Source organism: Bufo gargarizans, chromosome 4, assembly GCF_014858855.1.
Source record: "Bufo gargarizans isolate SCDJY-AF-19 chromosome 4, ASM1485885v1, whole genome shotgun sequence".
Classification (NCBI taxonomy): Eukaryota; Metazoa; Chordata; class Amphibia; order Anura; family Bufonidae; genus Bufo; species Bufo gargarizans.
In genome coordinates, this window is record NC_058083.1 from 132,271,285 (window position 1) to 132,343,373 (window position 72,089).

Here is a 72,089-nt window from a genome sequence, read left to right on the forward strand (position 1 = left end):
CATCCCCAGGTGTGACCATGGACGCTCCCCGGTGGCTATGGGTTGCAAAAGGCCCAACGGAAGGTGCCGAGGGGACTTACTCTGGGCACAAACGGAGCATGCCGCTACATATGCGGCGATGTCGGAACGTAGAGAAGGCCACCAGAACAGACGTGAAACCGCCCAGGACAGCTGATTCTTTCCAGGGTGCCCCGCGGCCTTGGAGTTATGGTAGGTTCGCAACAACCGAGTGCGCAACTCCTCAGGCACAAAACATCTGCCGTTGGGTCTCCCAGAGGGAGCACCAGATTGAGCCGCCAAAATCTGCTCACCCAGAGGAGAAGTCAGGCTGGTGCGAATAGCGGCCAGGATCTGATTCGGGGGTATGACCGTAGTCGGAATCGACTCCTCCCCGGACAGCTCGGAGTACTGCCATGATAAGGCATCCGCTCTGATGTTCTTGGAGCCGGGTAGGTAGGAGACCACGTAATTAAAACGTGACAAGAACAGAGCCCATCTGGCCTGACGTGGTGTCAATCTCTTGGCCTCAGAGAGGTAGGTCAGATTCTTGTGGTCCGTCAGGATGAGAACCGGAACCACCGAGCCCTCGAGCAAGTGCCTCCATTCTTTAAGGGCCTGCACGATGGCCAATAACTCCCTGTCACCAATCTGATAGTTGCACTCCGCGGAAGACAGTTTCCGGGAGTAAAACCCACAAGGAAGCAGAGGACCCTCTGGTGTTCTACGCTGAGACAGGAGGGCGCCTACTCCCGTCTCAGACGCGTCCACCTCGAGGACAAAAGGCAACCCAGGGTTGGGATGCGACAGAATCGGAGCCGACACAAAGGCAGACTTTAGAGCCTCAAAAGCTCGGATGGCCTCGAGCGGCCAGACCTGAGGATTACTGCCCTTCCTGGTCAGATCCGTGAGAGGCTTGGCTAGCATGGAAAAGTCCCTGATGAACTTCCGATAATAATTGGCGAAGCCCAAAAAGCGCTGCAGGGCACGAAGCCCACTGGGCTGGGGCCACTGTAAGACAGCCGAAACCTTCTCAGGATCCATGGAGAACCCCTCAGCGGAAATGATGTAACCTAAGAAGGTTACCTGGGATCGGTGAAATTCGCATTTCTCAAGCTTACCGAACAGCTTGTTCTCTCGTAAGCGTTGCAACACTCGTCTGACATCCAGAATGTGGGCCTCCATGGATGCAGAATATACCAAGATGTCATCCAAATAGACCACCACACACTGCTGCAACAGGTCACGGAAAACATCGTTGATGAATTCCTGGAAGACTGCGGGCGCATTGCACAACCCAAAGGGCATAACCAAGGATTCATAATGACCGGTCCTGGTGTTAAACGCGGTCTTCCACTCATCGCCCGCCTTGATCCTTACCAGGTTATATGCCGCCCTCAGGTCGAGTTTGGTAAAGACCGTGGCCCCTTTGAGGCGATCGAACAGCTCGGAAATCAAGGGTATCGGGTAAGCGTTCTTGATCGTGATGCGATTGAGACCCCTGTACTCGATGCAAGGCCTCAACTCGCCGCCCTTCTTTTTCACAAAGAAAAATCCAGCCCCTGCCGGGGACGAGGATTTGCGAATGTGTCCGCGTGAAAGCGCCTCCCTCACGTACTCCTCCATGGCCTCATTCTCCGCTACCGACAGTGGATAGACCTTGCCACGAGGAGGAACGGCACCGGATTGTAACTCTATGGCACAATCGTATGGGCGGTGCGGAGGTAGGGCAACCGCGCGCACCTTATCGAATACATCCCGGTACTCTTCGTATTCAGGAGGCAACAGAGAGTCCGAGGAAGTACACAGCAACTTGACAGGCCCATGGATGCAACTAGCCCCACACTGCGGTGACCACGAGAGGATCTCGACCGATCTCCAATCGAAAGTCGGATTATGCTTCTGGAGCCAGGGGTACCCCAAGACCACCGAGTAGTGTGGAGACGAAATAACCTGGAGACAGACCGACTCTCTGTGAACGGCACCAATGGCTATCCCCACTGGAAGGGTCTCATGAGTCACGTGTGGCGGCAGAAGGGGTCTGCCGTCTATCGCCTCAAGAGCCAGTGGGGAACCTCGAGGCTGCAGAGGAATGGAATTGGCGGCAACGAACACTCTATCAATGAACAAACCACCAGCACCAGAGTCCACCAACGCCTGGGTCGTCACCGAGCCCCCGACCCAGGAGAGGACAACCGTGATCAGTGGTTTGTCAACACGGGAAACCGGGGACGAGGAGACTCCACCCAAGATCTGCCCCCGACAGGACCTCAGGTGCGAGCGTTCTCCCGGACGGTTCGGACATGCCAACCGAAAATGCCCACCGAGACCACAGTACATGCATCGGCCCTCGCGTCTCCGGAGTACCCTCTCCCCCTCAGACAGGCGAGCAAACCCCCGCTGCATGGGTTCACCCCCAGACAAGTCATCCCCAGGAGGCGTGGGAGGAGAGGGAGGCACGGGTGGGACAGCAAACGTAGGCGCCAATCTGTTAGGAGACCTCCGCAGGCTCTCCTTAAAGGAAGGTCTCTCCCTGAGTCTGGTGTCAATCAAAATCAGGAAAGAAATAAGAGACTCGAGCTCCACTGGTAGGTCCTTAGCTGCAACCTCATCCTTCAAGGCATCCGAGAGACCATGAGAGAAAGCAGCGACCAGAGCCTCATTATTCCAGCCCACCTCTGCTGCCAGGGTACGAAACTCAATGGCGTATTCAGCTACGGATCGTGAACCCTGTCTGATGGACATAAGGAGCTTCGCAGCAGAGGCAGCACGAGCCGGCACATCGAATACCTTCCGAAGAGAAGCAACAAAACCGGAAAACTCGGCAACCACCGGATTGTTGTTCTCCCATAAAGGGCTGGCCCAGGCCAAGGCCTTGTCCGAGAGCAGCGAGATCAAGAAGCCCACCCTTGATCTCTCAGTAGGAAAGGCATGTGGCAGCAACTCGAAGTAAATGCCCACCTGGTTAAGGAAACCTCGGCACTGAGTTGGCTCTCCCCCAAAGCGCTGTGGAAGGGGGGCAGAACCGGTCATACCCTGAAACACCACAGGCGCAGCAACAGGTGTCAGGGTAGACTCTGGCGCAACAACCGGAGCGGCAGTAGGAGCGGGCCCAGGAGCGACAACCGACCCATCGGCAACGGAAGCTAAATGAGCCGTGCGTTCAAGCAGGGTTTGCAACGCCACAGCGAACCGACCCAACAGGTGATCCTGCTGATCAAGTCTGGCAACCAGCGTAGGTAGCGAGGGTGGCCCTGTACCGTCAGAATTCATGGCTTGGTCCTAATGCCATGGAACCATGAACCAGACGTACAACAAGAGATAAGTGGAAAATAAGAAGGTTTTATTGAAGAGCAAGCCGTAAGCAAAGTCCGAACGGATGGCTAAACCGAAGCAGGGTCTTGCGGAGACAGAGGTCAGGAACCAGAAGGGTAGTCAGACGAAGCCAGGAATCAGGAACCAACGGGGTAGTCAGACGAAGCCGGAATCAGGAACCAACGGGGTAGTCAGACGAAGCCGGAATCAGGAACCAACGGGGTAGTCAGACGAGGCCAGGATCAGGAACCAGAAGCAGCAGCAGTCTTGGAAGCATGTGAACACAGGAGGACCAAGCAAGGAACTGAAGCCACAGACCTCCTATATATATGAGCTAGGCATCCAGCTCCTCCCAGTGGGAAGGAGGAGCCGCAGGGTGGGAGGCTACAAGAAAACCCAGAAACCAAGATGGCCGCCAGCACATGTCAAACGAAGGGAACAGCAAGGAGGTAAGACCATGACAGTCAATCACAGGTGAGGGATGAAGTATGTTGCCTCACCTGTGGTTGCCGCTGGCAACATTGTTTATATGGCAGCAAAGCAGTCTGAGCTGTGCTAGGCAGCTTGCTGCAATGTGCATGCGGTTGCACCTGGCAACCTCTCTTTATAGGTGTGCCTTTTATCGGTGTGCACGGGATGTTACGTGTTTTGTGTGCACTTTCCCCTTTAAGTGGTTGTCTTCCCTTCCCTGGTGTGAAAAGGGTTAATTCCTTCCTAGTGTGTGTGCACTGGGTGTGTCTGAGTGTGGGTGTGGCTACATGGGCTTTAAAGCCTCAGTTGAGATCTGATGTCTGAGGGGTACTCCAGCCTTGTAGTAAGCTGGAGGCGCCCTCCTGGTCTCTAATACCAACTGCCAGTGGGGGCCTCCCTTCTGGTCACAAATAATACCTTGTCTGATGTTATGTAGATGTCTATGTGGTTGCTTGTTTATTGCACCTTATGGTTTCCTGGTTTCCCGTGTGATGTGTGGTGTGTCCTTTCTGTTGTAGTGGACAACAGCACTTGTACATGGGTTCCAGGCTGTGTGTCTGTGGCAGGTAGGTGAGGTTTTAGTTTCCACGTACTTGCCATTGCCATAAGTTGTATTGGTTTCCCCTTATTTACAGCTTGGCCATTTTAGGCTCCTCTTTCTCCATGTCCAGGAGGAACAGGTAGTCTACCCAGCTCCTAGCTTAGGGACCTGCGGAGGGTTAGTAGGGACCCGAGGTTCCAGAGCATGAGTCCTCCTACCTTCAAGGTCGGCTCATGCCGTTAGGAGTTGGGGTCAGATTAGGGAAGCTTTAGGAGGTGACCTGCTCCCTAATTCTGTCTTCCTGGCCGAGTCGTGGCTACCATCGCCAGGCATCGCACGGCTGAGGGTTTTCCCCATCCTCAGCCGTGACACTCCCCCTTTGAGCATTTTTATTTGCGCGATCGAAGCTGTTAATGCTTCCGGCTAGCCGCAATAAACCTTATTCTTCCTGAAGAATGCGTTTTCTGAGAGGCATTCCACAACAATCTTCTCTTTGCAAGTCTGATCCTATGAGTCATTCAGCCAATAAAAGACAGTACAACATTTTATATATATATATATATATAACTGGGTGGATTATAATGGAAATGATACAGGAATTTATTTGTGATATATTCAAAATAATAATCATCTGCTTGTCACAACCAGACAGCTGAGAAGCTCTGACAGAGGCCTTTCAGAACCTCCTCCTTGACTTTCTTTGTTGTGGTATTCAGTTCCTCATCTCGTTAGCCTCTCTCAGCTGTCATGTGTTGGACTAATTGCTTCCCTTTAAATTCCTCCCCAGAATGCTTTTCTGGGCGGCTTATACTTCTTCCTGGAGTGTGTGTGCATGCTGATCTTGTTCTCCTCTCTGCTACAAAGTTAAGTGTCGAACATTTATCTGTTATTTTCTGTTTGCTGGATCCCAGGTGACCCTGACTCCCTCCGTATCTTGTGTAGGGAGCCGGTGGTCGTGTCCCCCTCACTATTGTTGGGTGCTCAGGGGTTATATAGTCAAGGTACGTGGATATGCAAACCTCCACCATTCGGATCTTTGCATAGGCTGAGCAGCCAGGGAAAGTGCCAGGTCTTCTGCAGGGGTCTCCCTTTTGTTCCTTAGCTTTTGGATCCAGCGAGTCATTTATGCATGTTGCTTTGCCTTGTTTCCTGTACACCGTCCGTGACACTGCTATTTAATTGGTACACAGCCTAAATAATGTAAACACAATACTTCTATCATAATCTACGAAGCCGTACATACAATATTGTGATGTCTTAGGCTCTGTTCACATTTGCATTGGCTTTTCTTTTTTTCTTTTCTTTCATAGATACAGAAAAAATAAAAATGAGGGATCGGTCACAGCCCCTGAGGACTCCAATAGCTGTAATGGAGTCCGTCGGTCTGTCATGCTGTCCACTATTATACTGTAAAGAAGAAAACTGTAATGCTGCACAAAGCAGTGAACAAAGATTTATATTGACCATGGGACAAGGATAAGGAGCTGCCAGGGACATCTAGTGACACTTGTCTCGGGGTAATGTAAATCATGTCAGAATCCAACCTCTCAGATCCATTTCAATTCCAATGAAAGATATGGAGGGACCATCTTCCAAGTTCCACAGAGAAAAGTATCTATGGAGCAGTGGGATCTGCTGGCTACAATCTATTGATTGGAATTGGTCCCTGGGTCACAACACGTTTCACCTTGGGTTCTTCAAGGGGATCCACGATTTTGTTGTGCATCCTGGAGGTCTAATCTGATATTTTTTTTTTTTATATATATTTTTTTTTTCTCTCTCTCACACAATATATTGATCCTTCATTCCTGGAGAAGGATTCATGCCAGTAGAAGAATCCACAGTGAAATGCGTTGAAGTACAGGAACCAATTTAGTTGGTAGTGGTGCTGTGATTGTTTGTGACTGTACATACACTGTTGTCTTTCAAAGAATTACTATGTAGCTTTTTTTCTATTATTGATCCATTTATTGCATGTTGCACTTTGCTCTGTATTTTCCTGGTGTCTGCTATGACTCATTATTGGTTCCCGATTTTATTGATACCAACTGTATACTCACTGTGTGAACGTGGACACAGGTGCAGCGACCGGGCCGCTGGGGCAACACGTGAGCTACAGTGGGCCAAGGGGGGTAGTAGTAGTTTTACTCACGGTTAGCAGCGCTCCCAGGGCCGGCATGCAGTGAAGGGAAGGACAGCACCAGTTCCTTTGGGGCACACTCTGCTGTCCAGATGGTGGTTGAGGTGCCCTTGGTGGAATGGGTTTTTAGGTGCCTTGGAGGCAGGGTCCCTGGTGTTCGTGACGCTAGCACCGTTAGGTGCAAAGGAAGGTGGTAGAAAGGATGAGGAGTCAATGATTGAAAGCAATGGAACCTTTACTTAATCACTTGCCTCAGAGTAGTCAGTACAGTTAGTTTATATAGCAGAAGTAATAATCCAGATATTATCTAAGCTGTAATCCTTGTAACAGGCCTGGCAATGGTAGCTTGAGGAGTTTCCTTCTTATTTCTGTCTAGACTTTGTCCACACTCTAGATACCAGGTACTGGATATAATAACTTCTTACTTGTAAATAGCAATCCACAGGGCGGTCTCCCTAACACCAGGCAAAAAAACAACTCTGCTCCATTTTTTGTACAGGATGCTTTCCTAAACTGTTCCACAATGTCCATAGAGGAATGTTGTAATACACAACCATGCGTATAGTTGCCCGGTTGTGTCCAGGTGCTTTTAGGCTTCTCCCGGTCACTGGTGCTGGTGGAGTCCATAAGCTATCTCCACTAGACTCTCTCTATATCCGTCACTCACTCTGGTCTCTGCTAGGTAGCAGTAATACTGTTCTCCCTGAACTGCGCAGGCCAAGTTCCAAAGCAGGGCTCACAGTTAGGGCTTATTCACGCAACCGTATTGTCACCGTGCCCGTGCTGCGAACCACAAATAATGGGCCGCAATGCACGGGCATCGATCGTGTGAACTCCGTGCTGCTGTATGAGTAAGGCTACTTTCACACTGGCGTTTCTGGGTCTGCTTGTGAGATCCGTTTCAGGGTTCTCACAAGCGGCCCAAAACTGATCAGTTTAGCCCCAATGCATTCTGAATGGATAAGGATCCGTTCAGAATGCATCAATTTGGCTGCGTTTGGTCTCCGTTGAGTTTTTGAGACGTCACTAAAACGCAGCTTGCACAGTTTTGGTGTCCGCCTGACGATGCGGAGCCAAACGGATCCGTCCTGACTTACAAACTAAGTCAATGGGGACGGATCCATTTTCACTGACACAATATGGTGCAATTGAAAAAGGATCTGTCCCCCATTGACTTTCAATGTAAGTCAAGACGGATCCGTTTTGACTTAGACTTTTTTTTGAATGAATAATGCAAACAGATCCGTGTTTGCATTATCGGTGCGGATCTGTCTGTGCAGATACAAGACGGATCCGTACTGAACGCTAGTGTGAAAGTAGCCTAACTTGAATGGGTCTGCAATCTGTAAAATATGGCAAAAGAGTCACAGATTGGAAGCCCACGGAAACTCTCAGAAGCCCTTCCATGGGCTTTCGGGTCCTTGCCTCTGCACCGCAAAAAACAGGACATGTCCTATCTTTTGCCATAATTTACAGATCGCGAGTCCAAATGACTGTTGCCTGTGCATTGTGGGCCGCTATTTGCAGTCCGCAGCAGGGGCACGGTGATCATACAGTCGTGTGAATGAGCCCCTATGCTGAGCCCTAAACCTCTGTGAAATCCACACAGCAGGCCAACTTACACTGCAGATCTTTTACATGGGGTGTGGATGAAAGTTCTCCAAATTTCATCCACTCTGCTTATACTGTACAACTCTAAGGATTAGCTGCAAGAAAATCTGCAACAGCAAATCCGCAGCGTATTGAATGCACCATAAGCATGTGTAACAGGTCCGAATAGTCGCAGAAAGCTTTGGAGGGGATGGTGATCCTGTATGAGATTGCTGGGGGGTTGGGGAACAAGCTCTCTAACTACTTTGGAGGGAGGGGATGGTTGGGGAGATTTATCAAAACTGGTGAAAGGGAAAACTGGCTTAGTTGCTCCGAGCAACCAATTAGATTCCACCTTTCATTTTTCAGAACTCCTTTGGAAAGTTAAACATAGAATCTGATTGGTTGCTAGGGACAACTAAGCCATTTTCCCTTTATACCAGTTTAATAACTCTCCCCCGTTGAGTGGCGGGTGTCCAGTAAATGGGGCACCAGTGTATGGCGAACAGCCCTTTCCCATTGTCAGTAAGTGTCTGGTTGGCGCCGGCGGGGGGGTCCCCCATAAATAGGTCCCTCCGATGCACTGACAGGCTTTATTATCCATATACTTGCCGGAAGGCAGTTTAAAAAAAAAACAAAAACATAGAAACCTCTTTAACCGCCTCCGGACCGCCTAACGCAGATCCGCGGTCCGGAGGCGGCAGCTGCAGGCAGACTGACACGAGATGACGCGCTTAGCTGGCCCGCGCATACGCAATGCGGGCCGGCATTTCTTCAAGGGGGGTCGTGTCATCAGCTTGTCAGCCAATGATCGTGGCTGGCAAGCTGATGATTTTAAAAAAATCCAATCAAAGGCCAGATAAGGCCTCATGCACACGACCGTTGTGTGCACCCGTGGCCGTTGTGCCGTTTTCCGTTTTTTTCTGCGGCTCCATTGACTTTCAATGGGGCCGTAGAAAACTCGGCTTGTGCACCGTTTTTACACCGCGCCCGTGACCGTGTTTCGAGGCCGTGAAAAAAATATAACCTGTCCTATTTTTTTCACTGCCAACGGTTCACGGGCCCATTCAAGTCAATGGGTCCGTGAAAATCACGGATGCACACAAGATTGTCATCCGTGTCCGTGATCCGTGTCCGTTTTTTCCTATCATTTCAATGGCAAACTTGACTTAGATTTTATTTTCATTTTTCATGTCCGTGGATCCTCCAAAAAACAAGGAAGACCCACGGACGAAAAAACGGTCACGGATCACGGACCTACGGACCCCGTTTTTGCGGACCGTGAAAAAATACTGTCGTGTGCATGAGGCCTATGTAAATATGATCTGTTATATGGCTGCCCTGCTCCTCTGCTGGTCCTTTTGGTCGGTTGGATCCAGCAGAGGAGCAGGCTTCACAGTGAGTAGCACCAACACTACACTTTAGCCCCAGATCACCCCCTGCACCCCAATTAACCCTTTGATCACCCCTTTGATCGCCCCTGTCAATCACTAGTGAAAGGAAAAAAGTGATCAGTGTAAACTGTCACTTTTTTTTTCACTGGTATTGACCGTTAGGTTTTAGGGATAGTTTAGGCCCCTTGGTTAGGTAGTTTAGGGATCGGTTAGCGCCCAGCCCACCGCACCGCAGTCCCTTATTCGCTGATTAGCGTATCGCTAATCAGCATTTGTACTTTTATAGTATCTGGAAGTGATCAAAACTGATCAGTCAGATCTATAATAGTATTAGTGTCACCTTAGTTCACCCTCCACCCAAAACGCAGTGTTTGCCCGATCAGGCCTGATCGGTCGCCCACACGTGCGTTCGCCCACACCCGCCCCGCCACAGTGACAAAAAATATATATTTTTTGATCACTGCACATTCACTTTACACGCGCTGCGGCGATAAAAAAAAATCAGTTTTGATATTTTTTTATCAACCGCAGCGGCCTCCGGTACTTCGCTAGCCTCCCATTTGTAAGACAGGCTTGCTTTTTTTCTTGGGTAGTCTCAGGGAATACCCCTAAATTTAGTTGCCCAAATGTCAAACAGGGGGTATTCTTCTGAAGAGGCCTACAGGCTTCTGACCCAGTCGGATGAGGAATGGGAACACTCATCTGATGAATCTAGCGGGTCAGAATATGAACCTGTAGAAAGCAGTGGCAGTCTGACACAAAGTTCGGCCGAGGAGGTTGAGGTCCCTGATACCACCAGGCGTACCCGGCCCCGTGTCGCTAGACCACAGGTTGCGCAGGATCCGCTTCAAGGGCAGCAGAGTGGGGCTGGTGCTGTCGGATTACGTGGTGAGGCATACACGAGCAGCGCAGCCCTCCCTGGACCTAGTACCAGCACTGCCGTACAACCTGGTGAAGTGGCGAGCACCAGAAGGGCAGTTGAAGCTGGTACGGTGGCACGTGCATTAGTTACCCCGTCGCAGCCACCGCAAAGACGGGCCCGTAGACCCCCTAGAATCCCTGAGGTGCTGGCAAACCCTGATTGGCAGTCCTAGACCATTTCAACCAGAAATTTGCTAATTTGTATACCCCAGAGCAAAACATCTGCGTAGACGAGTCCCTAATACATTTTACCGGGTGCCTTGGCTTCAAACAATACATCCCAAGCAAGCGCGCCCCGTATGGGGTCAAATTGTATAAGCTCTGTGAAAGGGCCACAGGCTATACCCAGAAATTTCGTGTCTATGAGGGAAAAGATCAGACCCTGGAGCCGGTCGGTTGCCCTGACTACCTGGGGAGCAGTGGGAAGACAGTCTGGGACTTGGTGTCACCCTTATTCGGCAAGGGGTACCATCTTTATGTGGACAATTTCTACACAAGTGTGGCCCTCTTCAGGCATTTGTTTCTAGAACAGATTGGCTGCTGTGGCACCGAGCGAACTAGTCGCGCGGGCTTCCCCCAACGGCTCGTTACCACCCGTCTTGCAAGGGGGGAGAGGGCTGCCTTGTGTAACGAAGAACTGCTCGCGGTGAAATGGAGAGACAAGCGTGACGTTTACATGCTCTCCTCCATTCACGCAGACACGACAATACAAATTGAGCGAGCAACCCATGTCATTGAAAAGCCCCTCTCAGTCCACGACTATAACCTTCACATGGGAGGGGTGGACTTCAATGACCAGATGTTGTCTCCGTATTTAGTTTCCCGCAGAACCAGACGCTGGTATAAGAAGGTGTCTATATTTGATTCAATTGGCTCTGTATAATAGTTTTGTTCTCTACAGTAAGGCTGGGAGAACACGATCCTTCCTCAAATTTCAGGAAGCTCATCGAGAACCTCCTGTACCCAGGAGGTTCCGTGGCCCCATCCACCAGTGTAGTTAGCCGTCTACACGAGCGACATTTCCCCAGTGTCGTTGCCGGTACCTCAACCCAACCGTCACCCCGAAAAAGATGTCGTGTCTGTAGCAGGAGTGGAATAAGGCGTGACACCGGCTATTTCTGTCCTGACTGCCCTGACCACCCTGCCCTATGCTTAGGGGAGTGTTTCCGGAAGTACCACACACAGGTACACCTAGCATAGGGATCACATCTCACCAGGACAGGCACACAGGGCTATTAGGGCCCATTCACACAGAGCTGCTGCAAACGTCTCCTTTCACCTGGGACAAAGTGCATAATGCACTTCGCCACATCTTTGGGCGATTTGCGCTTTGCACATTGTCCCATGGGGAAGGAGAGGTTTGTCCTATAAAGGTAAAAAAAAAAAATCACCAGTAAGCAAAAAGGTTAATTTTCAGTTCAAAAAGTTAAAGTTTATATGTTCTGTTCCAAAGTTAATAAAATTATTGCGTTGCGGCCTGTTTTTTTTTTTTTTTACCTTTCAGGTGGACCAACCGATCGACTAGCATTGATGTGCATTCTGACAGAAGCATTGCGCTGCTGTCAGATTACACGCAAGTCGGTGTATGCGGCGCTGCAAGACGAGATTTCTACTCTGCAGTAACAGATACGTTTGCCAAGGCATATGAGCTGAGGAGGAGGCGGCGTTCCTATGCTTTGGCAAACACTTTGTATATAAAAAAATAAAAATAAATCCCGGCAATGATTTATTCATCCACATCGATTGATGTGAATGGAGAAATCTGGTTTGCCAGGGCATACGAGCTAAGTGGGTATGGATGTTGGGCGGAGCTCCTATGTCCTGGCAGACGCCTTTCCCCTCCTTTTTTTTTTTTTTTTGGCAGAAATTTTTTATCCACATTGATCGATGCGAATGAAGAAATCTGTGCCGTTCATTTTTTTCTTTCAGCCCAGAGGCTGAACGGAAAAAAAAATCTCATTACCTGTATGCTCAATATAAGGAGAATAGCAGAAACTCCTAATGCTGGCCGTACATGTAATGATTGCGGAGACCCTCAAATGCCAGGGCAGTACAAACACCCCACAACTGACCCCATTTTGGAAAGAAGACACCCCAAGGTATTTGCTGAGGGGCATATTGAGTCCATGAAAGATTGAAATTTTTGTCCCAAGTTAGCAGAAAGTGAGACTTTGTGAGAAAAAAAATAAAAATCAATTTCCGCTAACTTATGCCAAAAAAAAAAATATTCTATGAACTCGCCAGGCCCCTCATTGAATACCTTGGGGTGTCTTCTTTCCAAAGTGGGGTCACATGTGGGGTATTTATACTGCCCTGGCTTTTTAGGGGCCCTAAAGCGTGAGAAGAAGTCTGGGATCCAAATGTCTAAAAATGCCCTCCTAAAAGGAATTTGGGCACCTTTGCGCATCTAGGCTGCAAAAAAGTGTCACACATGTGGTATCGCCGTACTCAGGAGAAGTTGGGGAATGTGTTTTGGGGTGTCATTTTACATATACCCATGCTGGGTGAGATAAATATCTTGGTCAAATGCCAACTTTGTATAAAAAAATGGGAAAAGTTGTCTTTTGCCAAGATATTTCTCTCACCCAGCATGGGTATATGTAAAATGACACCCCAAAACACATTCCCCAACTTCTCCTGAGTACGGCGATACCAGATGTGTGACACTTTTTTGCAGCCAAGGTGGGCAAAGGGGCACACATTCCAAAGAACAGCTTTCGGATTTCACCGGTCATTTTTTACAGATTTTGATTGCAAACTACTTCTCACGCATATGGGCCCCTAAAATGCCAGGGCAGTATAACTACCCCACAAGTGACCCCATTTTGGAAAGAAGACACCCCAAGGTATTTTGTGATGGGCATAGTAAATTCATGGAAGTTTTTATTTTTTGTCACAAGTTAGTGGAATATGAGACTTTGTAAGAAAAAAATAAATAAATAAATAAATCATCATTTTCCGCTGTGATAAAAAATAAAAAGTTCTATGAACTCACTATGCCCATCAGCGAATACCTTAGGGTGTCTACTTTCCGAAATGGGGTCATTTGTGGGGGTTTTCTACTGTCTGGGCATTGTAGAACCTCAGGAAACATGACAGGTGCTCAGAAAGTCAGAGCTGCTTCAAAAAGTGGAAATTCACATTTTTGTACCATAGTTTTTAAACGCTATAACTTTTACCCAAACCATTTTTTTTGCCCAAACATTATTTTTTTTTATCAAAGACATGTAGAACAATAAATTTAGCGAAAAATTTATATATGGATGTCGTTTTTTTTGCAAAATTTTACAGCTGAAAGTGAAAAATTTCATTTTTTTGCCAAAAAATGATTAAATTTCGATTAATAACAAAAAAAGTAAAAATGTCAGCAGCAATGAAATACCACGAAATGAAAGCTCTATTAGTGAGAAGAAAAGGAGGTAAAATTCATTTGGGTGGTAAGTTGCATGACCGAGCAATAAACGGTGAAAGTAGTGTAGTGCAGAAGTGTAAAAAGTGCCCTGGTCATTAAGGGGGTTTCAGCTAGCGGGGTTGAAGTGGTTAACCGAGCAAGTCCATCAGTGTTGTTGAGAACTTTGGGATGTGGCTAGTAAGTGATTTGTGGTATACGCTTTTCCTGTATGGCACGGCACAGAGCGCTTCAGATTTTTTAATTTTTTTTTATTGGCACTCCATCCCCCAAACATTGGTAACCCCTGTCTTTCTGTATGTTTACATGGGACTTGGGATGAGCAAACTTTGTGTTTCAAGTTTGGCGTACAAGGTTCTGGTTATCTCAGAAATCCGTTATTGCCACCATAAGTCTAGGTCTACACCCACGACAGATAGGGCACAACTACACTGCAACTTTTGTCGCACCAATGTCGTGCGACAATTTTTATAATGGTAGTCTATGGTGTCGCACTGCGACATGCTGCGACACGACAGTCACAGAAAAATCCATCTCGCAGTCGCAGCATGTCGCAGTGCGACAACATAGACTATCATTATAAAAATGTTGCGCGACGAATGTCGTCGTGTAGACCTAGCCTAGAAGTTTTGGACGCTGAAGCGCATGATGTTCCAACAGCCTTTGATGCAGGCTTCCCTATAGCACGTGTGCCTCAGGACTCATCAAATCCTGATTGAATGTACAAACACACCCTTGCCCCAAGAGCTTACTATTTATACGGTCACATCTATAGCCTAGGGCCATGGCTGCATTGCCGCACGTTTCTAGCATGCAGGCACACCCCCGGCTCAGGTTTCCCATCCCCCCCCCCCCCCCGCTGGAGACTGACGTCCACCTCCAGATCTCCTTGGCTGCTCCTTCCCTGTGACGCCGCCTGCAGGCTCCTCCTGCACCTTTGTTATCGTTACTGCCTGCTCCGGCGCCTTCTCAGTACAGGGCGGACCAGAGAGAGAGCAGCCACCGAGGTAAGTACTTACCTGTCTGCACTCTATGGGCTCGTAATGCAGGATGGGGCTCACCTACAGGACTGTGATCATGCAGCAGGTGGAAGATCTCAGCTCTTGTGTTCCTCAAAACCTGCCTGGAGCTCTGATCTAGGAGTGGACTGTGATGACCACTTGTGGACTGTCAGGACCAGTTGATGATGAGGAGGAGTATGTCCTCACCACACATGGCAGTCCCATGGATTCTAGGATGGGACAGGCGTAATTCCTATAGATTATCAATCCCAATGAGTTGCTGTGCTCCTGTATGATGAGTATTTGCACTGATAAAGCTCGCTCGTTGACATGTGCAGCAGGAAGCCACACTCGTGTTTACATGGGATTTTGCACACCCTGCGAACATGGTAACGTCATGCGCTTTGGCTGGGGCGCGTCTCTTTGCCGTGTCCTTAGTGCCATTGAGTGTGGTTTATGTTGGTTAGTTTTTAGTTAGTGGTGGTAAAAGTTGGCAGCAGTTTGTGACATGCTTTATACCGCGCTCTAAGCGTACGTTCACACGTGACCGGAATGCTGCGGATTTGCCATCCAAGTATCTTGGTGCGGCCGATCCTCGGCATAGTCCAGTACCAGAATTTAAGAAGTCTAATTCACACGCTGTGTAAACAAAAATACCTGCATAAATTGACCCGTGGTGTCAATTTTTAAATCTGACATGTGAATTAAGGATACGTCTACAGGGTAATTTTTGGGGTGCCCCCTTACCAATCAGAATCAGCTTTATTCGCCAAACACGACACAATCGATCATGCCTGGAATTGGGTTAGGCACAGGTACAGGCATAGTGGTTGACAAGAGGCGGGGGAGGGGGGGTGTAAGGTTCTGCGATGGGCACAGCAGGGGTGATGGGGTGTGGTGAGTTCAGCAGTCTGACGGCCGTCGGGAAGAAAGTGTTCAGCCTCCTCGATGTCCTTGCAGGGATGGCCTGATACCTGCGGCCGGACTTTAGGCGTCTGAAGAGATGATGGCCCGGATGAGAGTGGTCATTGGATATTTTCAGAGCCCTGGAGCGCAGTCTGTCGGAGAAGATAGAGTCAAGGGGTGGTAGTGGCAATGGGGTTGCAGCAGGACTTGAACTTTTGCCGCGACTCCAGAATCTCCCAAAAATAGTTTTTGCTATTCTAGGGTTTCTGCTGCAGCAAACATGCGAGTCACACTGCGAAATTTGGGGTGTGGGACATGTGTCACTTCCAAAATCGCTGTGTAGCCGTACCTTTTTTATTCCGCAGATCTCGGCTGTGAATTTCACCCGTTGCAACAGAGAGGGTGAAGTCCAAAGCCATTTCTGTGGCATAAACGTAACTCCATTGTATGGCATCAGGCTAACGTATACTTGAAATGTGGGACAAAATTGTGATGTGGACGCAGCCTAAAGGCTCATGCACACGACCGTATGTATTTTGCGGTCCGCAAAAATACGGATGATGTCCGTGTGAATTCCGTATTTTGCAGAACAGAACAGCTGGCCCCTAATAGAACAGTGCTATTCTAGTCCTCAATGCGGACAATAATAGGACATGGTCTATTTATTTTTTTGCGGACATACGGAAACAAAATGCACAAGGAGTAATTTCAGTTTTTTTGCGGCCCTGTTGAAGTGAATAGTTCCGCATACGGGCTGGGGAAAAAAAAAACACTAATGGACACGGAAACAAAATACACGTGCGCATGAGCCCTAATATGGCTTTTGGTTGCGGATCCACGGCAAAATCCGGTGTGGACTTTTCCACTATACTTTGACATGTACCCTGAAGGCATATACACATGGGGACATTTATCAAAACTAGTGCTAAGGAAAACTGGCTTAGTTGCCCATAGCAACCAGGTTCCTTGTTTCATTTTTCAGTGGTGACACACTACAGCATGCGACATACTGCGACACGACAGTCGCACAAAAATGCAACTTGGATGGATTTTTTGCGACTGTAGTGTAGCAGCATGTCTCCGTGTGACTCCACTGACTACCGTTATAAAAAATGTTGCGTGAATTTTCTGCTAAGGCTCTTCAGCTTTTCGGGGGAAAAAAAATTAAAATCAATTATTCCTCAGTGTGACCATCATGGTGCATATTGTGTCCATGGCGATCGGGCCTTGGTTTTCTGTTTGAAGCCCATTATGTGCCCCTTAAGGGGAGTGTCTTTTTATCAGATGGATCCAGTTAATGATAGGGATGTGCGTATACGCTGGAATTTTCCCTCAGGAAACTCATTGCTTTATTCCAGCTAATAGAAACCAGGTTCATTGACTCCGGGAAGAGTGGGAGTACGGGGAGGCGTTTCTGTGTTTACATCTCAGCCAAGCGTTTGTAGGCCGGGAATGTTCCTCATCTTCATCTGTTCTTTCCCTAGAAATTCTGGATTCAGGATCTCAGACTGGACTCGGCTTCCAAGAATTATTTTTTGGTATTTAATATTTATGGATACACTCTTAGGCCTCATGCACACAACCGTTTTTCGGGTCCACATCCGAGCTGCAGTTTTTGCGGCTCAGGTGTGGACCCATTCACTTCAGCGGGGCCGCAAAAGATGCGGACAGCGCTCCGTGTGCTGTCCGCATCCTTTGCTCCGTTCCGTGGCCCCGCAAACAAAATATAACATAGCATATTCTTGTCCGTTTTTTGCGGACAAGAATAGGCATGTCTACAATGGGCCGGCTGTTCTGTTCCGCAAATTGCGTAAGGCACAAGGGAGGCTTCCCTTTTTTGCGGACCGCAAAAAAACTTCACGGTTGTGTGCATGTAGCCTAAAGGTATGTTCACACGTGGCAGATACGCTGTGGTTTTTGTCAGAGCTGCATGTGGAAAAGCCACAGCTCTTTCCAGTACCAGCAGGGTGAATGTGTAAAATAAAAATAAATCAACAGTGGAAATTGCACCATTGGTGTGACAGATCCAGACCTGTTCAACTTGAATGGGTCCGTGATCTGTCCGCACGGCAAAAAAATAGAATAAGTTCTGTGTTTTGCGGTGTGGAGGCACGGACAGAAACACCAAGGAAGCACTCCGTAGTGCCGGATTGCAGGCCGCAATATGGGCAACAGTCGTGTGCATGAGCCCTTAGGGCGCCTTCACACAAACAATAAAAAAGCTGTACATTTTAACTTGTGCTTTCTGAGACCACTTACTTCAATTGTATGGGGCTGTTGGTCTGTGAAAAATGATCAAAAATAGGACATGTCTGCTAGTCTCTAGCCGTAAAAAAAAAAAAAAAAAAATGCTATGTTAATAGGCTCATAGGGAGAAATTTCTGAAAACTGATGTATAGGGAAACTGGCTTAGTTGCCCATGGCAACCAATCAAATTCCACCTTTCATTTTTCAGAGCCCCTTTGGAAAATGAAAGGTAGAATCTAATTGGTTGCTATGGGAAACTAAGCCAGTTTGATAAATCTCGGATGTTTCATCCGAAGTCGATTCGCTCATCCCTAACAACTATGTCTCCCCCACACACGTTCCACTCTGCTCAATCTGTATGTTTCTTCAATGGGGAGAGCTGCTGCCAGATACTTCTGTCGGAGGCTTATCTCCCAGGAGAACAAAAGGATTGGGCCAAAATATTCACTCCGACCGAGGTCGCAATAACGCCTGTACAAGCTTCAGACGCCTGTTCATGCCATTTTACTCCCTGGAAAAAGTCTAATGCGTCCCGATATGCCTTAGACCTCTCCCTGCCATTCATCAGTGCAGTGAACAGCAAGGGAAGTGCACCAATGCTGCTGCCTGAAACAACCAATCACAAAGCTCCTTACAGTAAGGAGCTTTGTTATTGGTCAGTGTGAGCCGGCTGCCAGAGCTTATGGCAGATCGCTCTGAAGTGAGGAAGGAGGCGCGCGGCGTCACTGGCGGGGTAAGCAGCCTTGCTGTGTAGTGAGGGTCCCAGATCTGTGCGCCTTGTTTTTCCTTGTCCAGCCTCACATGCTGTATGAGCCTGATCCCTCCGAACACATATGTGAGCTACAGCGGTGCTCGTCATGTCAGGGACCAGCCCTGCTAGTAGTAACTGTTCAGAAACTCCACAGGTTGCCCATAAGTGACGGCCGGCAGCATGGCGAGTGTTGTGTTCAGTTTCCCGCGCTTATCTGTAGTGCAGGCAGGAGTACAGCTGTTACCCATAGCAACCAGAGACGCCCTGTTCTGTAATTGGAGGAAGCAGCCACAGTCTGTTCATAAGTCATAACCCTGTCAGCCATGTTACCCCCAGAACTGTGCCAGCCACAGCAATGAACTCTCCTCCACTGCTACCAGTAAAGTCAGGGCGTATCTACCATGGGGCAGCACTTTTTCCCAGTTATAGTCTATGATGACTTTGAGCCATACTTTTCTATATGGTTTTTTTTTTCTGCTTACAAACATATCTGCTTGATACACAGCAAAAAAATGAGATCTCAACAGCCCCTGAGTAGGGCCTCAGGCACACGACCGATGTTCTGGTCTGCACCCGAGCCACAGTTTTTGCGGCTCGGGTGCGCACCCATTTACTTCAATGGGGCCACAAAAGAGGCGGACAGCACTCCGTGTGCTGTCTGCATCCGTTGCTCCGTTCTGTGGCCCCGCAAAAAAAAATGTATTTTTGCGGACAAGAATAGGCATTTCTACAATGGGCCGCCTGTTCTGTTCCGCAAATTGCGGAAGGCACATGGGGGACTTCCGTATTTTGAGGATCCGCAATTTGCGGACTGCAAAAAAACGGAACGGTCGTGTGCATGAGGCCTAAAGCAAAGGTTTAATACATACAGTGATGTCACAGAACAGGGCACAAGTGATGTAATAATGATGTCAGGGTTATGTGCACAGTGATGTCACAGTGCAGGGATGGTACACCCAGTGATGTCATAATGCAGGGTAATGTACACAGTCGTGGCAGTGGTCTTATGTTTAGTATATGATGTCGGCTAAATTTGCTATTTATGCATGGAAGACAGTTCTAGAGTACTAGCAATGGTTTCCCTGCATCAATAGCCACCCCTTAATGTTATGTAGGCCTTCATATTAACTATTTGAATTACTGTAACTTACTCCTCATCGACTAAAAATACTCCTCAAAAATGGTAAGAGGAGTATTTTTACTCTTCCAGAAAAAATGTAGCGCGACCTCTGCTCCCAGACATCATCAGTTGGGAGAGAGTTCGGAGCTCCCCACACACATTAGACTGTCAGCTGACAACACGCTAATGTGCATGGGGGCCTAAAAGCGTATTTCACATGAGCGATACAGAACTGGTCCAAGTTATTTCAGTGGAAAACGTACGAAGTTCCTTCACTTTGCTCCAGTTTTTTCCTGCAATTACATTTAGACCTCCTTCTCAAGAATGTGTGGTGCCCGTGCTGCGGACTGCAAATTGCTGTCTGCAGTGCACGGGCACTGACCGCATGCCAGCTGTCTGCGGACCCATGGGATTATAGATCATACAACCTCCCCCTTAAATAACTTAAACTATTAATAAGACACGTGGACACATTAGTGCATGGATAAAATTAGGCCACGGCCAACTTTATTAAGAATTGCTTATCCAAATAGATAATAACCAAATAACTTTAAAACCACAGATTAGACCAGCCATAAGCTCGGCCTAAATACCATAATCAACTCATCCACTCGCCACTATACGGCGAGCAACTTTACCCCTCCTTTCAATAAAGTGGCCGTGACAAACAAAACTTAAAGGGAGTCTGTCAGCAGATTTACCCCTTTTTAACAGTTGCCATACCGCTGTAGCCGCAAAACAGATGATTAACACGGTACCTTTTATATGCTTTGGTGGACTTTTAAATATGCCAAAAACAAACTTTGATGAGGGCTCGCAAGTGCCCAGGGCGGAGTCCACCGTGTTGAAGCCCAGGCAGCTCTGCCTCTTCGGCTCTTATCCCCGCCCAGCCTCCTCCTCTGCTCGCCTATCTGTTGTCTCTCCCCCTCAGCGAGATCCCGCGCCGACGCAATGACTTGCTTGGTCGGGGCATGCGCATAAGCTACTGCGATGCCGTGTCAGCAATGGGCATGGCAGTGCGCATGCCCCGACCAAGCAAGTCATCGCGTCGGCGCGGGATCTCGCTGAGGGGGAGAGACAACAGATAGGCGGGCAGAGGAGGAGGCTGGGCGGGGATAAGAGCCGAAGAGGCAGAGCTGCCTGGGCTTCAACCCGGTGGACTCCGCCCTGGGCACTTGCGAGCCCTCATCAAAGTTCGTTTTTGGCATATTTAAAAGTCCACCAAAGCATATACCGTTTACCGTTTTAATCATCTGTTTTGCGGCTACAGCGGTATGGCAACTGTTAAAAAGGGGTAAATCTGCTGACAGACTCCCTTTAAGGGAGGGCGGGCGGGCAGCAGCTCCTCCGATTGCGATCCAGCAGACAGCACAATGCTGTCGGCCACCTTTGGCCATAAACACTCCTGACATCTGCCATTGCCCTACTGTTGCTGGGGTTCCTAATCTTCCTGACCCCAGCAACTATTCCAGGATAGGACATATATTGTTCAATCCGGCCTCCCCTTCCCTACCCTGGATACAATGGCTATTTTTAGCCATCCTGACCATCTACTTTCGGCGGGAAAAATTCCCGCCAAAACGAATAGCCATCTAACCTGGGATGCTCATAATCCCAGACGTTCACTTGAATGGGGTCCGTGATCTGCATCTGACGGTCCGCACTACATTTTTGCAGTGCGGAGGCACGAACCGAAAACCCACGGAAGCATGAGAGTCATTAATTTTCATGATTTCTTTCATGTTGCTGAATAATACCTCGCATCTCCTAGAAATCATCAGTGAAAAACAGAGCATTTAGTTATTTTTTTTCACTCATCCATTCATTTAAAGGGGTTCTACCGGCTTAGATAGTTTGATCTGCACTTAGCCCTCAATCAGTCTGCCGATTCCGTCCTCTCCTGCGGGCCCTTCCCCCACCCATGCCACGCCCACTCTTTTAGATCTGGAGTGAGCAGGGAGAAGTCGTAGATTGCGGCGCAAAGTACCTTTTGCACCGCAATCTGCGCCAGAAATACACCTAATATAGGCGTATTTCTGGTAGGTAATTGACCCCCCCCCCCTCTTTCTTTTTGAATTTACTACTGCTTAAGCATGCCTTAAAACAAAGTATCGCAAAAATGCAGACACAAGAGGGTCCTACATAGTAAACGGCTTGGAATCCCTTCTGCCTGTGTCATGGAGGCTGCAGCTTTGTGGTTGCATCACCCAGTCTCTAGTGGGCACAGCACGGATGTCCTATACTTATATTTATGTGACTGTGTACCAAAGTTGCAGAACGCCCATTTCACCTTTTAGCTGCCGGTGTAGCGTTATACTACCCTACCTCGTGAGATTTCCCTACCTCCTGACTTCCTATCGCACTGCTAAAGACGTGAGGAGGCGTTCCTGAGTTTTGACGATATGCGCAAACCGACAGTTTATGGAAAATCTCAGCGGAGTTCAGCTTCACACCGGGACACTGCGCATGCGCCGGCCGGAGTTAGCCGCGCTTGCGCACTGGACCGTAATATTTCCCTACCGAGGCTCTCCTGCGCAGTGTCCCGGTGTGAAGCTGAACTCCGCTGAGATTTTCCATAAACTGTTGGTTTGCGCATGCGCAGATCATCAAAACTCAGGAATGCCTCCTCACGTCATTAGCAGTGCGACAGGAAGTCAGGAGGTAGGGTAGTATAACGCTACACCGGCCTCGTGTGCCAAAATCAGGGTTGTTGGCCATTTTTGAATCTGGAATATATTTTTTTATTTTTTTTTATAAAGTCGTTACAAGAAATTCTACCTTTTTCGCTCAGGGACCACTTCTAACCCTGGGTTCACACCTGAGCGCTCTGTATGCGCGATTGTACCGGCGTTTGCAATCGCGCATACAGAGACAAGCGAACGCCCATTGTCGCACGTTCCCGAATGTCTATGTACGGGAACGCGCGACAAAAACGCCCCAAAGAAGCTCATGTACTCTTGAGTGTAGGGCGTTTTACAGCGCGATCGTACGCGCTGTAAAACGCCCAGGTGTGAACCATTCCCATAGGGAAGCATTGGTTCTCATGTGTTGAGTGTTTTACAGCGTGTTTGAACGCGCTGTAAAACGCTCAGGTGTGAACCCAGTGTAAAGGTACTGTGGAGAAGTTGGGATCCCTGCAGTTTTCCGTCACATGGCATCCTCGTTTTCCAGCCGTCTATAGTTTGAATATGTGCTCCTTCCTCCACGGTCAGAGCCGGCTGTTTCACATTACCATGAAGGCTCTGTGGAGGAAATTTGCTTAAAAATGGAGACTTAAGACAAAGGAATGTGCAAATTAGTGGACAATGTTACGTGACCTTTCTTAGATGTGGAAAGATTCAAAGCTTTCACACGGCACTGGTAACCATCACAATGGGGGGAAAGACAACTTCCTAAAGTGATGACTGACAAGTGTGGCACATTAAGGAGGATCTGTCGCCTCCCCTGGCATGTCTGCTTGCAGCGCCCATGTAATAACCGCTCCAGATCATCTATTCTAATGTCTCTATGATGTGCCATTCCTTTATTATTCCTGCTAGAAGTTATGAATGAATTGCCAGCAGTTTGCAATAGAAGTCCAGATGGGGCGAGTCTCTCCGATCAGTGCTGCCATTATCAGACTGTGCATTGTGACTCTGCAGGGACACCCCCCATCCCCAATTTTTTATTTTATTTTTTATTTTTTTATAGGGCAAAAAAAATGCCTGTTTAAAAAACAAAAAAACAAAACATGAATTGTAATATGATATATAATCAAAGTGTCATGGCAGTAGCACCCTTGTGTCGCTTTGTGAGTGCTTCCAGTTCAGCTTGTAAATGGAGCTGTAGCATAGATTAGATTGCAGCGAGCCAGTAATAGCATCATCGGGAGTCCCTGCACACGGACGTGTGCACCCCGTGGTTGTGCTGCGGCCCGCAAAATGCAGGCCGCAATGCACGAACACAGTCCATAGGGCAGCCGCAGCGGATCGCGGACCCACTCACTTGTGCTGCTTCCCATTGAACTGATTGGAGTGGAAAAGTGCCAGAATGAGTGCCTAAAACTGGGTGAACTGGCCCTTTAAGACGGGCATCATCAAACTGCCACCCTCCAGCTGTTGCAAAACTAAGGCTACATTCACACGTCAGTATTTTTCTATAATCCGAATTTCGGTCCGTTTTTGCGGATCCGTTGTTCCTGAAAATGTTTCCATATGTCATCTGTTTTTTGCGGATCCGCAAAAAATGGAAACATGTATACATTTCAATAATCAAATAAAGTTGTTTGGATTTCTTTGAAAAAAATAAATAAATAAAAAAAATTTGCTATGTGTTTCCAGGAACGGATTCCGCAAAAAACGGAAGACATACGGAATGACATCCAAATGTCTTCCGTTTTTTGCGGAACCATTGACTTTGCATTGTACCAGGATCCGATTTTTTAGGAACATAATAGGACTTGTTTTATATTTAAACGGACATGCGGAACGGAACAACGGAAACGGACAGCACACATTGTGCTGTCCGATTTTTTTTTTTTTTCCAGGACTCATTGAAAATGAATGGGTCCTGATCTGGTCCTGATCTGTTCCGCAAAAAACGGAACAGATCAGGAAAGAAAAAACGGACGTGTGAATGGACCCTAACTCTGAGCATGCCTGAACAGCCTACAGCAGGGCATTGTGGGAGTTGTAGTTTTACAACAGCTGGAGGGCCGCAGTTTGAGGATGCCTGCTGTAAGGGGTTGTCCAGCATAAGGAAAACATGGCTGCTTTCTTTTAAAAACGGCACCACCCATGTCCACAGGCTGTCTGGTATTGTCCCTGTTGTAACGGAATCGGTGGAACTCGGATTGAAAATGCAACTGCAGACTATCTAACAAAATAAATTCCGCTACCTCCTTCTACTGTGTCGCCCATCACTAAATAGTTCTCTATGGAGACACATGGTAGGATACATCAGGATATTGACACCCCTCCTACTTACAGATTACAAATAGGTTTTTATAAAAATCCGATATGTTCCCCATAGCGAAGCATTGGTGATAGTAATATGGGCCGAACTGAAGACGTTGGTGTCTGTCATGTCGTATGTGCCAGCGGCTTGTTGTAGAGCGGGAGGAGCAGAGCAGATCGATATACAGTTTTGTGGTAAAAGATTTCATTTGAGTCACTGCTCACTACTAGAGTCCAGTGGGCGGTCCTAAGCGATCGATTGCCTTTCTGACTTTGTGTAGAGAGAGGGAGCTGTCAATCACTCAGTAGGACCACCCACCGGACTCCTAAGCATAGGAAGAAGTACTGAAACTTTTCTCACAAAACCATATATCAGTCTGCTCAGTTTCTCCTGCTCCATAGACCACTGCTCGTCCTAGTTACTGATCCGGTGGTGGGTAGTTCACTTATTATTATTATTATTATTATTATTATTATTATTATTATTATTATTATTATTATTGCTCCTACTATATAGGAACTTTACTTTATTGTGTATGAAACATGGCCATGATAAGATTAAATGTGATATTCAGGCAATTTCCCGTCCGTTCTCACTGTCCATTTGTGTTTTTTAAGGTATGTTTTTATGCGAACTTTAGTTGGTTGTGAATGATTAAATGTGTACTTTGGTTTTTGTAAACTGGCTTTTGTCCATTGTCTGTCTAGTGTTTGAGTGGTTTGTCTCCCAGATTGGGTTTTACTGCATAGGCGTTGCCAAGTTCCATATGTAGGTAGGCAAAGCCAGTGAGGTTTCTAGATAGATCACTGATATCGGGAGGTCCCTGCAGCCTCCACAGCAGACGTCTCCTCCGATGTAGATCCCCTTTTTTTTTTTTTTTTTTCTCTCTCCTAATTCAAACATATATACCCTATCCATATTTCTGGTGTGCATATATGTAGACAGATGGGTAAGAAAGGAACTGACATGGATAGGATGAGCTTCTTGGGTATCATTTACAGTGTCAAACTTCTTACCTTGATTTTGGCTATCATATTAGCTGTCAAAGTTGAGTCGAGGGGTGGACTGGCAATTGACCCTACAGGGAATTTTCCCAGAAGACAGATGGCCATAGTGCCACCCAAGCCTCCTCACTGCCACTGGCTGGGTAATTACTACATGGGGAACTATAAAGATCACTAGAAGAAGTCCAGGCAGCATGCTGAAGATAGGGCTTGGTGTGGTGGCCCACATCTTGCCTCTTAAGACCCTTCTCCTTATCCATATTACAGACAATTGTAGGAGGAGGACACAATGTGACAGCTATTGATGGCCACCACAGAGGGACAGCTTTTGAGGAGCACTGACCCTGACAACTTGTATTGGGCCTATCTACTTGTGTTGTCCCACCTTCTTTCAGTTTAGACCCATCTACAACATTAGGGGCCACTTTTAGGTTATTTCCAGGGCCACTTTAAGTTCCCAGTCCGCCCCTGGTTGACGCAAATGCATTAAGGTGACCGTGACATGTTTTCTCTCTGCTTACAATGCACGTACGTACGGGAGTCACAGACTGTGTCATTAACACATTGTGCATTAGGTGCGAATGACTCACTTTAGAGCTGGTGCTAGCAACCAGTGGCTGGTGACACGTGTTGTGCGTTTTGTCTTTCTATGTCTCCATACACAACCGTACATATCCCTTGGTTGTGGTCCTCTAAAGGGTGACTAGATGATGGATCTCTGCTTGTTCTTCACTTTTCCATTGTACCCGGAGAGTCTACGCACACATTCCATGGTTTTTCTCTTATTACATCACATCCCGTCTTTCCTGTTTTATTTTTCCCCTTGGAACTATGACAGATGTTGACACAATTTGCATTTTCATTTCGTTCAATTCCTTGTGATATAAAACGTAGTCACTTTCTATTCTTATGCACTCGCATTTCTTTATTTCAGGGACATTAGACTTCTCTGCTTGCTGCAACCATGGAGATGAAAGGTAATGATTGGAATTAACAGGTTAATGATTTGCATGCTAAACTGGAGTATATTCCTCTCATTGTTAAGAATGTAATGTTGATGTTTTTACATCCTATTTGCCTGTAATAGGGTTTCTTGAAATGTGAGATTTATGATTTGCTATATCGACAGAGGAAGTAATTTCCTATACTGGAGTACAGGCCTGATTAAGGGTGTATTTACAGATCCTCTGACCAATTTCTGTCCGTTCATACCAATAGTTGGTGTGTGTAAATGGCCATCTGACCAAAGAGTGGTCAGAACATCTGTTGGTGTAAATGCCCCCTGAATCGTGGGGTTGGTCGCTTTAGGATAAATGTAAGGATCCTTTCACACGAGATTTCCATCCGGGTACTGTCAGAGTTTAGAACTGACAGCACCTGGACTCAACACTGAACCCTTCAGTTGGGCATCTTCACATGGGCAATTTCCCACACTGACGCTGATCAGGCCTTGGTCTGATTTTAAATTTATTTATTTTTCCCCACGAGACTCATTCATTCAAATAAATGGGTTTTCAGGAAAAAACAGCCTGCACTCGGAGTCCCTCTGTCTGTGGCCAGGAACATGGAACAGCTTTTTCTTTTGCTGGTCTAAAAACTTTTGGGTAACTGCCCACAATGGGGATTATGTGTTTTTTGGAGCGGATTTCACGCAGATTTTCTGCATACAAATCTGCACTCTAACCTAAGAAATGCACTGGTATAACGAATTTAATAAATGGTCCCTTCCCACGATCTTCCTGTTCATTATATGGCTGCAGAAGGAGGAGCATCTGACTAGACTCCTCGTTCTTCATCCTCCATGTTCTAAACATAGTTGATGGACTTGTGTCTTTCTCAACCGTATCAAGTTCAACCAAGGGTTAGGTGGGGACGCGAATCCCAGAAGGAAGGGAGACTCATAAGTGTGAAAGTTAGTCAGACGGATCCGTCCAGACTTTACATTGAAAGTGCCAGACTGAGGCATTCTGAGCGGATCCGCATCCACTCAGAATGCATTGGGGCAGTATGGATGCGTTCGGGGCCGCTTGTGAGAGCCTTCAAACGGAACTCTCAAGCGGCGCCCCGAACGCTAGTGTGAAAGTAGCCTTACAAGAATTAATCTAAACCCTTTTTAAAACTCTGCACTGTTCCTGCTGTGTCCATGTCCCGAGGAAGTCTATTCCATGGGTTCACAGTTCTCACAGTAAATAAGTGGCATGTGGTCAACGAGTGTTGTGTATAGAGATCGGCAATGCCGATTCTTGCTCTGGTCCAGGCGGTCATGGGGGACAGACATCTGCACGAGCCGCAGTGAGGTTGTAGAACTCTGAGCCTTTCTTAGGAGAAATCTGCAATAAAAAAAAATACATAAAGTTTAAATGTCAACCCAAAGGTAAAAAATAGACAAAAAAAAAAGGTTCTTCTAGCGCCGCTCCAGGACCATTACTCATACCTACCATATCTCAAAATTGCTGTTATGGAAAGGGCAGATAATACAAAAAGAAAATGAGTTGCACATTGTCCAATTGACAAGACATTTTCATTTTATTTTACATTTTTCCTAAAACAAAAAAAATTATATAAAAATAAAACCGCATATGTCGCCAAATTTACATAACCAAATGGGGAAAAAAAATTATGACGTTCAAAGACACTTGTACTAAAAATGGGAAATGACCCAGTCAGGAACTGGTTTTTAAAGGGGGTTGTCTAAATAAATAAAAATTTCGGACAGCCACTGTACATGTACTAAAAAAATTTAAGAAGCAAACCTTTTGTCCCCTGCCGCCTCCAGTGGTGCACTACGTCCTCCCCGCTGCAGATGTGACATGCGTGCTTCTCCATGTAAATGTTGCCAGAGCAGATGTGGAAGAGAAGCACTTGTATATTATAGAGTAGAAAGGTAATATGTTTTTATTATACAGTGATTTACTTTAATTTGACCTTCTGTACATTTTAAAAGGAACCAATGGACAAGACCCAAATTATGGAGGTGGTTACCAACCTGCAATGAACCCAGCTCCAGGATATCCCCAACCCGCTCCCGGATTCCCACCTCCAGCTATGCCAGGACCTTATGGATATGCACAGCCAGCACCAGGAGCATACCAAGGTAAATAGCAGCATAGTGTAAAACAATTGTAGATTACATGCAAGTAAAAAATCAATATTATAAAAAAGGGTTATTGGGGCATAAGCTCCTCCGACAACTGAGTTTACAAGTGTAGATCCATTAACCATAACTGAATATAATACCACATGAACTGGAGTAGGCCTTCTGACAAACTGAAACGTGCATCAAGGTACTGGTAAGTGATATGAGTCTACATTTGTAGTCCTGTCTCATTGTTCCAGATTATCACACCTGCACTTGGGGCAGCTCCACAACAAAGGCAGGTTTGACGTGATCACCAGAACGCCTCCATACTTGACTCTGACCATAGTGGGATTCCAAACAGAACACTGATTTGCCTCTAAAGATGTTATAGTTCCAGTCTGTAGCAATTTGGCTTTCTCGATCGCAACACCACTACTAACTAAGGCAACGGTGGCTGGCTGTCAATGAGGGCATGTAATGGGCACCATGACGCCAAATTTTCTTCTGCTAAGCGCCTGGATATGTCACCGGCAGAGACAGGGATATATAATGAAGGTGTCACCTGTGTTTGGATGGTGGAGAATAAATCTGTGGAAGCTGCTCATGGCTTGTTGACTGATGTGATTGTGAAAACTGTCCAGTGAAAATATTGGGCCTTGATTTTGTAGGTTCTTGGTCTGTTGATGGTTTTAGTGGTAAACTGTAGGGATTACTTTGTAGGTTTCCAGTAAATGCTGACACAAGCTGTCCAACCCTAGTTGTCAGGGTGCTAGTTGCATTCAAGCCGGGGTTATAAACTGCCCAGCTCCACATTTTTATGACTGACATGGGCCTTTGGGGTTTAGGTCTGCATAAATTCAATCTACTCCTGATTTACTACTGACTGAGCCCACATTTAAGTGACTGAGGGACGGCCGCGCCTGTCTTATGGACCGCAAACGGATCTGTAAATGCAGGCACTTGTTTCATGCCATTTGTGAAAGGGAAGGCCTCTGAAGATTCACCATTGCTCAGAACCCAAGCCGCCATACCATCATGGAATTGCTGTACCACCAGGATGAATCTGTCTGGGCATCCAAACTTCGACATAATGCCCATAAGAAGAGTGCAGGCACCGGCCATGTCCACTCCACATCACTGTCCGGACCTATGTATTTGAATGGATCCACAATCCGCAAGATGCGGGTGAAGATGGGGCATGTCCTATCGTTGGCAGAGCTGTGACATGGACTGACAGCACACGGAAGGGCTGTCTGCAAAACGGGCACAGCCATCCCATGGTCATGCAAATTCAGCCTGATTGTACTTTGCCTTCCCTGAATGGAAGCTGCAGGGAAAGGAATAAGTAGCATCAAGACAAACACGTATAACTTTGCCTCACTGAGTACTTGGTGGACGTCTAATTGTAGTGTGTGGGGTTTTTAAGATGATCGTGTTGCACCATTAATCCTTTTTGTTAAATGGAATTAAACTCCATTATATTTGCTCTGAAAATCCTGAAACCTGCTGATAATGTAAGATGATAACATTATCTAATTTAGCTGACCGTGCTGTGGATTTCCTAGGTAATCACTAATGGTCTAGATCCATATTTGGTGGTTAGTGTTTTGGTATGTGTAACAGTCATGTTCACTCTCCAGGGGGAAAGAGTCCATCGCTTCTGTCACTTTACATTAAGTGAAGAGGCGTGTTTGGGTACATGGAATACCAATAATGAGTGCATCTTCATACATTTCCAGTTATTCTTCCCTTGTTGGTTCCCCACAACGATCAGGAGAACAGGATCCTGAGATAATGGAGCAATGGTTGTGCATGCGTGCTACCTCCCCATATGTTTGTTTCAGATGAGGACCTTGACATCTGATGGATAGATCTTCGGCCATTAGCGATGTATTCTTAGATGGCTAATAAAGCCTATGTTAGAATTAAATATTTTGTTACTTACTGAACAGACAAATATGGATGTTCTTGTTTCAGCATTTGCAGCTTTATGTTTACAAAGTGTACGCTTCTCCTGTGCTAGGATTGTCTTCCTGGATTCGTATGTCTGGCAACCCTGATGGATCAGGGAAAGCCATGTATAATGATCATGCGCCAGAGATTCCCACGAGGTGATGTTGATATCCAGGGATTTGAGAGAGGCTTTCAGTGTATCTTTGTAGCGCTTCTTTTGCCCCCCCCCCCCCCCCATGCGATCGCTTACCTTTGGACAGCTCACCATAGAAGATCTGTCTAGGGATGCAGTGGTCTGGCATCCTTATGACGTGGCCTGCCCAGAGCATCTGTTCTTTCATCAATAAGGTGTAAACTGATGGTAACAAAAATAATAAAACGGGCAGTAGTAAAATGTAACTTTTAATATTATACCTTTTTTTAAATGGGCCAGTACCACCCGCAGTCCCTACCATGGAGGTGTGTTAATACCTAAGGGTAAACCAACATGCAAAAAGGCATACACTTCTTACTAGAAAACGTGTACAGATAAGGCCTTGCTTGAATGTCACACCCAATCAGGTTGTTCCTATTCCCACAGATAAGATAAGTGGTGGGAATTCTGCTGTAGTCCACCAACTATATCTCGCCGGATGGTCCGTGTGTGTGTGTATAATGTTGCCGAAAGAGCAAAAGGGTAGAGTCCTACCACTAATAATAAAGGGTGCAATGAAACCTACCTATAAGTGCTCAAATAAATAGATCTGTGGCCCTACGCGTTTCATTTATTTTTTTGCCCCAGATTCATCAGGGGACTAGTGCTACATCTATATGGGCTGGTTTGTCCCCGATGTAGCCATCCTGGAAGATGTATGGTCACGCCTCCAGATCTTTTACCACATAAGGTGAGGGTACTGTTGCATGGGTTTACACCATTAGCGATGTATGGCGTCCCCTATTACATGTGGCGTCATGCAGATTTGTACATATGACCTGTTACATGTGCGCTTGGCGGCTGAAGGAATCTGTGTTGGTCTCCTGTTAATATGTGCCCACATTGCTGTGAAAAATGATGTTTTAATATATGCAAATGAGCCTCTAGGAGCAACGGGGGCGTACAGGACAAATGCATGCTCGGCCAAGTGAGCATATGTGTTGGGGATAACTAATGTATGTGGCTGCCGAAGGGCTTTTTCACACGAGAAGATGCTGTGTGTGGAATCCGCTGCGTGAAAGGGAGTCTAGCCCCGGTCTGGACAGCAGAGACACGGAGCATTAACAGGATTGATGTTCCGTGCCGCTCTGATCTTTTTACTACAAAATCACAGCGAGAAAGTTGTCACCGTGATTTTGTAGTAATGCTCTGTCCGGAGCGGGGTTTGGCATTCTTTCACATAGCGGATTTGACACCCTGCATCCGCTCGTGTAGTAGAGCCCTAAGGCAAGGGCTCCATGACAATGGAAGTTTTCATATATGCCAGAAGGCTATTTTCTATTTTGTACATCTTCACACCTCTGCAAAGCTTAGAGGAAAAAAGTGAAGAACACGTCATGTGTAATATCGTCAGCCGATCTGGATGTTAAAGCGGACCTATCATGGTTTGTTTATTCTAGATATATACCTTTACTTGCGGGGTACCCCCCACTGATGCTGCCACCCTGCCTGTTTTATTTAAATATCACTCCTGTGCCCCCCCCCTGTATTTTTCTCGCTCAGTATGTTCGTATCGGTACAGGGAGGAGGAGACACCAGGGTTTCTCAATGGGCGTCTCCTTCTCCCTGGCCGTGCCACGATCCAATCACAGCGGAGAGCGTCACAGCCAAAGAGAAAAGCAATGAAAGTGGACTCTCTACTGAGACTGTTCCCATGCCAAACAAATTACAGAAGTGTTGTTTTTTTTTTTTTTTTGTTTGTTTGTTTTTATAACTTTATTTCCACAAAAAAGGAAAAATGCTAGATGAAACCAGTGGTACATAAATCATCTCTCTGAAAACTGCACCTTCTCAAGTTGGCCTATATACCATTAACATGAGGAAGTCCTTGGAAGAAGCACGAAACGCGTAGTTATCCCTGAGATCTGGTTTATGTGCCTTTTTTTTTTTGTTTCAGGTATCATTTTTTTATTTTTTTTATTTTTCTTCCCTGTTGAGCTTTCTTTATACCCCTAACTTCATATGGATAGGGGTTTCATGTTTCTAAGCTTGTTTGGAGTCGGGTGTCTAAAAAGAGTGCTGTGCTAATCATAGTATACACTTGTGTATATACTCATTAGTTGTGTCCTCCTGCATGAAGCTACCGTGACAAATGTGCATAGAAGAATTCACTGAATTTATTTATCAAAATGTTTACATGTTCTTCACCGGTTTTCTTAATCATTATATCAGATTGTGTGAATACGGCTTTCAGAGTATTAAAACTATCCCCTTATTACAGTAATGTGTTGCTGCTTTTACAGGTATTCATACGAGCTGTGTGATGCACCATAGTCCTGACACTGTACACAGGAATCCCCTCCTTCCCTTGTTAGACTGCGTGAGGCATCTGAATTCTGCTAGAACATCAACTTTTATAGCCAACTTAGCTTGAGAAACTGAAAAATGAGCCATATGCTCCCTCAATTACCGGCCGGTGTCCTATGATCAGTGTGTCCAGGCTCTCTGCAAAGATGGAGACTGAAATCTGTGAACTATACATGTAAGCTGCCAAGATGTGCTTTTCCTTGTTTAACTTTGTCTTGAATTTTACTTATTAACCTTAGGTCAACCAGGTAATCCTAACTATGGCCCATATGGAGGAGGCCCTCCTGTACAAAACCAGCCGATGCTTTCAGGAAATGTAGCATCTGCATGGATGCCAGCACCTCCACCAGACCCCAAATGTCCACCAGGATTAGAATATCTATGCCAGGTAAAGTGTACCATGTTTTTGAATAGCAAGCTTAGCAAATAAAGGGTAGAGGTCTACATCATGGGAGGCCACTCTGTTAGGTTCTTGTGTTAAGATCACTTGTGATCAGCTACTGATGGGGGTACGTATTAGATAACAAAGTGATAAATGTAAAGGTGAGTCTTCTACTCAGCATGTGACGTTGGGTTTAGGGTATTGGACCTCTTGTGTATGCAGCATTGGTGGCAAACTTGCATAGAATTCAAAGCTCCTAACCAAGCAACCCTTGAGTCTATCAAGCCACGTGTAATATGGGCAGAAAGTCCATGTCATTACACAACTCCAGGAGTTTTCTCCTTGTATATTAAGATGGTCATGCGCATTAAATTTCAACTAAATCTGATTTATTAGATTTCAACATGCTTTATTGCCCTGGGAGATGAGCCCTGCCAGTGATGGCTGGGTCATGTGTATGGTTTGCAATACAGGCTGATGTACAGACCTAAATAGACGTGTCGGTACATTGTATTGTAAAACCTAAAGATCTGTAATCTAACATCGGGGTAAAAAAAAAAATTAAGTCCCTCACCTTTTTCTTTAAATACATATTTATTAACTGTACATTTATAAAAAATACTATATATAATGTACACAAGATGATTGTAATGTCTGTATGACAGACACAACAGTAGTGTATGGGGAGGTTTGAAAACTCCTTCAGGTTTGATTTATACAGAGTATGTTTAGTACTTATGAAATGAGGAGCTGAGGTAAAAACGGCTTGAGAATGGTTTACCTCTGCACTACCTATGGGACGCCAGAAGAATTTTTGCATCTCTATGGTCCTTTTAGAAGGCAGATCTCTGCCTGTGATGAGCACTAATCGATGATCTAGCATTGTTGGTCTACAGTCATTAAGGACCTTTTTAATGGGCAAATAATTGCCTGACCAAACAGCCATATGAACAGTTGTTCATGACCTCCCATCATTCATGTGGCTGTTTGTTTACATGGTTGGCAACACATTCCTTGTTTACTTAGGTGATGGGCTGCTAACAGATGAACATTTTTATGGCCACGTAAAAGACCTGATCAGTCAACAATCTGTTGCTTTGTCGGCTGATGGGCGGGGTGTTGACCACAGCAGTTACCTTCAGTCCGCTTCCGGCAATCCCAGATCCAGACATCTCCGGCAGGCAGCTCCATGCCCGAGATGTCTAGTGGTAGTGTGAATCTAGCTTGAACTTTGTCTGGTCTCTGTCATTTCCTCTGTAGAAGACCTGCATCTTCTAAATGTTTGCCTGTCCATTCGTTACTGATACCTTTATGCTTTTTTTTTCAGATAGATCAACTTCTTGTCCATCAACAAGTAGAACTACTGGAAGGTTGGTTATACTTCACTAAAGAAATTCTAATAATCTTATAGTATATAGAGAACTAATAAAAGCATGGCTGCACAATATTTCACATGCAAACAGTGGAACTGAGAAATGGGGATCATTCTAAATGGGTACCCATCTGCGGAAGCCACCTTGACGCCTGGTAGATGGGCCTGACACACGTTTGATTGAAAATGTGCGCAAAGAGCTTCTAATTTTTTTTCCATTTTTATAGTAGGTATAAGACCACTTTAATTTAGAATGATCCCCGTTTCTCAGTTCTATTGTTTGCATGTGAAATGTTGTGACCATGAATGTGCTAGTCTACATTTTCTTGTAGAATCTTATGGTATAGTAAGCAGTTTAGTAGGGCAAAATGTTCAGTACAGTGCCCAGAGTAGTTCAACTAAGTAAAATAATCAATACTCAGCCTCATGGGTCCTCCATGCTGACGCTTATGGAGTCCCATCTGGTCTCTTCTTCCTGGTCCACTCTCAACATTCAGAAAAAGCCCACTGGCCAAGGCAGGTCTGCACTGCAGCCAGTGATTGGCTGAGCAGGCCTTTCCTGGCATTGAGGTCCAAATAAATGTTGGAATGGCTGCAGCGGGGGATTGATGGGAGTGAGTGTCTGCTTTTTAGCTTTTTAAACCGCTGTGAGGCTGCCAGACTTCTGCATGTCCGACTTTTTAGTCCGAAATAGTAGCAGGACTGATCCAACAGGGTGAACAGCCTGTCGGATCCGTCCTGCCGCTAGTGTGACAGTACCCTAGCTTTTTAAGGCACACTTTTTTTAAATGTGTGACCTTGCAAGAAATCTGAGAAAATTTTGGGTTTACTCAAGATTTGTCATTTAATGTTGGTGCTAGAGACTAACAATAATTTTATGCTGTTTTTTTGTTTTAAGTTTTGTCATACAAATCTGTACGATGTTAATTTTATGGATTAGGCTTCCACTTTTAATGGCGCAATTCTTTGAGACAGACAAAACAATTCTGAGCTAAACCTGTATCTGCTTCTTTAAAAGTTGCAGCAAATAAAGTTAAAAAAAAAAGTGTTACCAGCAGTTTGCATAGACACGGAGCTGTGGTTCACCTGATTTTAAAACGCTGTGTTTCTTTAGTCGACTCGGTTAGAGTTATGATACTTTCCCTTAATATGCAAATTAGGACTTTGGTGCAATGAGGGTGTTGCCATTACTGGTGACAGAGTCCCTTTTAAAGGGGTTTGAATGCAGTGGTAGTCAGCCATTCAAGCGGAATTATTTCATATTGCTAGGATGTGATATCATTTCCTGATTGCTGGGACCCCAGTAGTCTTCAGAATGAGTGTGTGGGGTTGATAAATGCACCAAAGTTATCTGCCACGTGTGTGTTTTTTTTTTTTTTTTTTTTTTTTTTTTTTTTTTTTGGTCACTGACCAAGCCACAGATCAAGGCAGAGATTGATTGGCAATTTGTTATACTCCATTATTTCCAGTGAGTGGAGTATGACCACTACCACAGTTGTGCAGAGACTGAACTAGGGGCTCAGGACACCTGTTCTACTCATTGGTGGGGGTCTCGGTCTTTGGGCCGTCACTTATCCTGTGAAACTATAATAAACCCTTCCTGGGGGAGCCCATTTAAGGTTCAGCTCTGATACATCTGGTCTCTTTCGCAAACTAAACCAATAAAGGAAGTTGGCCATCAATAACTGCTTCATTTTCGCCCAAAAATTATCAGCTGATCAACTAAAGCAGCCCACTTATTGGTTATTCGCTCCGCAGTAGCTTCTGAGAAACAATTTGTTATATCATGAGGAAGTCAACATAGGAAAGTTCTGAGAAGTTACTACTGAACGGACAACTGCACTAGGACGTTTGGATAAAAAACTCCCTTCACCATAATGTGTACATGTAAGCTGCTGGTTCCCACATACATTTATATAGTGACAGGTGTACAAAGTATATGGATTCTGTTTTCGTCTTCCTTACACAACAAGCCTGTCAGTAAAGACGTTTGAAGACAACTGCTTTGTCCTTGCTCCACCCTATATACATAAGAGCCAAGGTCTGTAAGTGACATAGCGACAAGATCATTAGAGGACCTTTCATTTTTTTTTTTTTCTTTTTTTTATTAATCTCTCCTACCCCCTCGTATGTTAATACTGAGCATCGGTACAGGGAGGAGGAGACTTCCTTCTCCCTGGCCGTGCCGCGATCCAATCACAGCTGAGAGCGTCACAGCCAGGGGGAAAAAAACATCACCCATCATATAAATTTTTTTTGATCACATAATCTTGTTTTATTTAGTAAAAGATAAAAGTTTTATGTTAATGAATGTGTGATCATGTGGTCTGAGTAAACCCAGTTTGTGGGCTCGCGCAGAGAACCCGTAGAGCAGCACACTGAGTCACTACACGTCTTATTACTAATCCCTAGGCTCTAGACTAAAAAAACTTGACAGGAAATTATTTTTTTTTCATGGAATTTTTATTTTATTTATTTTGCTTTTAATAACAGTTTTTCTTTTATCTCCATGTTAGCTTTAATTGGCTATGAATCAAATAACAAATACGAGATCAAGAATAGCATGGGTCAGAGGGTGTACTTTGCTGCCGAACAAAACGATTGCTGTACGAGGAACTTCTGTGGAGCCGCTCGGTCATTTGCCATGACTATTGTAGATAACTCTGGTCGTGAGGTAGTGCGAATCATCCGCCCTTTCAGGTGCTCTGCGTGTTGTTTCCCATGCTGTCTACAGAAAGTAAGTATGAAAGGTTATTTCTAGTCTTTAAATTACATTATTTTTATGGTGTATCCGATGCATAATAACGAAAAAAAGTCGCCCTTAACACTTGTTTAAAAAGCAGCCAGAACGTAGCAGAATGTCTTGGGCTTCCTCAGCCGTACACGTTTGTGCTTCTTTATTACATTTGGCCCATCTTGGGCCTCTTTCACACTTGCGTTGTCCGGATCCGGCATGTACTCCACTTGCCGGAATTACACGCCGGATCCGGAAAAACGCAAGTGTACTGAAAGCATTTGAAGACGGATCTGTCTTCAAAATGCTTTCAGTGTTACTATGGCAGCCAGGACGCTATTAAAGTCCTGGTTGCCATAGCAGTAGTGGGGAGCGGGCAAGCGGTATACTTACAGTCCGCGCGGCTCCCGGGGCGCTCCAGAATGACGTCAGAGCGCCCCATGCGCATGGATCATGTGATCCATGCGATCACGTCATCCATGCGCCTGGGGCGCCCTGACGTCACTCTGGAGCGCCCCGGGAGCCGCACGGATGGCAAGTATGCTGCTCCCCGCTCCCTACTACACTTTACCATGGCTGCCAGGACTTTAGCGTCCCGGCAGCCATGGTAACCATTGAGAAAAAGCTAAACGTCGCATCTGGCAATGCGCCGAAACGACTTTTAGCTTAAGTCCGGATCAATGCCTTTCAATGGGCATTCATTCCGGATCCGGCCTTGCGGCAAGTGTTCCGGATTTTTGGCCGGAGCAAAAAGCGCAGCATGCTGCGCTATTTGCTGCGGCCAAAAAACGTTCTGTTCCGGAACTGAAGACCTCCTGATGCATCCTGAAGGACGGACTGTCCATTCAGAATGCATTAGGATAATCCTGATCAGTATTCTTCCGGCATAGAGCCCCGACGACGGAACTCTATGCCGGAAGACAATAACGCAGATGTGAAAGAGCCCTCAAAGAGGTTTTCCAAGTGGTTTTTAGTGATGACCTGTCCTCTGGCTAGGTCATCAGTATGTGAATGGTGGGGGTCTGCTGATCGGCTGTTTGAGAAGGCAGCAGCACTCGGAGTAGTGCCGTGGCCTTCTCCATCTTTTCCCAGCCCGTGTGATGTTGCGTTCATCAGTCACATGGCCTAGGCTCAGCTCAGCACCATTAAATCAGAAGAAAGGGGTCATTTATGAAGCTGAAGTACGTCTGTAGTAGGTGCAGATTGTGACACAATGGTTAGTTGCGCCGCAATCTGTGACTTTTCCCCACTCATGCCAGGTCCAGAAAAGTGGGCGGGGAAGGGGATGAGCCGGGAGGCCTGTTTCAGGCATAGAAAAAGGTGTAAATGTAAGACAGCTAGGAAGCTGTCTTGCGTTTAGAAGTTGCGTTGGATCCACCAAATTTATGTAGAGGCCGGCGGCTCTTCATAACTCCAGCGGATCAACCATCAGCGCAGGAGTTTATTAAGACCGGTGTCTAAAGTTGGCAATCTTAATAAATGACCCCCTAAGTTTTTACATTTGTCCAATACTGTTCTGTACTTAAAGGGGTTGGCCACTTTCTGGCTACAATTGACAAATGGGTATATACTATTTTTTTTTATTTTATGCATTTATATGGCGCTACTATACAGACTTTACAAACATTAGCATCAAACTGGCCCCAATGGGTCTCGCAATCTAAGGTCCCTATCAGTATGTCTTTGGAGTGTGGGAGGAAACCAGAGTACCCGGAGGAAACCCACGCAAACACGGGGAGAAATATACAAACTCCATGCAGATTTTGCGCTTGGTATACGACAATTACTAATACAGCATTTGTTGAAATTCTGCGTCTTTTTCTATATTTTGTTTTTTGCCCTTCTACAGATGTCCTGTCCATAAAATGGCTCTTCATGGACTGTCATGTGACCAGGCAAATCAGTCTGCTCCATTCAAACACGGCATACCTGCCGTAAACTCCCAACAGTGCAGGTGCAGCGTATTTGAATTGAGGAAACCTCTCGTTTCAGTTATTGAGTCAAAACCAGGTGAGGGTCAAAAACACAGAATAGGTGCAAATCAAATCATTACACTTGATCTCTGAGTAGGTTTCACTACTGGTTTTGGCTCACAATAACTGATGGAAATAACTGACCAAAAAACTGAAATGTGAACTCAGCCTTGGATGATTTGGCTGTCACATGACCCTCCACCAGTAGCCATTTTATGGACCGGACCTCCCTTTTGGACAGCACAAAAGACTTGGCAAACAAGGGAGCATGCCTTAAGACAGGAATGCCCAACGTTGGTCATCCCACTGATTGTGTGCACCCCCCCCCAACACCATTCTGAGACTTACTGACTCTAGGCTGGTCTACCGTTCGTTTCGACAAACGGGGAAATGCCTGTTCAGCCAATCACTGGCCACAGCAGTGACTCACCTCAGCCAGTGATGCAGTCAGAAGAGGGGAAAATCACTTCAGTATCCAGTATATGCAACATTTTGGCCAGATATAGCTTTTTTTTTTCCTGAGCTAATGATTGGCTGATCAGACCTTTTCCTGTGTTGAACCAGGAACCGGAGACCGGTACAGATCCAGTATGTGGTCTCTATAACCATTGTAAGTCAATGGGGGATGGATCCGTTTTCTTGTGTCGGAGAAAACGGATCCATCACCATTGATTTACATTGTGAGTCATTACGGATCCGTCTTGCTCTGCATCCCAGGACGCACTCAATGCTGCTTGCAGCGCTTTTGTGTGCGTCATGGGAACACAATAAAACGGAACAATGTATTTTGGAGCACTCTATTCCCTTCATTTCAGTTTTTTTTTTTTCTTCCCTATTCCCAATGAATGGGGACAAAACTTATCCAAGTTATATATAAAGGAGGCAGAGTATAAGGTGGTGTGAGCAGTCACCGTAACGACATACATATTGTCCACCGCTGAGCAGGGCTGCAGGTATGATCTATACAAGTGTATTACTGTACAGCGGCGGCGGCATGAAGCGCACGGCGTCCTAGCAACCAATGACGCCGTGCGCTCCTGCTGTCAGCAGGATGCCAGGCCGGGATACCATGTTGTGCATTCGGTCTAATAGGAAGTGATAGTCTACAAATAGACTGAAATTTACCCCAACATTTTTAAGAAAGATTAAATGCTAAAAATTTTAGCCCAAAATGAGTAGAATACAATAATAAAAAATGGTGTCCATAGCCTTGAAATCCAATGAACGTTGGCGTATTTAGGATGATGCAACATCTCTTACGAAGTCATTTTAATAAGTTCCTGCCAGTTATAATTTTCATTTATTTTTTTTTTTTTTTATTTTTTTTTTTTTTCCCTCTTCAGCTTGAAGTTCAGGCTCCTCCTGGAAACGTAGTTGGCTATGTGAAACAGAAATGGCACCCGTGTCTGCCCAAGTTTGTTATACAGAACGAGCGTGAGGAGGATGTTCTTAAACTGCACGGACCCTGCATCCCCTGTAGATGCTGCTCAGATGTGAACTTTGAGGTATTTAACCTTCCAAATATACCATTTCTAAAATAACCATATCTGCCAGTGGAGATTAGCAAGAGTTGTATTAAAGAGAACCTTTCGCCATGAAAATGTAATGTGATGTAAGCTACAGGCGGGGTGTTCTAGAGCAGGAGGAGCTGAGCAGACTGATATATAGTTCTGTAGGAAAAGCTTTAGTAAAACTTTCTGGACGTGGTCCTATCAGTGATTGACAGCCTTCCCTCTGACTGTGTATACAGAGATGGCTGTCAATCACTGATAGAAGTCCAGGCGGCGGTCCTAAGTCCAGAATGAGCAGGAATTTAAATAAATGAAATGCAGGTTTTACTGAATCTTTTCCCATAACTCTATGTATCAATCTGCTCCTCTCCTGCTCTACAATATGCTGCCTACACTTCAACCACCACGTTTTAAAGTAACAGGTTCCCTTTAAAAAGCATAGTGGACTGCACTTCTCAATACAGTTCTCAAACAGAGCAAGAGATTGGCTCTCGAACATTAAAGAAAGGAGCGCCACTCAAATGCACAAATGACGCGTATACATTGAGAAAACTATGGGGAAATGTATAAATACACATGTTTTCTGATTTGACTTTGGAGTTTGAACTCCAGAAAGGGTGGTCTACCTCCAGTTGATCGTGTACACGCATACAGTACTTGGTATGGTCTTCACAACGTCCCCACGTTATCTTCTCTCCTTAGCTGAAGTCACTTGATGAGGAGTCTGTTGTTGGACGGATTTCCAAACAATGGTCCGGAGCTGTAAAGGAGATGTTTACAGATGCTGACAACTTTGGAGTTCAGTTCCCCATGGACCTTGACGTCAAGATCAAAGCTGTCATTCTTGGTGCCTGCTTCCTTATTGTAAGTATTTAACATTCCTATTGTTCCTGCATTTTTCCCACAATTTTGACAGCCTGTAAATGTGTCTAGCTACTGTACCTGTAGCCTCAGCCAGTGCCTTTTAAAGGGCATCTGTCAGCAGACTTGTACCTATGACACTGGCTGACCTGTTACATGTGCACTTGGCAGCTGGTGACATCTGTGTCTGTCCCGTGTTCATATGTGCCCGCATTGCTGAGAAAAATGAAGTTCTAGTACATGCAAATGAGCCTCTAGGAGCAACAGGGGCGTTGTCATTACACCTAGAGGCTCAGCTCTGTCTGCAACTGCTGCACCCTCTGCACTTTGACAGGGCCAGGTCAGTCAGTGGAGAGGGTGTGGAAATTGCAGAGAGAGCAGAGCCTCTAGGTGTAATGACAATGCCCCTGTTGCTCCTAGAGGCTCATTGGCATATATTCAAACATCATTTTCTCAGCAATGCGGACACATATGAGCATGGGACCGGCACGGATGTCTTCAGCTGCCAAGTGCACATGCAACCGGTCAGACCATTTCAGATTTGCTGACGGATGCCCTTTAAATCCAGTTTTGAAGCTACTCACTGGTTGCTTCAGGAAAGCAGATAATGGGGTAACCTCAATTCCTAGAGGAACACTAAACATTGGAAAGATGCAAAAAGATTTTCAGAAGTGTCTCTCTTAAAGGAGGACTGCGGTGCATTGCTTTCATTTTTGTTTCTGCTAATATGTCCAGTTAACACATTAAAGGGTTTCTGTAACCAAATTTAACCCTAAGCTAGCTGACATTAGCAAGAAATGTGCTAATGTCAACTAAACCTAACTAGCCTATTCCTACTTTTATGTATGCCCCGTTATGCCAGAAATCGAACCTTTATAATATGCTAATTAGCGGCGTAGGAATATGCTAGCTGGGTTTAGCTGTCATTAGCACATCGCTAATGTCAGCTAGCTTAATCTGGTAACAGAATCCCTTTAACAAAAGTTGAATTTCACCGTGAGTAAGCAGGAAACCACAGCAGTTACCTCGCTGAAGCAGAGCTGAAAATTAACTTCCTGAAGCAAGATGTTGCTCAACCTTCTAGCGTCTTCCTGTAGAGGTTGGGTTTATTTTCCCAGAAGGTTTATAGGTTTGTTTGTAATACTTTCTAGTAACTGATCGTGTTGAGTCTCATCAGGTTTGTTTGCAGGTTAGAATATCACGGCTGAGGGACTAGAACTAGCCCAAGTGTGAATAGACCATTAGGCCAGGTTTAAACGCTGTTGCATGCAGCCTAAACCATACCCACCTGTGGCAGCACATGGATGCCTATTTTAGCAGGTATTACCAAATTATTATCTTTGGCCACCATGGGTAGTTGGGATTTCAGCTACATGTGGCAGCCACACCCCAGCCTATCAATCTAAAAGTGACATTACTAATTACTTTTCTTAAAGGGGTTGTCTGCTTTTTTTTTTATATTGATGACCTATCCTCAGGATAAGTCATCAATATTACAGTTAATGTGCCATCAGAAAATGACCTATTGTTTAAATCACGTTTTTATTTTTAAAGAGTAACTAAACATCCGTGTAAAATTTTAATGATGTCCCTAATGTCCTAATAAGACAGCGGGCTCCTGCTTCTGCCTGCACTCCTAAGCGAAGAGGCACAGACAAGATTCAGCTCAGCTAATCCTGGCATAGTACATGGGTACAGGGTACCCATGTGCTACGCCAGATGTAAGTAAACCTCCGGGGGGGCACGGGCAGGAGCAGCAATATGCGCTTCTGCCAGTACTCCCTACGTGCTGCAGCCCTATTCTTTAATTTCACAGTCCGTACTCCCTACACTGGGAATGGTGCGCTTTAGGGAGGTAAAAGTATAATAAAAATGGCGTTTAAAGTTTTCTGGTATTGAGTTCTGTCATTGGGGGGGGGGGGGGAAGGGGGAGAGAAACGCTTCAGTTTTGTCCCAATGCATTCTGATTGGAAAGCAATCCGTTCAGCATGCTGCGGTATTTTCTCCGGCCAAAATGCCAGAAAAACGGAGGCCTCGTGCACATGACAATGACTAATGGCCGCGTCACGGCCGTCACACGGCCATTTTTAGAACCAATGAAAGTCTATGGGGCAATACACATGGCTGTTCTTTCAACGGCCAGTGAATAGCGTCCGTCCAAAAATAGGACGTCCTATTTTTCTCTGTTTCCAAGGCCAGACGGACCCCATTGAAATCAATGGGACCGTTTTTAACGGCTGATTGACGGGAGTGCAGCTGTCTAACAGCTGTTAAAAAACGGGTACACTTTATATGGCCATTTAGGGGTATAAATAAAAACTCGCCTCATCCACTTGCTCACGCTGTGGCAGTCTCTTCATTCAGCAGGACCTGCGATAAGCATGGTGACGTAACCATGTGGGAGTGCTCATTGACGTCATCCTGCTCATCGCAGGTCCTGTTCAATGAAGAGAGGAGACTTCTGCAGCGCAAGCAAGTGGATGCGATGATTTTATTTTTTTGGGGGGTAAAATCAACAAACAAAAAAAATGACCCAATATGCGGGTATTATTTAAACTATGGGGGAAATGATTTAAGATGAGGCCCTACATGGGGGACATTATTGAAGCTGGGACAATAAAATTAAAATTCCTCCACTATGGGGTACATTATTTAGGATGGGGGGGCCTACATTGGAGGCATTATTCAAGCTGGGGGCGGTAAAAAAATTATTCCTACACTATGGGGGACATTATTTTGGCTGGAGGCCTACCATCCTGTGGGTGTTCAGAGGGGTGGGTGTATAAATGACTGTCAATCAAATTCATCAATTTTTTTCATGTCCATTTTTAACTGACGTGAAACTGATGCAAAACTGACACGTGGCCAGAAAATGGATGCACACACTGATGCAAAATGGCCACGAAAAACTGACATTCTTTTTTCACGGTCGTGTGCATGTAGCCTAAGGATGTGTGAGATGGTGCCATTCACACACGGCACCGAACTACCCTGCTGTCCATAACGAAATGTGTGTAATGCTGGTTGACTTATTTTATTTTTTTCTCGGGCTGTCACGTCTGCGCAGCACAGCATGCCAGTTGGCGCTGGGTGTGTGACTGGGAACCACCTTGTGGGCACTCCTCACAATCACCACCCATACATTTATCAAGGGAGCTCCCCACATCATGAGACTTGGGGTGCGCCCCCCCACAATATCAGTTACTGTGGGGGGCCCTCCGAGTTTTTTGTATATTTTCTGTTGGCCTACATGTGTTCTGTTGGATGTGATGCTTGTGGTCCATGCACAACGCCTCAGACCTTCTGCTTTCTCATGTGTTCAGAGCCCTCGCTCAGGTCAATAAGCATTTGCATACTAGGCAGCTCTCCACTCCGGCCGCCATACTACAAAGATCTGCTCTGAAGAATGGATTTGAATACAAGTCACTTAATACTTTGTTTTTGCTAATGCTTTAACCCCTTAGGGACCAAGCTTTTTTTTTTTTTTTTTTTTTTTTTTCATTGTCACATTCCAAGACCTTTTTTTATTTTTGTGCCAATTTGTATGAGGGCTTGTTTTTTGTAGTTTTAATGGTACCATTTTATGGTACACACTACTCTTATCAACTCTTTCTGGGGGAGGGGGGAAAAACCAGCAATGCCGCCAATAAGTTTTTACATTCTTGGTTTTCTGGAGTTCATTTTTCGGCCTAAATAACATTAGAACTTTATTCTCTGGGTCCGTGTGATTAGTGATGCCAAATACATGGTTTACATAGTTTTAGGCAGTTGCTTGTCCCCATGCTGTACAGTGGTTTTTCGATTGCAGATCGGCAAATCCTGATCTTTCGACATGCTGAAAGATTGGATTGCCCGATTGAACAAGCTCATTCATCGGGCAATCGGCGTCAGTATTACACCAACATTATAGCTAATTGGCATTCATATGAACGCTCATTAGCAATCATCAGGCAGAAAATCTGCCCCTCTAAGGCTAGGTCTACACGACGACATTTGTCGTGCGACATTTTGTTGCATCAATGTCGCGCGACAATTTTTATAATGGCAGTCTATGGTGTCGCACTGCAACATGCGACATGCTGCGACTGCGACGCGACAGTCGCAGAAAATCCATTCAAGATGGATTTTTCTGCGACTGTCGCAGTCGCATGTTGCAGTGCGACACCATAGACTGCCATTATAAAAATTGTCGCGCGACATTGATGCAACAAAATGTCGCGCGACAACTGTTGCGCCCTATCTGTCGCGCGACTTTTTGTAGCGCGACAAATGTCGTCGTGTAGACCTAGCCTAGGGCTACTTTCACCCTCCTTTTGGGCTGATCCATCATGGACTGATCCGTTCAGATAATACAGCCGTCTGCATCCGTTCAGAACGGATCCGTTTGTATTATCTTTAACATAGCCAAGAAGGATCCGTCTTGAACGCCATTGAAAGTCAATGGAGGACGGATCCGTTTTCTATTGTGTCGGTGAAAACTGATCCGTCCCCATTGACTTGCATTGTGTGCCAGGACGGATCCGTTTGGCTCAGTTTCATCAGACAGACACCGAAACGCTGCCAGCAGCGTTTTGTTGTAGTCTTCAAAGCGGAATGGAGACTGAACTGATGCATTCTGAGCGGATCCTTTTTCCATTTGGAATGCAAACTGATCCGTTTCGGACCGCTTGTGAGAGCCCTGATTGGATCTCTCAAAGTGAAAGCCATAACGCCAGTGTGAAAGTAGCCTAATGCACCCTTAAGTTTGACTGATTCATCACAGAACAGCCTTCTGCAGCAGCTATGTACAATGAAACATGGAAGCTGCAAAATGCAAAGAAAGGACTTTGTTTTCAATAGTCTAGTTTACTTCTAAATCAATTTATAAAAAATGGCTCCAAAAGCATCCATGGCCCCTAAGTGGTTTGGGGACCCAAGGCAAAATATAATTTAAATGTGTATTATCCATAATAAAGCTCTACCTACTGTGGGACATTCAGTGACGCTACACTGCCACCTACTGGTTGTCCAGTTCTTACCAACTCACTTCAGTTACATTTCCAGAATGTACCCGGTAATGTAACACTTTAAAACTTCAATGTATATACTAAATTAATGTCTAACTTTTTTTCTTTTTTGTTTCTTACAGGATTTCATGTTTTTTGAAAAATCTGGAAATGACCACTAGAATGTGAAGATGGCTGTAAACTGGGAGGGGAAAAAAACATTTGTTTTAATTTTTCAGGTTTTTAAATACATGGTTAACAGTTTTATGTATTTTGTATTTTATTTTCAAATGTATAAATAGCACTCGGGTGTTAGTTCCAGGGCGCTTTTGACTTTTTACCCGTTGCCTATAGGATGTTCTGCACAGCCGTTGCTCTCAGAACCTGGCTGGTGTTGGACCAGCAAATTTTACTATGAACCACACAGCCAAATAACCAGTTTCTATGATATGGGGTTATACTCAGTTTCAGCAATGGTTACCCCCCCCCCCACCACCACCACCACCCTGCTTAGATTACTTATTTCTGTGGACTATGCACTCCAATGCTTAGGATTCCTGCTGTGTTTTTGGAAAAACACCAATCCTGTTTTTGAGAAAAAGCTGGAAGTGGATACAGCAGGAAGAAATCTCTCTAAAAAAAAACTGTGAAACTACCACAAACGGTGGCATTTAAAAAAACAAAAAACTGTGAAACCACCCTTTTTTTCTGGAAAAGCCTGAGGTTTTTGATGAAAGGGAAATGCATAGGAAGGTCTTAAATGTCTCCTTTCTGCTTGATCTACTTCTGGCTTTGGCTCAAACTGCAGTTTTTTAAGAAGGCTAACACTATATATATTTTTTTTTGTAAAAATATTGCATTTTCTGTTTTTTGTTTTTTCAGGTGTTACATGTTGGCCAATAGTAAAATCTAAAACACTGTACAAATAAACGCCACAAAACTTTTTTTTTTTTTTTTTTTCTCCCCCATGTAGTGTGACAGAACCCTAATGCTTCCTTAGGCCGAATGCACACGGCCGTGAGCGGTCTGTGGAACCACGGGCTAGATTCCTGCTGAGAGCAGGAGCGAACGGCTTCATTGGTTGCCATGATGCCGTGCACTTCCTGCTGCCGCCGCAATACAGTAATACACTGGTATGATCTGTAACGTGTGTTACTGTATTACTGCAGGAAGCGCACGGCATCATAGCAAACAATGACGCCGTGCGCTCCTGCTCTCAGCAGGAATCTAGCCCGTGGTTCCACGGACCGCTCACGCCCGTGAAACACTGCTGTCTGCATTCGGTGTTATAAGAACAATGGAGATTTATCAAACAGGAGTAAGGTAGAACTGGCTTAGTTGCCCATAGCACCCAATCAGATTCCACCTTTCATTTTCCAAAGGAGCTGTCCAAAATGAAAGGTGGAATCTGATTGGGCAACTAAGCCAGTTCTACTTTACCTTTCCTCCAATATAGTATAACCAAAGAATAGGCAGCACTCCAATTTTGGTAAGAGGTGGTGACCCGCTTATTCCCAGGCAACGTTTCAGCCCACTCAATGGGGCCTTTGTCAAGTCTGCTTAAACGTTGCCTGGGAATAAATGGGTCACCACCTTTTTTGCTGCCTATTCTTTGGAGATAGAGATATATAGATATATATCTATCTTTTTTTTTATTTTTTTATTTAGATTGCATTCTTTATTAGAATATATTGATTTGCACAATTTACCGGTTGTTGGCATTTCAGGTTTCAGATTTTTATTAAGACATTTGCCTTAAAACAAAATATCTACCTCCCATATAGTGTTCAGATTTTTAGGCATTAAATAAAATGTAGTGTGTTTATTTCCTGAAATCTTTTTGTGCCAAAAAATATAGAAACCTTGTAAGTTTATCAAAACTGGTGTAAACGAAAACTGGCTTAGTTGCTCAGAGCAACCAATCCGAGTCCACCTTTTGATTAAAAAATAAAATAAAAATTAAAGGTGGAATCTGATTAGTTGCTGTCGGCCAGGAAGCCAGTTCTACTTTACACCAGTTTTGATAACTCTCCCCTCATATGCTGCATATTAGATTTTTGCCGGCTTCTAATGGGTGCTTTCACATTGACCAAGAGCAAAAACCAAGAACATATTTCTTAGTCTAGGTTCTAATACCATATTTTGGTGCAGTTTTTGAGTAATTATTTTTTTCTACAAACCAATGTCAGGAGTGGATCTTATCTTTCTCTTTTGGAACCCTTCCTAGCATTGACCAAGAGTAAATTACTCAATTGCTCTTTGCGATCAGCGCACCCTATGCTCTAACCCACCTTCAGGCCTAGTTTTAGTCTTTAGTGCTAACAATGTAAATGTTAATATGAGGTGATATCCTGTATAATCCACTACTGTCATATTTCTTGTCTGCATGAGCCTTGCTTTTATATCAGTAGTCCCCAATCCGTGGCTTGGGAGCCACATATGACGTGCCACCTGTGTTTGGCAGCTCACCTTACAAATGGAGGCACTTGCTACAACTTTATATCCACATTTATATGCCAGCCATATACCCCCCCCCCCCCCCACTTGAATGTGGCTCCCAAGGTGGAAATGGTTGGGGACCTCTGCCTTAGGCCTCATGCACACAAACGTATTTTCATTCAGATTCCGTTCTGTGTTTTTTTTTTTGTTTTTTTTTTTTTACACTGTATGGAACCATTCATTTCCATGGATCCGCAAAAAAAACCCTTAAGGTACTCAGTGTGCATTCTGTCTCCGTATTTCCGTTCCGCAAGAAAAAAGAACATGTCCTATTATTGTCCGCATTACAATCAAGAATAGTACTGTTCTATTAGGGTCCAGCTCTTCCGTTCTGCAAAATACAGAATGCACACAGACGTCATCCGTATTTTTTGCGGACCGCAAAATACATGCGGTCGTGTGCATGAGGCCTTATACTGTGTCTGTAAAAGTCTGTGAAACAAGGTTTTCATTTAAATGTATTGTACAATGAATTTCAGTCTCTCTTGCCTATAAGAAACAATGTATACCAAAGTAACCTTGTCTGTAGCCCTTCTCTAGACTCTGGGAACCTTTTTTCACTGTAGAATGGTGCTACTCTTGTACACATCTGATCATAAATCAAAACTTTCGCATATATATATATATATATATATATATATATAATTTTTATTTTTAAATCTACTTTAGTTTTCTTATATATTATACTTCACTTTTTACATGGTTTTTAATGTACATCAGTGGACACGACCAATGCGCTCTGAATAACCACTCATTTTTGTAGCGATCACATACAGCGGCATTGGTATGTTCATGACTAATTGACACGTGGTGGCTACTGTTTCACTCGTACAATGGTGTGCATTAGTTTAAAGAGGACCTGCAGGCAGTCTGTTATAGAGCAGGAGGAGCTGAGCAGATTGCTATATCGTTTTATGGGAAAAGATCCAGATCACTTGTAAATGGATACATGGAAATCTGTGCTTTCTGGCTTGTTCACAGGGAAGGTCTTATCAGTGATTGACAGCTTTCTCTGGAATGATGTGTGCAAATGATGTAGTTGTTGGACCAATTATTAGGAACAGATTTAGCATGAACGGTCGTTCCCGATGATCGGCCATGTAAAGGTGCCGCAGATCGTGCTGTGTAAACATGAATCTACAGTAGCCATCGCTCACTCCCATATAGTGGAGTAGATTGCTGCGCAGAGAGATAGCGGTCAGTTGCTGATAACTGCTCCAGAGCAGAGAGATAATGTAGAAAATACAAGTTATAATGAATCTTTTCACACAAAACTATCGCTCAGCTCCTCCTGCTCTATAATGTGCTGCCTGCAAATTGCACAGCATGTTCATGGTGGCTGCTCCTCTTCAGTTAATGTTTCTGTGTAAAATAAAAAATAAGTCACTCACTGAATGCTTTCACATGTTGTAAATTTGTTATGTGATATAAAGCTACTGGGAAAGATTTATAAAAACTGGTGTAAAGCAGAACTGGCTTAGTTGCCCATAGCAACCAATCAGATTCAACCTTAAATTTTTCAGAGCGCCTTTGGAAAATGAGAGGATCAATCTGATTGGTTGCTATGTGCAACTAAGCCAGCATCCCATCACACCAGTTTTGATAAATCTCCCCCACTGTTTTTCCATATTAACATTTTTTTTTCCCTTCCATAGTGAATCTTTATTGTAATCTATTCTGTCCTTTTTGACTAGACATAGACTATTAGGGTGGCAGTACATGGTACAATGTAAGTAGATGAGGATTGGACAAATGCAGAAGGCATAGGGCTCAGAGCATACAGGCTCCATCAGACCCCTTGTACATGGCGATATTGTGGAGTGCACTGGAGCAGGCCACAATGAGAACGAAGGTATTATAAGGTACAGTAGAGGCCTCATGCACGTCTAGTACTCTGTACAAAAATAGGGTTATCCAATTTCTCAAAAATTAATATATAAATAAAAGAGCTGCAAATGTGTTAAAGCCCTACCACTACTGCTCTCCAACTGCCCTGGCAGTCCCTCTGGTTTTTGTTTACAGGTGGCCAGCACATGACCACTGCAGCCAATCGGTGATCATTTGCCATGCTACTGGCATCAACACACAGCAATAGGAGCCATCATACCGTACCTAGTGTGACCACTGAGGTTGGGCGGCAGTAATCCAATACTGGCTGCTTGTAAATAAAGATGAGGGCAACGGCCAAAGCTGGATCGGCTGGTATTAGAAAAGGCATTTACCGCTTTTTCTTTTATAATTTTTTGGTAACTAGATAACCATTAACAATCATTCCAAACTGTTCTTCACTTTTGATCATTCCAATGATGTCGCAGTATCAGATTTTATTCTAACATTCATGCTGCGTGTAATTTTACTGAAATGGTTTGTCTCCATGGTAGTGGCAATGCAGGGTAACCTAGAGCTTCCTCTCCCATTCAAGTGAATGGGGCACAAAGCTGTAAGTACCCTGCACCACCGCTACAATGTAGACAGCTGCTTAGCGGGGGTGCAGGGAGTTGAACCCCCACCAATCTGATATTGATGAACTAACCTTAGGATAGGTCATCAATATCCTAAAACCAGAATTCCTCATTAAGTATAATCCCTTCAGAATTTGTATCCTGTGTATTTGACCAGTAAAGTGCCTAAAGAACACAGAAGTCCACGTCTTCATTCAAGAACTCCAGAAAATGTTATATTGGAAGAATGTTCTCACTGTAGTCTCTGTAGTGTATCTGTATAAATGATATATTGTAGTGTGACAATGGAATAAATGTATGCATTTTAATCCAAACTGTGTTTGTTGTTGTACCTATAAAAAGTGATGTTGGACCCAGTGTACTGTAGACATGGCTGTGTAATGGAGGTGCCAGGTTGTAGAGGCAAGTCTAGCCATCAACTATTTCTGACCAGGAGGTACACTGCCCAAAACTAGCCTCTAAGAGCAATTTTATAGGGCATAGAGGGAAGCACATTTTATGTCCTCTTTTGACAAGACCCAGTGTCTTGCATAGTTTTTATTAATACAATTTTGGGATATGTGGGACTTTTTGATCATTTTAATTCAGTTTCGGGGGGCGGGCGGGTGTAACCAAATAATGCCAATTTTGGCATTAGGGACTTTTTTTTATTTTCTTTATATTTTTTTTTTTTTTTTTATGGTGCTCACTGTATGATTATATATATATATATATATATATATATATATATATATATATATATATATATATATATATATATATATATATATTAATTATAATTTATTTTTTATTTTTTTACACACACGTGTCAGTTTTGACCTATCTTTACCTGTTCAGGAGTTAAGCAAGGTCAGTGTTTCCTAAAGTACTTTACATGGATGTGTTCACCATGCTAACACGGTACCAGACTTTTCCCTTTTTTTTTTTTTTTTTTTTTTTTTTTTTTTCACCATGTAACTGTCCTTTTAAAATTTGGTATATGACTTTGAGGTCTCATGACACAATGATGTGGTATGAGTAAACGCATGGTTCACGATTAGAGTTGAGCGAACACCTGGATGTTCGGGTTTGGGATCCGAACTTCGTCCCGAACCCAAACCCCATTGAAGTCGATGGGGACCCGAACTTTTCGGCACTAAAAAGGCTGTAAAACAGCTCAGGAAAGGGCTAGAGGGCTGCAAAAGGCAGCAAAATGTCGTTAAATCCCCTGCAAACAAATGTGGATAGGGAAATTAATAAAAATAAATAAAAATTAACCAATATCAATTGGAGAGAGGTCCCATAGCAGAGAATCTGGCTTCACGTCACCCACCACTGTAACAGTCCATTGGCATATATTTAGGCCCAGCACACAGGCAGAGGAGAGAGGTCCCGTAACAGAGATTCAGGCTTTGTGTCAGCAGAGAATCAGTCTTCATGTCATAGCAGAGAATCAGGCTTCATGTCACCCAACACTGGAACAGTCCATTGTCAGATATTTTTAGGCCCCGGCACCCAGACAGAGGAGAGGCTCATTCAACTTTGGGTTGCCCCGCAATATAATAGTAAAATGAAAATTAAAAATGGGATTGAATGAGGAAGTGCCCTGGAGTACAATAATATATGGTTAAGGGGAGGTAGTTAATGTCTAATTTGCACAAGGGACGGACAGATCCTGTGGGATCCATGCCTGGTTCATTTTTATGAACGTCAGCTTGTCCACATTGGCTGTAGACAGGCGGGCAGGCCAGCACCTCCAAGGCATAAAAGGCTAGCTCTGGCCACGTGGACAATTTAGAGACCCAGTAGTTGAATGGGGCCGAACCATCAGTCAGTACGTGGAGGGGTGTGCACACGTACTGTTCCACCATGTTAGTGAAATGTTGCCTCCTGCTAACACGTTGTGTATCAGGTGGTGGTGCAGTTAGCTGTGGCGTGTTGACAAAACTTTTCCACATCTCTGCCATGCTAACCCTGCCCTCAGAGGAGCTGGCCGTGACACAGCTGCGTTGGCGACCTCTTGCTCCTCCTCTGCCTTGGCCTTGGGCTTCCACTTGTTCCCCTGTGACATTTGGGAATGCTCTAAGTAGCGCGTCTACCAACGTGCGCTTGTACTCGCGCATCTTCCGATCATGCTCCAGTGCAGGAAGTATGGTAGGCACATTGTCTTTGTACCGTGGATCCAGCAGGGTGGAAACCCAGTAGTCTGCACACGTTAAAATGTGGGCAACTATGCTGTCGTTGCGCAGGCACTGCAGCATGTAGTCGCTCATGTGTGCCAGGCTGCCCAGAGGTAAGGACAAGCTGTCCTCTGGAGGCGTATCGTCATCGTCCTGCGTTTCCCCCCAGCCACGCACCAGTGATGGGCCCGAGCTGCGTTGGGTGCCACACCGCTGTGAACATGCCTCATCCTCCTCCACGTCCTCCAGTAGTGGGCCCTGGCTGGCCACATTTGTACCTGGCCTCTGCTGTTGCAAAAAATCTCCCCGAGTCACTTCGAAGAGACTGGCCTGAAAGTGCTAAAAATGACCCCTCTTCCTCCTCCTCCTCCTCCTCCTCCTCTTGGGCCACCTCCTCTTCCATCATCGCCCTAAGTGTTTTCTCAAGGAGACATAGAAGTGGTATTGTAACGCTGATAACGGCGTCATCGCCACTGGCCATGTTGGTGGAGTACTTGAAACAGCGCACACAGGTCTCGCATGGAGGCCCAGTCATTGGTAGTGAAGTGGAGCTGTTCCGCAGTGCGACTGACCCGTGCGTGCTGCAGCTGAAACTCCACTATGGCCTGCTGCTGCTCGCACAGTCTGTCCAGCATGTGCAAGGTGGAGTTCCATCTGGTGGGCACGTTGCATATGAGGCGGTGAGCGGGAAGGCCGAAGTTACGCTGTAGTGCAGACAGGCGAGCAGCGGCAGGATGTGAACGCCGGAAGCGCGAACAGATGACCTTCACTTTATGCAGCAGCTCTGACATGTCGGGGTAGTTGTGAATGAACTTCTGCACCACCAAATTCAGCACATGCGCCAGGCAAGGGATGTGCGTCAAACCGGCTAGTCCCAGAGCTGCAACGAGATTTCGACCATTATCGCACACCACCAGGCCGGACTTGAGGCTCACCGGCAGCAACCACTCGTCGGTCTGTTGTTCTATACCCCGCCACAACTCCTGTGTGGTGTGGGGTCTGTCCCCCAAACATATGAGTTTCAGAATGGCCTGCTGATGTTTACCCCGGGCTGTGCTGAAGTTGGTGGTGAAGGTGTGTGGCTGACTGGATGAGCAGGTGGAAGAAGAGGAGGAGGAAGCAGAGTAGGAGGAGGAGGCAAAGAATGTTGCCCTGCGATCCTTGGCGGCAAAGGACGTGCGCCAAACAGCTCTCCGCCTGGGGCCCAGCCGCCACTACATTTACCCAGTGTGCAGTTAGGGAGATATAGCGTCCCTGGCCGTGCTTACTGGTCCACGTATCTGTGGTTAGGTGGACCTTGCCACAGATGGCGTTGCGCAGTGCACACTTGATTTTATCGGATACTTGGTTGTGCAGGAAAGGCACGGCTCTCTTGGAGAAGTAGTGCCGGCTGGGAACAACATACTGTGGGACAGCAAGCGACATGAGCTGTTTGAAGCTGTCTGTCACCAGCCTAAATGACAGCATTTCATAGGCCAGTAGTTTAGAAATGCTGGCATTCAGGGCCAGGGATCGAGGGTGGCTAGGTGGGAATTTACGCTTTCTCTCAAATGTTTGTGAGATGGAGAGCTGAACGCTGCCGTGTGACATGGTTGAGATGCTTGGTGACGGAGGTGGTGGTGTTGGTGGTACATCCCCTGTTTGCTGGGCGGCAGGTGCGGCAGCAGCAGAAGAGGCCGAGGCGGCAGCAGCAGAAGAGGTAGCAGGAGGGGCATGAGTGACTTCCTTGGTTTTAAGGTGTTTACTCAACTGCAGTTCACGCTTTGCATGCAGGTGCCTGGTCATGCAGGTTGTGCTAAGGTTCAGAACGTTAATGCCTCGCTTCAGGCTCTGATGGCACAGCGTGCAAACCACTCGGGTCTTGTCGTCAGCACACGGATCCGTCTTCAAAATGCGTTCAGTGTTGCTATGGCAGCCAGGACGCTATTAAAGTTCTGGTTGCCATAGTAGTAGTGGGGAGCGGTATACTTAGTCGGCGCGGCTCCCGGGGCGCTCCAGAATGACGTCAGAGCGCCCCATGCGCATGGATGACGTGCCATGCGATCACGTCATCCATGCGTGTGGGGCGCCCTGACGTCACTCTGGAGCGCCCCGGGAGCCGCACGGACAGTAAGTATGCTGCTCCCCACTACACTTTACCATGGCTGCCAGGACTTTAGCTTCCCGGCAGCCATGATAACCATTCAGAAAAAGCTAAACGTCGGATCCGGTAATGCGCTGAAACGACGTTTAGCTTAAGGCCGGATCCGGATCAATGCCTTTCAATGGGCATTAATTCCGGATCCGGCCTTGCGGCAAGTCTTCAGGATTTTTGGCCGGAGCAAAAAGCGCAGCATGCTGCGGTATTTTCTCCGGCCAAAAAAACGTTCCGTTCCGGAACTGAAGACATCCTGATGCATCCTGAACGGATTTCACTCCATTCAGAATGCATTAGGATAAAACTGATCAGGATTCTTCCGGCATAGAGCCCCGACGACGGAACTCTATGCCGGAAGAAAAGAACGCAAGTGTGAAAGAGCCCTAAGCCAGTTATAGCAAAATGTTTTTAGTGAACCTTTATGTATGTCAATAGGTGATGTTATAGTGTAAACCTGTGGTAACGCTGTCCTAAATGTACATAGCTCCCACCCAATTCCAACTATTAAAGCCCTCCTACAGGAGAATATATAAGGGCAAGAGGAGCTTGCAGCATGTCTACAGATGAGCGAAGTGATCAAAAATTTGTTTTGGCTGCCTCAACAAATTTTACAAAGAAATTCTGCTTTATGACAAATTTCTTTGTAAGTAGCGGGTGCAATTACTGGGAACTGTGCCCCCTCAGATGCCACATTTATTGCTGATCGCAGCATCTGAGAAAAGAAAGGGCTTTCAAGGGTTAATCCTGTACTAAAGAAAAAAACTCTCCTTATCCACGCAAAATCTTGCGTGATGACGTCCTATGTCGCCGCACACGAGATTGTATAGCTGTTTTCCTGTAGTGATAGTGGGTGCCATTACATATTCTGTCCACCAGATGTCCCTCTTGTTTTTCCCATTGTCTGTTTGGTATTTTTGACTGTTTGGGATTTTATGGTGATATTTAGTAAAGGTTTTGTATCAATTTATCTATGGTTACATGTAACCATTTGTGATTTTAGGTCAGTTTGTAGGTTATATAACCTAGATTATATTGCTTGTGCTAAATCATACAGGAGTTTTGTACCACTAGAAAATTGAAATCTTGCATGGCGGAACAAATTTAATACATTACCAAAGAACGTACTGGAGTATGAGACGCAGCAAAACATTTTATTAACTTAATTGTTTACTAAATACCTTTCACTCCTGCAATTTATTGGATTTTATGTTTAGATACAAGTTTTACAAAAGGCCTTAATTATAAGGCAGATTTATTTTATGCGTACTAAATTGCGATCTCCCCACTGCCTTTTTATGCATATTTTTGTCCTTACTCAAGTCTAGTTTTTGTACTTTTTTTTTTTTTTTTTTTTTTTTGCATGCTTATTTCTCTAATACTATACCCGGCCGTGAAGGAAGGTATTTCTTTAGTTGGGTACGTTGATGGTAAATGTTTTTAAATGCTGAGTCTTTTCTACAAAAAGAAGCAGCAGTGCTGTAATCCCTACTCCAAGGCAGGGTGTCGGTCATAGGGGACATCTACATTATTCTGCTGTGACTGAGAGGAGGTAGTGAACCATCCAGCCCACAATCTCTTCCTCTCAGGCACCACAATCGGCAACAAATGAAGTCTGTGGCCTACTACTACTGGCTGGTGCTACTACCGGTGTTTGCACTATTACCCACATTTTGAATCTTGAATGATGAGGCCTGAGTTTTTGGTTTTGCACTCTTCCATTTCCCAGACATTTACTATGAGGCCACGAGTTCGGGACACAGATTATTAAACAGTACTAGCAAAATTACAAGTGTTTTTTCTGTAATTTAAAGACAAAGGCACAATTAAATGCCCCTACCCTTCTACAAACACACTGCACATTGGTACTGACATTTTACTTTGGGAATAAATCATTTTTGCGGTAAATATGTTTAAACTGTTTATTGCAATAATTGAATGTGTTCACTAGCGGGGGTATTATAACGTATTTTTTGCAGTATTTGAACTACTATGGGACTATTTTGCAGTAGTCTGACATTTTTTGTAATATAAAATACCTTCAATAACATGGGTATAAAGGTATTGCTTTTGTTGTAACTACCTGTTATCTTGCAGTAATATACAACACGTTTAATAATGCGGGTATAAAAATTGCATTATTGCAGTATTGCTTTTGCTGTAACTACCCAGTACCTTGAAGTAATATGCAATGCATTTCATAACATGGGTAAAATGCACTGAAATGCAATTACAAATTATAAATTTAAACTGGTTTTTAGAAAACAAAAAAGTGCAATTACTCCAGTAGCTGTATTAGACACAACTGAGTGACCAGTCCCCCACTCTCTCTCTCCCTGATCAAAGTCCCTAAAATATACCCACTTATCTTATTTCCTCTCTGTACTCTCCTTTTATAGTGTCCTTTCACACTGCATTAGTGGTGTGTGTCTGGAATAGCTTTTTAGCAGACACTGCAACAAGACCTCCTTCCAGGTCAGAAGCTGAAGACAGAATGGTGATTATTCTTTCTCTGCAGAAGAACCTTCCTGAATACTGCCCCTTAGGGTCCATTCACACGTCCGTTGTTTCTTTCCTGATCTGTTCCGTTTTTTGCGGAACAGATCTGGACCAGTTCTGTACCCATTCATTTTCAATGGGTCCTGAAAAAAATCGGACAGCACAATGTCCGATTTTTTTTTTTTTTTTTTTCAGGACCCATTGAAAATGAATGGGTACACAACTGGTCCAGATCTGTTCCGCAAAAAACGGAACAGATCAGGAAAGAAACAACGGACGTGTGAATCAGGGCATGCCCTCCCCCTACTTACTCCCAGGGTGCCTCACTCCTGTTTTTTTTTTTAACACCAATTTCCACAGTAAAATAGCACTGGGCGACATTTTTATGTTTTTTTTATTTTTATTCCAAAATGAATGAAAAGTCCTGTTCTGTCTGTTTTAACCACCAAATTAATTCAGACTCGTACAATACAATTGGCATAATCACACTTTTTATCTATGTGACTGATGAGAGAAACTCAAAGCATGCTCCATTTTGGCATGTTTTTGAGATCCAGACTCGACCATTACAGTATATGGCATAAAAAAAACAGACACATGTAAGGGCTCTTTCACACCTGCGTTATAGTCTTCCGGCATAGAGTTCCGTCGTCGGGGCTCTATGCCGGAAGAATACTGATCAGGATTTTCCTAATGCATTCTGAATGGACAGTCCGTCCTTCAGGATGCATCAGGATGTCTTCCGTTCCGGAACGGAACGTTTTTTGGCCGCAGCAAATAGCGCAGCATGCTGCGCTTTTTGCTCCGGCCAAAAATCCGGAACACTTGCCGCAAGGCCGGATCCGGAATGAATGCCCATTGAAAGGCATTGATCCGGATCCGGCCTTAAGCTAAACGTCGTTTCGGCGCATTGCCGGATGCAACGTTTAGCTTTTTCTCAATGGTTACCATGGCTGCCGGGACGCTAAAGTCCTGGCAGCCATGGTAAAGTGTAGCGGGGAGCGGGGAGCAGCATACTTACCATCCGTGCGGCTCCCGGGGTGCTCCAGAGTGACGTCAGGGCGCCCCAAGCGCATGGATCACGTGATCGCATGGACACGTCATCCATGCGCATGTGGCGCTCTGACGTAATTCTGGAGCGCCCCGGGAGCCGCGCGGACTGTAAGTATACCGCTCCCCCGCTCCCCGCTCCCCGCTCCCCACTACTACTATGGCAACCAGGACTTTAATAGCGTCCTGGCTGCCATAGTAACACTGAAAGCATTTTGAAGACGGATCCGTCTTCAAATGCTTTCAGTACACTAGCGTTTTTCCGGATCCGGCGTGTAATTCCGGCAAGTGGAGTACACGCCGGATCCGGACAACGCAAGTGTGAAAGGGGCCTTAGACAATCAATACAGGCATTCGTACAGATACAAAACGGTCAGCATTTTTGCGGATGCAAATTGGATACATTAATGTAAATAAGGCATAAATTAATATAATATGAACAGAGGTTCCTGTACTCTTCCACCCTGGAGTCACTGGAATGTTGATGAGGGAAAGACCAGATCTTTCTTCCTTTTTTCCCTTGCAGCTTCCCCTTTTTGTGGGTAATAAAACTGACATTAGGGTACAAGGAAGACATAGCCTGTTACTACACTTCACTTGCGTAATATACTGTAGCTGTAAACATACTGACCCCTAGTGGCCACTATATATGTATCCATCCATACTTCTTTTAAGAGGATAGAGATGGTAGAACTGTAATTTAATAGCTACAGTTGTGAAGAACTGCATGAGGGTTCTGAATAACTGTACTGGAAGTAATGATATCACAAGTCATAATTAGGGATGAGCGAACTCGAACTGTAGAGTTCGGGTTTGTACCGAATTTTGGGGTGTCCGTGACACGGACCCGAACCCGGACATTTTCGTAAAAGTCCGGGTTCGGTGTTCGTCGCTTTCTTGGCGCTTTTGTGACGCTTTCTTGGCGCTTTTTGAAAGGCTGCAAAGCAGCCAATCAACAAGCGTCATACTACTTGCCCCAAGAGGCCATCACAGCCATGCCTACTATTGGCATGGCTGTGATTGGCCAGAGCACCATGTGACCCAGCCTCTATTTAAGCTGGAGTCACATAGCGACGCCCGTCACTCTGCTCTGATTAGCGTAGGGAGAGGTTGCAGCTGCGACAGTAGGGCGAGATTAGGCAGATTAACTCCTCCAAAGGACTTGATTATTGATCGATCTGCAGCTGTGCATCATTGAGCTGCTGATACTCGATTGCTCACTGTTTTTAGGCTGCCCAGACCGTTTGTCAGTCACTTTTTTATGGGGTGATCGGCGGCCATTTTGTGTCTTGTGGTGCGCCAGCACAAGCTGCGACCAAGTGCATTTAACCCTCAATGGTGTGGTTGTTTTTTGGCTAAAGCCTACATCAGGGTGAAGCTGTCACACCAAGTGCATTTAACCAGCAATAGTCTGTTTATTTTTTGGCCATATACTACATCAGGGGCAAGCTGCGCCTGTCACCAAGTGCATTTAACCCTCAATGGTGTGGTTGTTTTTTGGCTAAAGCCTACATCAGGGTGAAGCTGTCACACCAAGTTCATTTAACCAGCAATAGTCTGTTCATTTTTTGGCCATATACTACATCAGGGGCAAGCTGCGCCTGTCACCAAGTGCATTTAACCCTCAGTAGTGTGGTTGGTCAAGCTGTCACACCAAGTGCATTTAACCAGCAATAGTGTGGTTATTTTTTGGCCATATCCCAGTCTAATTCTGTCAGTAAATCTATACCTGTCACCCAGCGCCTAAATACTAGGCCTCAAATTTATATCCCGCTAAATCTGTCGTTACTGCTGTACTGTTCTGGCTGGGCAAGTTATTTAGTGTCCGTCAAAGCACATTTTTTGTTCTGGGTTGAAATACAATTCCCAATTTAGCAATTTCCTAATTTAGTGGTTTCTGCTGTATCAGATCTATTTGAAATCTATCCCTAAAAGGTATATAATATTCAAGGTGCACATAGGGTCATTCAGAATAACTTCACACACACGCTACTGTGCATTTCCAAGTCTAATTCTGTCAGTAAATCTATACCTGTCACCCAGCGCCTAAATACTAGGCCTCAAATTTATATTCAGCTGAATTTGAATACGATACATTGGGCCAACTAATATATTTGTTGTTGTGGTGAACCATAACAATGAGAAAAACATCTAGTAAGGGACGTGGACGTGGACATGGTCGTGGTGGTGTTAGTGGACCCTCTGGTGCTGGGAGAGGACGTGGCCGTTCTGCCACATCCACACGTCCTAGTGTACCAACTACCTCAGGTCCCAGTAGCCGCCAGAATTTACAGCGATATATGGTGGGGCCCAATGCCGTTCTAAGGATGGTAAGGCCTGAGCAGGTACAGGCATTAGTCAATTGGGTGGCCGACAGTGGATCCAGCACGTTCACGTTATATCCCACCCAGTCTTCTGCAGAAAGCGCACAGATGGCGCCTGAAAACCAACCCCATCAGTCTGTCACATCACCCCCATGCATATCAGGGAAACTGTCTGAGCCTCAAGTTATGCAGCAGTCTCTTATGCTGTTTGAAGACTCTGCTGGCAGGGTTTCCCAAGGGCATCCACCTAGCCCTTCCCCAGCGGTGGAAGACATAGACTGCACTGACGCACAACCACTTATGTTTCCTGATGATGAGGACATGGGAATACCACCTCAGCATGTCTCTGATGATGACGAAACACAGGTGCCAACTGCTGCGTCTTTCTGCAGTGTGCAGACTGAACAGGAGGTCAGGGATGAAGACTGGGTGGAAGACGATGCAGGGGACGATGAGGTCCTAGACCCCACATGGAATAAAGGTCGTGCCACTGACTTTCACAGTTCGGAGGAAGAGGCAGTGGTGAGACCGAGCCAACAGCGTAGCAAAAGAGGGAGCAGTGGGCAAAAGCAGAACACCCGCCACCAAGAGACTCCGCCTGCTACTGACCGCCGCCATCTTGGACCGAGCACCCCAAAGGCAGCTTCAAGGAGTTCCCTGGCATGGCACTTCTTCAAACAACATGCTGACGACAAGACCCGAGTGGTTTGCACGCTGTGCCATCAGAGCCTGAAGCGAGGCATTAACGTTCTGAACCTTAGCACAACCTGCATGCAAAGCATGAACTGCAGTGGAGTAAACACCTTAAAAACAAGGAAGTCGCTCAGGCTCCCCCTGCTACCTCTTCTGTTGCTGCCGCCTCGGCCTCTTCCTCCGCCTCTGGAGGAACGTTGGCACCTGCCGCCCAGCAAACAGGGGATGTACCACCAACACCACCACCACCTCCGTCACCAAGCGTCTCAACCATGTCACACGGCAGCGTTCAGCTCTCCATCTCACAAACATTTGAGAGAAAGCGTAAATTCCCACCTAGCCACCCTCGATCCCTGGCCCTGAATGCCAGCATTTCTAAACTACTGGCCTATGAAATGCTGTCATTTAGGCTGGTGGACACAGACAGCTTCAAACAGCTCATGTCGCTTGCTGTCCCACAGTATGTTGTTCCCAGCCGCCACTACTTCTCCAAGAGAGCCGTGCCTTCCCTGCACAACCAAGTATCCGATAAAATCAAGTGTGCACTGCGCAAAGCCATCTGTAGCAAGGTCCACCTAACCACAGATACGTGGACCAGTAAGCACGGCCAGAGACGCTATATCTCCCTAACTGCACACTGGGTAAATGTAGTGGCAGCTGGGCCCCAGGCGGAGAGCTGTTTGGCGCACGTCCTTCCGCCGCTAAGGATCGCAGGGCAACATTCTTTGCCTCCTGTTGCCACCTCCTCCTTCTCGGCTTCCTCCTCCTCTTCTTCCACGTGCTCATCCAGTCAGCCACACACCTTCACCACCAACTTCAGCACAGCCCGGGATAAACATCAGCAGGCCATTCTGAAACTCATATGTTTGGGGGACAGGCCCCACACCGCACAGGAGTTGTGGAGGGGTATAGAACAACAGACCAACGAGTGGTTGCTGCCGGTGAGCCTCAAGCCCGGCCTGGTGGTGTGCGATAATGGGCGAAATCTCGTTGCAGCTCTGGGACTAGCCGGTTTGACGCACATCCCTTGCCTGGCGCATGTGCTGAATTTGGTGGTGCAGAAGTTCATTCACAACTACCCCGACATGTCAGAGCTGCTGCATAAAGTGCAGGCCGTCTGTTCGCGCTTCCGGCGTTCACATCCTGCCGCTGCTCGCCTGTCTGCGCTACAGCGTAACTTCGGCCTTCCCGCTCACCGCCTCATATGCGACGTGCCCACCAGCGTTACAATACCACTTCTATGTCTCCTTGAGAAAACACTTAGGGCGATGATGGAAGAGGAGGTGGCCCAGGAGGAGGAGGAGGAGGAGGAAGAGGGGTCATTTTTCAGCACTTTCAGGCCAGTCTCTTCAAAGTGACTCAGAGGGAGGTTTTTTGCAACAGCAGAGGCCAGGTACAAATGTGGCCAGCCAGGGCCCACTACTGGAGGACGAGGAGGACGAGGATGAGGATGAATCATGGTCACAGCGGGGTGGCACCCAACGCAGCTCGGGCCCATCACTGGTGCGTGGCTGGGGGGAAAGGCAGGACGATGACGATACGCCTCCCACAGAGGACAGCTTGTCCTTACCCCTGGGCAGCCTGGCACACATGAGCGACTACATGCTGCAGTGCCTGTGCAACGACAGCAGAGTTGCCCACATTTTAACGTGTGCGGACTACTGGGTTGCCACCCTGCTGGATCCACGCTACAAAGACAATGTGCCTACCTTACTTCCTGCACTGGAGCGTGATAGGAAGATGCGCGTACAAGCGCACGTTGGTAGACGCGCTACTTAGAGCATTCCCAAATGTCACAGGGGAACAAGTGGAAGGCCAAGGCAGAGGAGGAGCAAGAGGTCGCCAAGGCAGCTGTGTCACGGCCAGCTCCTCTGAGGGCAGGGTTAGCATGGCAGAGATGTGGAAAAGTTTTGTCAACACGCCACAGCTAACTGCACAACCACCTGATACGCAACGTGTTAGCAGGAGGCAACATTTCACTAACATGGTGGAACAGTACGTGTGCACACCCCTCCACGTACTGACTGATGGTTCGGCCCCATTCAACTTCTGGGTCTCTAAATTGTCCACGTGGCCAGAGCTAGCCTTTTATGCCTTGGAGGTGCTGGCCTGCCCGGCGGCCAGCGTTTTGTCTGAACGTGTATTCAGCATGGCAGGGGGCGTCATTACAGACAAACGCAGCCGCCTGTCTACAGCCAATCTGGACAAGCTGACGTTCATAAAAATGAACCAGGCATGGATCCCACAGGACCTGTCCGTCCCTTGTCCAGATTAGACATTAACTACCTCCCCTTAACCATAGTTAACAAAGTTGAATGAACCTCTCCTCTGTCTGGGTGCCGGGGCCTAAATATATGCCAATGGACTGTTCCAATGTTGGGTGACGTGAAGCCTGATTCTCTGCTATGACATGCAGACTGATTCTCTGCTGACATGAAGCCAGATTCTCTGTTACGGGACCTCTCTCCTCTGCCTGGGTGCTGGGCCTAAATATATGACAATGGACTGTTGCACTGGTGGCTGACGTGAAGCCTGATTCTCTGCTATAACATGCAGACTGATTCTCTGCTGACATGAAGCCAGATTGTCTGTTACGGGACCTCTCGCCTCTGCCTGGGTGCTGGGCCTAAATATCTGACAATGGACTGTTGCATTGGTGGCTGACGTGAAGCCTGATTCTCTGCTATGATATGAAGACTGATTCTCTGCTGACTTGAAGCCAGATTGTCTGTTACGGGACCTCTCTCCTCTGCCTGGGTGCTGGGCCTAAATATCTGACAATGGACTGTTGCATTGGTGGCTGACGTGAAGCCTGATTCTCTGCTATGATATGAAGACTGATTCTCTGCTGACATGAAGCCAGATTGTCTGTTACGGGACCTCTCTCCTCTGCCTGGGTGCTGGGCCTAAATTTATGAAAATGGACTGTTGCAGTGGTGGCTGACGTGAAGCCTGATTCTCTGCTATGATATGAAGACTGATTCTCTGCTGACATGAAGCCAGATTGTCTGTTACGGGACCTCTCTCCTCTGCCTGGGTGCTGGGCCTAAATTTATGAAAATGGACTGTTGCAGTGGTGGGTGACATGAAGCCTGATTCTCTGCTATGACATGAAGACTGATTCTCTGCTGACATGAAGCCAGATTGTCTGTTACGGGACCTCTCTCCTCTGCCTGGGTGCTGGGCCTAAATTTATGAAAATGGACTGTTGCAGTGGTGGGTGACGTGAAGCCTGATTCTCTGCTATGACATGAAGACTGATTCTCTGCTGACATGAAGCCAGATTGTCTGTTACGGGACCTCTCTCTTCTGCCTGGGTGCTGGGCCTAAATATCTGACAATGGACTGTTGCATTGGTGGCTGACGTGAAGCCTGATTCTCTGCTATGACATGAAGACTGATTCTCTGCTGACATGAAGCCAGATTGTCTGTTACGGGACCTCTCTCCTCTGCCTGGGTGCTGGGCCTAAATTTATGAAAATGGACTGTTGCAGTGGTGGGTGACGTGAAGCCTGATTCTCTGCTATGACATGAAGACTGATTCTCTGCTGACATGAAGCCAGATTGTCTGTTACGGGACCTCTCTCCTCTGCCTGGGTGCTGGGCCTAAATATCTGACAATGCACTGTTGCATTGGTGGCTGACGTGAAGCCTGATTCTCTGCTATGATATGAAGACTGATTCTCTGCTGACATGAAGCCAGATTGTCTGTTACGGGACCTCTCTCCTCTGCCTGGGTGCTGGGCCTAAATTTATGAAAATGGACTGTTGCAGTGGTGGGTGACGTGAAGCCTGATTCTCTGCTATGACATGAAGACTGATTCTCTGCTGACATGAAGCCAGATTGTCTGCTACGGGACCTCTCTCCTCTGCCTGGGTGCTGGGCCTAAATATCTGACAATGGACTGTTGCATTGGTGGCTGACGTGAAGCCTGACTCTCTGCTATGATATGAAGACTGATTCTCTGCTGACATGAAGCCAGATTCTCTGTTACGGAACCTCTCTCCTCTGCCTGGGTGCCGGGGCCTAAATATCTGAGAATGGACTGTTCCAGTGGTGGGTGCCGTGAAGCCAGATTCTCTGCTATGGGACCTCTCTCCAATTGATTTTGGTTAATTTTTATTTATTTAATTTTTATTTTTATTCATTTCCCTATCCACATTTGTTTGCAGGGGATTTACCTACATGTGGCTGCCTTTTGCAGCCCTCTAGCCCTTTCCTGGGATGTTTTACAGCCTTTTTAGTGCCGAAAAGTTCGGGTCCCCATTGACTTCAATGGGGTTCGGGTTCGGGACGAACCCGAACATTTTCGGGAAGTTCGGCCAAACTTCTCGAACCCGAACATCCAGGTGTCCGCTCAACTCTAGTCATAATAGATTCTGGAGATCGGATGTTGATCCAGGGATTGTTTCTGATTGCCAGAGTTTGTCAGGATGGAATTTGTCTGCTAATATAAGGTAACTTACCCGCCCTTATACGGCACAGGCCCAGCGCCACAGCTAATCCGTATCCAATACGGAAACTAGAAGTTGGTTGAATTGCCTATACATTAGGGAGACCCTGTAGGGCACCACTGGGATCAATTGATTGCAGCATTCTTATGACAAGGTAGCTGAATAAAATGGCTACAGTCATACAACCCTTGCCTTTTGGCTGGAGCTATATAGGGTCTTAGCCCCCTCCCTACGGAGACATACTCTATCTAAATCACTTTGGATTCGGATGAAGCATCCCAGTTAAAAGAAATATAGGACCCTCTTAATAGAAACTGGAATCAGACTTTCCTGTACAGAAGAGGCAGAATGGAAGACGTCTGGAAGGGGAAAAGTGTGCAGTAATACACCGTACCATTGAACCATATAAACACAGTGGTAACTACAGGGATCCCATTAACACTGGTAAAATAGCAACTACGAGTGAGAGAGAATAGGACTTTTAATGATTTTATGTTAAATGTTATGCATAGTACATAAGGCCGAAAAAAGACATTTGTCCATCCAGTTCGGTCTGCCATCCTGCAAGTTGATCCAGAGGAAGGCAAAAAACCCTGTGAGGTAGAAGCCAATTTTCCTCACTTTAGGGGAATAAAAAATTTCTTCCCGACTCCAATCAGGCAATAAGGATAACTCCCTGTATCAACGACCCCTCTCTAGTAGCTATATCCTGTAATATTATTACACTCCAGAAATACATCCAGGCCCCTATTTAATTCCTTTATTGTACTCACCATCACCACCTCCTCAGGCAGAGAGTTCCATAGTCTCACTACTCTAACCGTAAAGAATCCTCATCTATGTTTGTGTACAAACCTTCTTTCCTCTAGACCAGGCATCCTCAAACTGCGGCCCTCCAGCTGTTGCAAAACTACAATTCCCAGCATCCCCGAACAGCCTACAGGTATCTGCGAAAATGTATATTTTACTATGCAAGCCTTCTACAAGATCATTAATAAATATATTGAAGAGAATAGGGCCCAATACTGACCCCTGAGGTACCCCACTAGTGACAGTGACCCATTCTGAGTATGTACCGTAATAACCACCCTCTGTTTTCTATCATTGAGCCAGTTACTTACCCACTTACAGACGTTTTCTCCCAGTCCGAGCATTCTCATTTTATATACTAACCTTTTATGTGGTACAGTGTCAAATGCTTTGGAGAAGTCCAGATACACGACATCCATTGATTCGCCGCTGTCAAGTCTAGAACTTACCTCCTCATAGAAACGGATTAAATTAGTTTGACATGACCGATCCCTCATGAAGCCATGCTGATATGGCGTTATTTGCTTATTTCTGTTAAGATGCTCTAAGATAGCATCTCTCAGAAAACCTTCAAACAGTTTACCCACAACAGATGTTAAACTTACCGGCCTATAGTTTCCAGGCTCTGTTTTTGGACCCTTTTTGAATATTGGCACCACATTTGCCATGTGCCAATCCTGTGGGAAAATAAATGTGAAATAAAAGCTAAGGTTTTAATATTAAGGTCACAAATGGTCACGTTCATAGCCTCACAGCTATTAGTCCTTAATAATTATATATACCCTGGACCGAACCAAGGTCACTGTACTTTCACTTATTAACCCATTACAACCAAATGCAGTACATGTACAATGTTTGGTCCTGAGATTTAGATCGGGGCACCGTACCTGTTAGGGTGACCACGTGTCCCGGATTGCCCGGGACAGTCCCGCATTTGGAGAGTCTGTCCTGGGTCCCGGTCACCCTCATTCCGGGACAATTTAGTGTCCCGGAATGACCTGAGCCACAGCCGCCGACCTCTGCTAATTGCTCTGAGGCTCCAGGACCACCACACATTACAGTCCAATCATCACCTACCCGGACAGAAACCTTCGGGCGGTGAGGTGATCCGCTTCCCAGCGTGACGTCACTTCACGGCGCCACTAGCCTAGGTCGCCGGCTGATGACGTCAGGACTCTGAGTCTGAGAGGAGATGAAGCTGCGGGTAGGCGGCGCAGTGATGTGAGCAGTGAGCTGTGCTGAGGTAACTGGCTGGCGGGATGATGATGACATACATTCTTAACTTCTTATGTATGCCGGTCACGTTTCACTCTACTGTCCATTCATGTTGTGATAGATATTAGGGGTATAGGGATGAGCCATAGATTACAATTAAAAGTGGAGTGGAGGTTTATGGAAGTGATTGTATTATATACTACTAGCAGGAGACACTTTATAGTATATTGTCTGCTCTGTATTACTGGGCTGCAGTGAAAGGGAAAACCAAACTTTTCCCCAAACTAGTAAAAACTTGCGAAAAAAATATCCCCCTATCCTGGATAAGGCTATGTTCACACCTAGTATAACCTGTGACCAGCAGAGCGGACCGCACATGTGATCAGAACTTTACCACGCTGCCATCCACTGAAAACGGAAGGTACTCCATATGCCTTCTGTTTTTCTGTTCTGTTCAAAGATAAAACATGTCCTATTATTGTCTGCATAACGGACAAGTATAGTACTGTTCTATCAGGGGCCAGCTGTTCCATTCTGCAAAAAACGGAATGCGTGACCACGTGTCCCGGATCGTCCGGGACAGTCCTGCATTTGGAGAGTCTGTCCTGGGTCCTGGTCACCCTCATTCCGGGACAATGCAGACAGTGTCCCAGAATGACCTGAGCCGCCGACCGCTGCTGTTGTGACAGTCAGGGCCAGCGCTTCCATAGAGGCAAGGGGCCGGAGATGAGCGCTTCCATTGTGGAAGTGTAGTGTCCCACTAGGTAGGGGTGGGCACTACACAAGGGTTAATTGGGTCACGTGTGTTACTTCTGCTCACAAGGGACAGTGATATTGTATTTAACTATGCATTTAATGTATTTTTCTATGTGTTATTACATATGTTGGTTCCCCTGTTATATGCTCAGCAGGCCTATTTGGGTGTGGTCCCTATTTGCAGAGTGTGCCCCAGAGGAACTTGTGTCTACCTCTCTTTCACTGCCGCATGCCTGCCCAGGGTTCTCCTTCAAACAGTGAGTAACCCTCGATTGCCCATAACCGTGACCTTACTATCGCAATACCCTGCAGGTCTGGCGTGCTGCAGAAGCGCTCATCTCCAGTCATCTGTATCGCCGTTCTCAGGACAGCAATACAGAGGGCTGTGCACTTGTGCACTGTGCAGCAGGGCAGGGGAGGTAGAGGTGTGTCCCTTCCCCGTCCTCTGATAGGCTGCAGGCACTAGGCCGGCGCGGGACACAGCTGTACAGCGCGGGACACAGCCTGCATCACATCGCTGCCAAGGAGGTAAGCATAAGTGTTTTTTTTGTTGTTGTCAATACTATACTGGTGGCTACTGGGCCTGGACAGTTCCTTGGTTCCAAAAGCAGGACACCAGGGAACAAGCTCGGGATGGCGATACAGGAACCTAAAATCTGGACTGTTAGGAGGCATGATGTTAGAGAGCCGGAAGTTCCTAAAGTATCTCTTCTGTTGTCTTTGTCTTCTGATCAGAAGTTCAGAACCAACTGCTACGTGAATCACACAACTGGTGCTAAACCATTCCAATATGGGTGGCAGCAGTGATGAACAGGGGCCTTCGACTTCTTCAGAAGCAGCAAAATCAAAAAAGATAAAGCGAACGTGCCGATTCCGAGACTCATGGAAAACAACTTACACTTGCATAACTGCAGTGACTGGTAACAATCATAGAGCACATTGTACTCTGTGTAGGCGAGAGTTTGGAATTGGTCATGGTGGTGAAGGTGACATCAAAATTCACTTGTCTAGTGAAAGTCACAAAAATGCTGATCGGGCTGAAAAACAAAGTGACATGCTTTTCAAATTTATGATTCCCTCTAAGGATATGGCACTGCAAGAGGAAATAATAGCGGCTGAAATATCAATGGTTTACCATTCCGTGCGCCACAGTCACTCGTATAGATCTTTGGACTGCACCATGAAACTTCTCCCTGTTCTCTTTAAGGATTCTGCAAAAGCCACGAAGATGTCATGTGGTCGTACTAAAGCTGAAGCCATTGTAAAAAATGTGCTGGCTCCTTACAGTGTAGAAATGATAGTTAATGACTTGAAAAACAGCTATGCTTATTTTAGTGTTGGATCGGATGCATCTAACCATGGAAACACCAAACTTTTCTCCTTAGTTCTGCGTTACTTTAAGCCCTCCAATGGTGTGGTAACAAGTTTGTTGGATTTTTATAAAGGTGATGAAAGTGCTGCTGCAATTTCAGAGCAAATTTTACATGTGATAAGGTCAAATGGCCTATCTGTGGATATGATTTCTGCATATTCTGCTGACTATGCGAGTGTGAACTTTGGTAAGCATAATGGTGTGTACCAGAAGCTTCATGCTATCAATGGTCTGATATTGCCAGCTGGCTGTCCAGCTCATATACTTCATAATACAGCTAAAAAGGCTTCAGATGTCTTAAACTGTGACGTGGAAAGTCTAATTTTGAAGTTATATAATTTCTTCTCAATATCAGCCAAGAGAGTTGCCACACTGAAAGAAATGTTTGACTTTGTTGACCTCGAATGGTCAGAACTTCTTCGACATGTACCAACAAGATGGTTGTCTCTTTATCCAGCAATCGAGAGAGTTTAAAAAAATTGGCCAGCTGTAAAAGCTTACTTTCAAAGCATTGGTAAGGACAAACACCTAAGGTGATATGGCAATTTATTGTGGATGAAGACGGTGAG

The 72,089-nt window shown here is 45.8% G+C and overlaps 1 protein-coding gene across 1 annotated transcript; it reads left to right on the forward strand.

Moving 5' to 3' along the window:
• Positions 1 to 14,720: 14,720 nt before the first annotated feature.
• Positions 14,721 to 49,701, forward strand: LOC122934564 (phospholipid scramblase 1-like). Its single transcript, XM_044290134.1, has 9 exons — positions 14,721 to 14,785; positions 26,677 to 26,719; positions 28,687 to 28,836; positions 33,514 to 33,662; positions 34,984 to 35,026; positions 37,545 to 37,765; positions 41,079 to 41,240; positions 41,949 to 42,110; positions 47,236 to 49,701. The coding sequence occupies exons 2-9, from the start codon at positions 26,707 to 26,709 to the stop codon at positions 47,272 to 47,274; spliced, it is 939 nt and encodes a 312-aa protein (XP_044146069.1). The 5' UTR covers positions 14,721 to 14,785; positions 26,677 to 26,706; the 3' UTR covers positions 47,275 to 49,701.
• Positions 49,702 to 72,089: the final 22,388 nt, after the last annotated feature.

Coding starts and splice junctions, on each gene's coding strand:
- LOC122934564 (XM_044290134.1), top strand. Junction 28,837..33,513: donor AGCACCAGGAGCATACCAAG/GTAAATAGCAGC, acceptor TATTAACCTTAG/GTCAACCAGGTAATCCTAAC. Junction 33,663..34,983: donor GATTAGAATATCTATGCCAG/GTAAAGTGTACC, acceptor TTTTTTTTTCAG/ATAGATCAACTTCTTGTCCA.